Below are 71,365 nucleotides of genomic sequence, written 5' to 3' on the forward strand. Positions count from 1 at the left end.
CGGAAGCCCATGTCCCATGTTCCCCTGCCACCCTTTCCCATGCACAGGCCAGGCAAAGGGGCTCTTGCAGGGATGCCAGACAGGACTCTGCCCGGCTGAGTGGGGAGCCCCTCTTGGGAGAAGGAAGCTGGGGAGCCTTATGGCCTTATGGGAGGAGAGGATCTTCTGCACTAACTAAGCTGAGGTCGGGAGGGAGGGAGGCGGCCTAGTTCAAGGCCATCCAGGCCTAAACTTTCTCTCCTCTGAGGGCTTCCATGGGGAGCAGAGACTCTCCTCGTGAAAGGCCTCGGCCTCTGAAATACAGCAAGGGCCCACAGGCAGCTCGGAGGCCCTGGAAGGAAACCTCCAGGAGGGCGGAGGAGCTCCTGCTTGGGCCAGGGTACGGCTGGATGACCTCTGGGGGCCCCTTTGGCCATGGGATCCTCTGGGGCTCACCCGAAAGAACCGGGAGGAGCTGCCATCTCCCCTCCCCCCAACCCCCTCCCCCCTTTTGGGGAACCTTCCCGACTCCTGGCTGGAGAGGAGAGAAAATCTCCCCTCAGCTTTTTTCTCCCCTCAAAATGGAGGGAGGGAGAATCACCTCAGGAAAAAAGAGGCCACAAAATGGAGGAGGCTGCGGGGTCTTTGGCCTCTTTAGCTGTCCTGCTCGCTGCCTGTGGGGGCCAGCTGGGAATGAAAGGCCGGACTGTAGGCTGCCCCCTACAGGCAGTGTGAGGGACAGCTAAAGCGTGGAAAGAGGACCCCGAGTGCTGGACAGGGGATTCTGGGAGTTGAATTCCAGAGGCCTTTGCTGAGGTTGAGCCACCTGCCCTGGGAGGCCCTGCACTGGACACTCGGACAGATGACCTCCACTGAAGGGCCCCCAAGGGGGGGAGGCCCAACCCCCCCATCCCCTTTTCCCTGATTTCACAGGGGCAGGAGGGGGATATGGGACACTGGGGGGCTACCAGGGAATGAAGGATTATTCCCTCTTTTTTAACACACATATATATATATATAAACTTTTTCTTTTCCTCCTCCATCAGCAGAGGATCTAAAGCCTCCACCTTCCTCCTTCTGGTTCCGTTGCTGGGCAGAGGCCGAGGCAGAGCCGGGGGAGCCGAGGGGAGAGGAAGGGCCAGGCCTCCCTTCCCCCCTCAGAGCCTCCATCCTGGCTTCTCTCCTCAGGGGGGACCTGCTGGCCGATCGGCCCAGGAAGCTCTTTGGGGGCCCCGAAGCCTCTGGATCCAGGGGGGGAGGAAGGTGGGAGCCTGGATGGAGACCATGGGAGAGAAGCCGGAGAGGCTCTTCCTCCTGCGAGGCTCCTCTTCAGCCCAGACCCTCCTCCGCCAAGTGTGGGGAAAGGTCCCCCCGGCCTCCCTGAGAGGAAAGCGGCCCCAGCCGCCCCTGCCCCCCTCCCCTGGGCCTCTCCTGGGCCCCCGTCTCTGGCTCCCTCCCCTCTGGGCCCCTCCAGGCTCCAGGGAGACATGGCAGAGACCCTCCGGGAGGAGAGGAGCCCCTTCCCAGGCCTCCGCCTGGCCTTCCACCCAGAGCCCCCCAGGACCTCCTAGCCAGGCCCTGAGAGGAGAACCTGGGATGGGGACCCTCCTCTCCCTTCAGATCTGCCCCCTCCCCAGTTCTCCCTTCTGGGGAAAGGGGGACGTCTCCGTCTTCCTCATCCAGAGAAGAGGCACAATCTGTCAACAATGGATCCCAATGAACCAGGGACTCAGGGGCCCCAAGAGCAGCTTCAAAGCACTCGGAGGCTTTTTAGGGAAGGGGGCTTCACCCCACAGCCTCAGAGATGGGAACATCATAGGGGTCCCCCTTTTTAAAATCAGCTCCAATTTATGAAGTTCTGGTATAAAAGAAAAGCCCAAAGAGGCCCCACTCTTCACCTTAGGCAGAATCCAAGGGGACTGATTGCTTCCTTGGCCTTAGAAGAAAGGCAGCACAAGAGTTAAGGGTCACCAACCTAGAGTGGCACCAAACTCCATACTTCTGGGTAACCTTCCCCTGCAAGTCCCTGGAGACAAGGGACCCGGTTGAAGGACAGCAGAGGTCAATTCCCTTGTTATTGAACTATCTTCCTCCAACATCACTTTCCTGACACGTCCTGACAGGAAGGACCACAACCACGACAGGAATTGACCCCAGGAGTGTAGTTGTGGCTTTTCAGAAACAAGCTTTTCTCCATCTTCTCCTCTGCACATGGAGCCCAGAAGAAGCTCAGGATCCCAAGAGGAGAAGTTGCTTCTCCCTGTAATTAATAATGATTATCTGGGCCTTGGAGATCTCCATACCTGTGATAGAGAGAGCAGATTGAAGCCATATGCAAAGGATCTTGCATCAGAAAAGGAGAATTTTGTCAAGCTCTGTGGGAACAAGTTTTGGGACAGGCAGGATCTGTGCTCTTGATTGTACCTTTTTCTCCTTTCCAGGTGAAGCTGAGTGTTTCTCTGTTTATGTCAGGAAAGTCGCTGGCATTTCCATCTTCTGAGAGTGCTTTGAATTCTCCCAACTGTTCCTGCTGTGGGTGTTAGAAACAGGAAGAGGATTAATAAAGCTCCATGAATTATGGACCTCCTGCTTCTGCTTCTGATGCTGTTTGTGTCCCATCCAGTCTCTGGGAAGCTTAGAAGGAAGTGCCCTCTGAGTTTGGAGCACCAGGATGGACAACAACCATGGAGCTTTTACAGGCCAGGAGATCATCTCATTGGTATAGTCTCAACTGAAACACTAATATCGCCTATAATGTTACCTTTTGACAGTCCTCCTTCTATACCTTCTCATGCGTAAGTCATTCGGGGTGATGGAGTTGCATCCCCTCCATTTGCAGTCCTAACACTCTCCTTCTTTTCTTCTTATTTCACTTACTTTTATATTATCGACTTGTCTAATTTCCTGATTGATTTTGATTTCTATAACTTGCCTCCTTTTTTATTTTGAAGAAGAGACTCAAATCCAAAGATGGGGTTAAAAAACCTGAAGGCAATGCAGATTATTTTCCTCTCCCCAGTCACTCCTGAATTCATCACTTGAATTCATTTTGTTTAAAGGAGGGACTGAAACAGTTGTAGTTGCCTCTGCCCAGCCCATTCCCAGATTTCTATAACCGATTATTGGTTTTCGATCAATATTGGCTTGAGACTCAGTAGGCTTATGGAGGCAAAAAAGAATAAATTCTTTTAAAAAGTTTGTTGTTACTGTTGATAATAACTTGAACATTTTTCTACAGTGTGTTTTCTTACCATTTTGTATACACCCTACCACTCATTTTCACCATTCAAGGGGTCAACAAGAACTCCCAGCTCCTGCACAACCTCACACTGGGCTACAACCTCCATGACAACTATTTGAACACTTTATGCACTACAGATGCCTTGCTGGACATGCTCTCCACTGGAGAAGCCAATGTCCCCAACTACGGCTGTGGAAGGAAAGAGAACCTCCTGGCTCTTCTTGATACAGCTAACAGGGACATCTCCATCCAGGCATCAACATTAGCAGCACGTTACAAAGTCCCACAGGTTTGTGTGTGTTTTTTCTCTCTCTGGTAAAGTGAGTGGTGGGTGAGCAATAGATGCAACCATGTCTTCTCCATGGAAGTCAAGAGTTGCTTTTCTCCATATTAGCAAACATGTCAGTTATGGTTTTTTTTTTTACGTTCTTGTTCAAATTTCTCATACAAGGCCTGAAAAGCAATAAGGTCATTGAAGAGGATTTTCTCCCAGCTTTTCAGCTATTCAAAAAATATCCTATTTGTGGATAAACTATTGGCATGTTGATTTTCACATAGATATAACACCTGCCATATGCAGTTGTATTCAAGCTGGCAATAGTAGCATCTCTCTATATATATATTTAAAAATGGAATAAAACGGAATCTAGCAATTACAAGCCCGTTAGACTAACAGATATTGTGGCTGAAATATATTGCTTGTTCCTCTTAAGTAAATTTGAGATTGGGTGGAACAAAAGTGAATTCCTTGCAGAGGAACAAAAACGTTTAAGTAAAGTAAAAAGTTTCATAAAGTTGTATAGTAATTAATTCATTAATAATCTAATATTGTCAACAGATTAGTTTTGAAGTATCTAATTACACAATATGTCAGTCGGGTAAACCACAGTTTTCAAGCTTTTATAGATGTTAGTGCAGCATTTGACACAAAGAGCAGATCAATATGATGGAGGAAATTGATTGCCCGCAAAATGTAACTAGCCTGTTGGCCCTGATCCAGGCCCTTGTTTGAGGGGGAAGTTGGGGCTCAATGGAGCCACGAGAAAAAGGATCAATGCTTACCAAGGGGCAACACAGAAGAATGAATATTTGAACCCTTGTTTTTCAATCTGGATATTAATGACTTACCAGGACTAAGGACGAATTCTCATGTATATGGCTAAAGTGCTAAAATATTTACTTATTTAGCATATGGCAAAGGTATAATTAGCCAGGAGTCTACAATGTTAGTACATAGTATTTGTTTCGCTGCCAAAGAGTGCGAGTCCATTCAGTTTGTGCCCATGAGCTTCTCCAGGGTTCACCACAGGGGGTGAACCAGCTCCACACCAGAAAGCTGAGGTGTCCTGTGGCAACATCTGGGCCTTTTCTCACCACTGATGGTGCCTCACAGTTGGGTGTCACATCCAAGCAAGTCCAGCATTGTTAGGGGCCTGACATCTGTACCAAACATGCCACATTTCCCACCAAAGCGGTACCTATTTATCCACTAGTGTTGTCACATGCTTTTCAACTGCTACCGTGTTTCCGTGAAAATAGGAAATGTCCCAAAAATAACGCCAAGCCTGATTTTTGGGGTGGCGTAAATATATACCCTCCCCCAAAAATAAGCCCTAGTGATGGGGAGGGCATGGCCAGCACAGGAGACAGCCCTTCCCTTCCCCGGTCACTTCAGGGCTTCTCGGCCCCTTAATTGGATCAGCTGAGCAGCTCAGGCTGCCATTCACAGCTGATTCTCGGGTGCTGCTCAGACCGCTGCCTCCAGCAAGCGCGGCCCCTTTTGCAGCCAATTGCGGCTGCAAAAGAAGCCGGGGGCCAAGCGATGCACCCTTTACGCCTCACACCCTCCTTACCTAATAGTGAGAGTTACAGCAGGCAGTTCTGTTCATGGAACAGCTGCCTCATGGGTGTCGCTCCGGCCGGCAGCTCCAGCAAGCACGGCTGTTTTTGCCATGGATTGGGACCACTTCTGCAGCAGGAGGCCAAGCGATGAGCCCCATGTGCCTTGCGCCGGCCTTCCAAAAGGTACTATAGCAGCAGTTATCCACAATTTTTTAACCCTTATTTCGTCCCGACCATACTGGGCCATGTGGGTTGGGACAAAATAAGGGTTAAAAAATTGTGGATAGCTGCTGCTCCAGTACCCTTTGGAAGGCCAGCGTGAGTCTCGAGTCTGCTGCTGCAGAAGTGGCTGTGCCCGAGGACCGCTTTTGGGAGAGAAGGAAAAGGGGAAACTCCCGCCCCGCTCCCGCCTCTCTGCCAGGCGACTCCCAGCAGCCCCAGACGCCCAAAGCCCGCACCCACCCGGCTTCCTTTTCCACAGTGCCCGGCTCCTTGTCGAGGGTGGCAGCAGGTGGGGTGGAGGAGAAGCGAGACGCATGGAGCGAGACAGGGCTCGCTTCTCTTGCCGTCTCTTCTCCTCCTCTCGCCGTGCATGGCAGGGCTTCCTGCCCCTGTCCAAATTGGATGCAATTTGGGGGTGGCAGGTGGGGAGAGGTGGGTCTGGGGAGACCCGAGACGTGCATCTTACCTGCCTTGCTGCTCTGTCGTGTGTCTCGCTCTTGTCTGCAGGCAAACACATTGTAGGGTAAAAACAAACTTCTTGTGAGTTCGAGATGTTTGATAAAACTTGCAAGGGTTTTTTTACCCTACAAAATGTTTGCCTGCAGACAAAAGAGAGACACGGGACAGAGCAGCAAGGCAGGTAAGATGCACGTCTCGGGTCTCCCCGGTCCCTGGTGATGGGGGGAGAAGAGATGGCAAGAGGAGCAAGCCACATCTCGCCCCACGTGTCTTGCTTCTCCCCTGCCCCACATGCCACCCCTCGCGATAAAGAGCCAGGTGCTGTGGAAAAGGGAGCCGGGTGGCGCAGACTTTGGATGTCTGGGGCTGCCGGGAGTCGCCCTGAAGAGAGGTAGGAGCATGGCAGGAGTTTGCAGGCGAGGGATGGATGGATGGATGGGAGGCGGGCGAGTGCCAAGAACACCGGGGAGATTCCCACCTTTGGTTGCCCCAGCGAACAGCTGATGAGCATTGTCACAGCAGCACAACACAGGAGCAGCCATGAGGTGGCCACGCTCGCCGCCTCCTGCAACCCCAAAATAATACCCCCCCCCCCAATAATAAGGCCAAGCCCTTATTTCGGGGTTCAAAAAAAATATATAAGACAGGGTCTTATTTTCGGGGAAACACAGTAGGTGGGCAGAAGCTGAGGCAATGATGGGAGCTCACCCCGCCATGCAGTGGTAGAACTCGAACTGCCGGAACAGATCCAGTGTCTTTAAGCCACTGAGGCTCCTACTTGCTAAATAGACGTTGGTTTAAACAGATAGTACAGGACAATTATCCTGTGGGTTAGATTGCGTAGACCAGGGGTCGGCAACACACGGCTCTGGAGCCACAAGCGGCTCTTTAGGCCCTCTGCCACGGCTCCCTGTCCCATCACTGGTTGGCCCCATCCCTCATTTCTTCCTTGGACTCCAGCCCGAAGCAGCAGGAAGCAAAGGCTGCCTTATGCGCAAATGTGGTGTGAAGGCAGGTACAAGGCAGCTTCGCTCCTGCACTCTCCTCCCCTCCTTCTCCTCTTGTGGCCCCCTGGCCAGCTGTGGCTGAGCTGGGAGCATGCACAGGCACAGGGAGACCCTCCTCTCCTCAAGCGAGCGCCAAAGTTCAGGAAAGGTGGGCACGGGGAGGGCAGTGGCTCAATTAAGGAGGGTCTCCCCATGCATGCGCATGCTCCCAGATCAGCCACAGCTAGCCAGGGGGTTACGAGAGCAGGAGGGGGAGGAGGGTCGCCGGAGAGTGCAGAAGCGAAGCTGCCCTGTACCTGCCTTCGTCCCACATTTGCACCTAAGGCAGCCTTCGCTTCCTGCCACTTCGGGATGGAGTCCAAAAAACGAAATAAGAGGGGCGGGGCCAACCAGGGATGGGAGAGGAATGGAAACTCCTCACTTTGAAATGGCAACACAAATCCCCAAGGTAATTCCTATCTATGTCGGACAAGAGAGAGAGGAACACATTGCTTTGGCAATTCCCATGACTTCCTAATATGCAACTATGACACATCCACAAGAACTTTTCAATGGCCTCAACAGAGTTCAAGTTCCTCCCTCAGGAAAGACGCTCCCTCCGTGCACGGCCGAAGAGCTGCCAGGGGTGGGCAATGACATGGCCAGGCGATGACTGGAGCATTAGTGGAGGAGAGAAGCCGTGTCCTGTTAAGACCCTCCTTAAGCAAGCGGCCGCCCACCCCACACCCCCCTTTGCTGCGCTTTGCTCCCGGCCAGGGAGTTATGAGAGGAGAGGGGGAGGAGGAGGACAGTCACCCGAAGGGAGGGGGAGACACACACACACACACACACATACAGAGACATAGAAAGACATAGAGAGACACACATTACAGAGTGATCCATAGAGAGCAGGTGTAAGGATTGCTTCTCCTTCCAACTTAAGTAAAGACTCTTGAAACATGATAGTTCAAACACAAGTGTGAAGATGTTTTCTTTACTAGTTTCCCTAAGAACCCGAACAAACATGCATTCACACCATTATCCTTTAAAGTGAAACAACCCACATGGGTATCATAAACATTCCTCCACGTTAAGAGGATCTCAGGCAGTGGTGGGATTCAGCCGGTTCGCACCACTTCGGGAGAACTTTCTGAGCAGTTTGGCAAACTGGTTGTTGGAAGAAATCATTAGGGCAGAGAACCGGTTATTAAATTACTTGAATCCCACTACTGATATCAGGGCTCTTTGGCGCCAGGATATAGGTTGTAAAATATCTGTTGACACAAGCAATGCTAGTAAAGCGAATCCAAGTCTCCCCTTTCTCCCAATTGATTGGCAGTATTACTTTTAGGGATCTGACTGAAACAGGTCCAAGTGGCTCTTGAAGTGTTTAAGGTTGCCGACCCCTGGCGTGGACTGTGGAGAAAAGGTGGCTCCTACTGAGAGAATAATTCTGATTATTGATCAATCAAAGTCAAAAGTTTTGGTCTTTGGAAAACAAATGTGGCCAATGCAGCAGGTAACACCTTTCTTTACTCAGTGTCACTTTTCTCTGAGACGGAATCTTGGATCTGCCGTCATCAAAGGAGCTCACCTAAAGCAATGGCAGGATTGAATTTAAAGTTTAAATGGTGAACCTGAAAAAGAAAATCATAGCTATCCAGCTTTCTCCCCAATTATTAGACGAGAATATAATGCCAAAGTTACCCCCAAGCCCTTCTATTGAACTGAAGTTTGGGGCTTAATATCTATCTCTACTGGAACAAACCCAATCAGAGCACCTGAGGAGTATTTTGGGGGTGGATAAAAGGACTTCAGGTGCTGATTCAGAGCTGAGTTGGGAATTTCCACAATTTCGTCTTTCTCTAAAATCAGAGGAAATACAGTCATGTGAAAAGGAAAGTCCACCCGCTGAGTTCTTACGATTTTATGTGTCAGGACATCTGATAAAAAACTACTTGCTCTTTAGCACTTCTTAAAAGTAGGTAAATACATCCTCAGATGAACAACAAAATAGGACATATTACACCATGTGATCATTTCTTTCACAAAAAGAAAGCCAAAATGGAGAAGCCATGTTTGAAAAACTAAATGCACCTTATGATACAATAGCTTGTAGAATCACCTTTAGCAGCAACAACTTGAAGTAATCCTTTTCTGTGTGACTTTATCCGTCTCTCACAATGTTGAGGGAGGAATTTTGGCCCCCTCTTCTTTACAACAGTTCATTGAGGTTTGTGGGGGTTTGTTTCTGCACAGCTCTCTGGAGGCCCCACCACCTCATTTCAATTGGGTTGGGGTCTGGCATTGACTGGGCCATTGCAACGCCTGGATCCTTTCCTCTTTCAGCCACTTGCTGGTCGGCTTGGGGTCATCAGCCTTTTGCATGACCCAAAGTCCACCAAGCTTCAGCTGTCAGTCAGATGGTCTCACATCGGACACTGGGATGTTTTGGTAGACAGAGGAGTCCATGGCCGAGTCAATGATCGCAGGGTGCCCAGGTCCTGTGGCTGCAAAAGAAGCCCAAATCCTCTCCCCTCCATCTCCGTGCTTGGCGGTTGGTGTGTCATGGTGCTGATAGGCTGTGTGTGGTTTCCACCAAACGTGGCTCTGTGCATTATGGCCAAACTTCTCCACTCTGGTCTCGTCTGTCCAAAGGAGAATGTTCCAGAAGTCTTGTGGTCTCTTCAGATACAACTTGGGAAACCTCAGCCGTGCTGCCATGTTCTTTTTAGAGAGAAGTTTCCTCCTGGCAACCCTTCCAAACAAACCCAACTTCTTCAGTCTTTTTCTGATTCTGCTGTCAGGAACTGGAACATTTAACAGGCTCACTGAGGCCTGTAGAGTCTCAGGTGGAACTCTTGGTCTTTTTTTGCCATGTCTCTGAGCATTGCACGGTCTGACCTTGGGTGAATTTGCTGGGATGGTCCCTCCTGGGAAGATTGGCAGCTGCCTCGAATGTTTTCCCCTTCTGAATAATTTTCTTTGCTATAGAAAGATGGACTTTAAATTGTTTGGAAATGGCCTTGTAACCCTTCCCAGATTGATAGGCAGCAACAATGGCTTCTCTCAGATCACTGCTGGAGTCTTTGCCCTTTGGCATTGTGTTAACCCAGACCTCAATGCTGGAGACCAGAAAATTCCTGAAACTTTGGCTTTTATAGAGGCCGTCACACTTGTGATGATCGATTAACCCAGGTCCCTTGATCAGCAGCACCAGGCTTCCTCTCAGCCTCTTCACACCCATGGAAGCAGTCAGGGTGTCCTCAGCCTTTCACACCTGGCTCCTCCATTTCGGCTCTCTTTCTGTAAAATAAAGGAGGACAGGGTGTTATATCTCCTGTGTTGCTGTTCACCTGAGGTTGCATTTACCTCCTTTTAAGAACTGCTGAAGACCAGATGCTTTTTACTGTGTCCTGATACATGAAACCAGAGAACTCACAGAGGGTCTCCTTCCTTTTCCACATGGCTGAATTTCTTAGTGTACAATTAAACCTCTGGAACCTGACAGAGTCCCCAAATTCTCTGGGTTAGAAGATGCAGAATTTCAAATAAAGCTCTCTAGGTTTATGCATCTGACAAATTATATTAGGAGCTGTGGTCTCCTTATCTCTTGTGTAACTAGAGAAGAAGCCCAGAAATAATCAAAGTGGTAGATAAATAAATAAACAAATATTGCTTCACCAAGAATCTGGAATATTGAATGTCAACTGCATAAGAAAGAGAGAGATGAGAGTCTTGGACTGCACATTAGACAAACAACCTATTGGGAAACTTGTGTTAAAGCAAAACATTTGCTGTTCAGTCAGAATTAAAGATATAATAGGGCCCTTTATTGGAAGGAAACGCTCACTTGACACCTGCACATCTGGATCTGATTGTCCCAAAGGTGCTTTTTTCAAGAGGCAACTGGACTTTCTGGTTTTTCTTTGAAGACCTTTTGCTTCTCATCCAGAGCTGAAGAACCTGGACGACTGAGAATCTCCGTAGACATGTGGGTCTGATTGCAATAAATTGTGATACAGAAATATGTTTTTTTATTCTTATTCTTTTTTATTTAATTTGTTTCTTGGGCTCCATTTTTATATACAGTGTCGTTAACACTGTGCTTAATATTTTGTTTCTTGATATGGCATAATTGCTAATCAACAATAATCTATTTAATTTGTTCATCAATACCAAGTTGAATTTATTAAAAAAATAAAGTTTTGGACTTTATCTGACCCCCAATATAACACAGCTTTCTTCATTGTTTTTTTCAGATTAGTAATAACCTTGTTTCAGAGGCTCTGAGTGATAAAAGGAAATTTCCCTTTTTCCATCAGATGGAGCCCAAAGAAGGATTCCACTACCCAGCAATTGTCCAAGTGCTCCTCCACTTCAGATGGACCCTGATTGGCCTCTTTGCTTCAGACACAGAGAAGGGAGAGAATTTCATGAGGATTTTTCCCCCTGTGCTTGTCAGGAATGGAATTTGTGTGGTTATATCACAACTGTTCTCAACAACTGGATATACAGCATCCCTCAGGGATTCTCTCTCTAAGTGGAGACAAGTCAACGTCTTTGTTCACTTCCTAGAATATGTGTCCATTTGGGTGAGAATCCTTCCTTTCCATTTAACACTTATGCATTTGCCAGGACCCATTGAAGGGAAAGTCTGGATCTGTACAGCTTTGGGAACATTAACATTGGAAAAGCACAGACTTCACAAATACATCCATAGTATTTGGAACTTTGCTTATCTGTTAAAAAAAAGGCCAATGGATGAAGCCTTTGAATACAATTTCTTTGTGGAAAGAAAGTTTCAAGATCTTTATTTCCGCTGTTCTCTTTCAAAGAACGTCTTTTCTGTCAAAGGCCGCAGAAGATGCACCCAGAAAGCCGCACTGGAGACCCAGGAGAAAAAGAACAGAAGAAAGATCACAAATCATTACCTTTTCTACAGTCTCATTCAGACTCTCGTCCAGGCCTTGAACTCTGCCTATTCCTCCAGATGGAGGAGGGGAAGGAAGGAGGGCGAAGGGAGATTGGGGGCTCCAAGGCTGCAGCCGTGGCAGGTATGGGGGTCCCGATATTGTCAGATATGAAGAAAATTGCTTCTAAAATAATGTTTCATTATAGCTTCCACTTCTGCGTAATAAATAAAGAAAATAAGGGACTAGAAAGTCAAGGAACTTTTTGAAAAACTAGTTAAAGTGGTATTGTTCTTAGAGTGAACAAAGTGGTTCAGAAAAGTCTAGAAAGAAATGGGGGGGAGGGATTTCTGAGAAAGAGCTTAATGGACACATTTCAAAAATAACCAATTTATGCAAAAGAGCAATGGAAAGTTAGTGGTGCACAATCACACCAGGCCATGGAGACAGTGGGTTGCTGGGGAAAATAAGGCCAGGAGTTGAAAAGGAGCTCCGGATAGGCCGAGAGCTTGCTAGTCCTTCAGCCAATGGGGAAGCAGGACAGTGTTGAGTGACGGGAGGAAGGGCATAAAACCTCTTGCATGCTTTGATCTGGGTCCACCTGGTGGATTTGAATAGAATAGAATTTTTTTATTGGCCAAGTGTGATTGGACACGCAAGGAATTTGTCTTTGGTGCATAGGCTCTCAGTGTACATAAAAGGAAAAGATACGTTCATCAAGAATCATAAGGTACAACACTGAATGACTATAATTATAACCCTATGACTATAATTAAGTATTGTGATATGGTTGAATCTAGAATTTTGAAGGTCTCTACTGTTGATTCTGTGTTGTCTAGTATTGTGAGAGGTGGAAGTATGGGAGGATTTCTCCTAAAGTCCACCACCATTTCTACATTTTGAATGTGTTCAGTTCCAGATTGTTCCGGTCGCACCACGAGGCTAGTTGTTCAACCTCCCGTCTGTATGCGGATTCATCATAGTCTCGAATGAGGCCGATCACTGTTGTGCCATCTGCGAACTTCAGTAGTTTAACAGATGGATCCTTAGAGATGCAGTCATTGGTATACGGAGAGAAGAGAAGTGGGGAGAACACACAGCCTTGGGGGGGTTGGGGGGCTGTGCTAATTGCAGATGCTTTGATAAACTTTTGCTCCTTTTGGGTACCAGATTGCCTCCCTTGCTTTATTGCTGCTTTCCTATTTCTAACAATATGGATCCATCAATCTTAGATCCTTCAGAGAAGGAACCCAAAGGAGAAGGAGGGGAACCTTCTCAACCACATTGGGCTTCAGAAGATCAACGGTTGGGCCAATCTGATTGCTGGAGATATCATCTTCTAAGCACCAGGCCCCACCACAGATAGATTTTGGTTTTAAACGCAGTTAATTTTTTTTTTTAATTTGATTTATATGCCGCCCTTCTCCGGAGACTCAGGGTGGCTTACAATGCGTTAAGCAATAGCCTTCATACTTTTGTATATTTATACAAAGTCAGCTTATTTCCCCCACAACTGGGTCCTCATTTTATCTACCTTAGAAAGGATGGAAGGCTGAGTCAACCTTGAGCCTGGTGAGATTCGAACTTACAGTAATTGCAGGCAGGTGGTGTTAATCACAATGCTTTTAGTCTGCTAAGCCACCAGGCCCCTGAATTTTAAAAGGATGTATGCATTTTTAAATACACTCATCTCTTTATGGGTTTGTGATTAGCATAATTGAATTTTACCTTTATAACTTTGAAGGACACTTTGAGACCATCTAGCCCAACCCCTCCTCTCTGCAGGAGTTCCAGTCAAAGCTTCTCTGACTGACGGCTGCTCAGTCTTTGCCTCCTCAGTGAAGGGGAGGCTGAACTTCTCTGCTTTGAGGGCTCAGCTCTGAAATGGCTCCTCTTTTCAGGGTCTTTTTCCTCTCCTTCAGCCAGAATCTCCTCCCTTCTGACTGAGCTCATTGCCCCATTTCCCCTCCTCCCTCTGGAGCAACATGGAAGAGATCTGAAATGACTTTGAAATGGTCACTAAATGAACCATTTTTCATAATCAACCTGATGTTTTCCAGGCATTTATAAATAATTTTTTCCCTATGATTCATTTATCATCTGCTTTAGAATGTCCCCTATAATTTACCAATTGCATCAATTATTTTTTGTTAATATATATTTTGCCAATATAGGGTTGAGCAATTTGCTGAACATTGGTTTTATTTATGAAGGGAGTAACGCCTATTTTTCTAAATGTATATTTTGATGTTAGGCAGCTGTAGAAAAAAGATTCAAATGTGTAAATGCTAAAGGGGATTTTTTTAAAAAAAGCTTTCAGATGTTAAACTTCCTGGATGTTCCCCTTCTAGTTCCATCCTTTCCTGCAGAAGAATGAGTATTGCAATATTTCCATTATAAAACTCTACTTGGATCAAAATGGAGATGTAGCAGCAGATCTGGCAATCCTGAGCCATTTAATTCGCCCCATGGAGAATCCCATCAAACTTCGAATGGGGACTTTGGAAAGACAGAGACTTACTATCAACCAGAATGCTCTTTCACAGCTAAAGTTCCTCAACCAGGTGGGAGAAATTTTGGTGTGATTCCTCTTTTTTCCAAAGATTTGGGACCCATTTCATGTGGACTAAGCCTAGTTTCCAGGGTCCATGACCTTCATTGAGAATTGAACATGGGGAGTAGAAACCTTATAGTTTTCTTTCTATAGACCACTTGGGAGCCTTCAGCACTATCGACCAAGCTGTTCTTCAGCTGCTGTAATACTGAAGACTCTTTGTAGCTGGTTCAGCCATGTCCAACCTGGGATGAGAAACCCTCAAGTGCTGGAGGTTGTGTTGTTAAGAGCCTCAGGTTTGCTTGTTCCTTGTCCTGAAAGAGCAAAGCTGAAGGGGATTCTGTTGAAGAGACCCTGAATTGAGGTTTGGACTGAATGAGATGAAATTGGATCATGGCTGGATGGAGCTCCTGGGGGTTCCATTGGGAGAGAAGCTTCCTCTTGTCCTGCTTAGGGAAAGGAGGTTGGGAAATGGTTCCCTGAAAGGGCAGGTCCATGGTCTGTGATGTTTTTAAGTAGTCCAGACCTGGTCAAAGTTAGCCCTATCTGTCTTTCACCCAACTGGGGGGAGCAATTGATCTTCTGCCCCTAGGAAGGAGGTCCAAGACTTTCAGGTCACATAAAATGAGAGTGACCAGTGAGAGAATCCCTTGTCCCAGAAACCTGAAACACAACTTTAGTTCAAAGAAAAGGTCTTCCCGATATCAGAAGTAAGGAGACAGATTGTGACAGGAAATGCTACTTAGATTTGGCCTTTGCTAATTAAGAGGGCTCTTCATCTGAAAATGAATGGCCTTGTTGATCTTGAGTGTTAGCTATCTTCGGTCCCTCTGCTTGAAAAGGAGTCTCCAAATTCAACTACTATTAAATGTGGGTCTGTCTTTCCATGCCAGTTGGAGTCTCCTAATTGAAGTTCTTCAACACAAAGGACTTTTTCTTGGCTAACTAGATGGACCTTAGAAATATCTCCTTCTGATCCAGGACTCACACTCATGTCCCCTCTGTTGCAGCCAAAGATTGGCGACTCAGTCTTTTTCAGGGAACCTTCTCATGATCTCCCCTCAATCTCACTACAGTTCTAGAAACTATGCAGAAACCTTCAGTCTTAATAAAGGAGAATATTGGTAGCTCAGGACTGACATGAGGGCTCCTTGGTGCTCTCTGAGCTTGCTTGTTTTCTTCCAGGCATTTCATTACCCAACTAGGTAACATCATCAGCTATAATTTATGAGGAATTTTTGCTTTGTCTCTTAACGGGGAGACTGTTTTGAACTAGTGTCAAAGGGGACCAGCTTTGCAAGGCTTTCTGTAGTCCAGAAGAAACCTTTCCAGACCCTACTGGTCAGAAGTTTCCTTTTTAATAACATTTTACTCTACTTAAATAAATCTTTATTAAATAAAATAGTTTAATAAATCTTTGACAATGACTGTATTTAAAAATTTAATATGATCATCATCACCATGGATAGATAGATGAAGAGTGGAGGAATGCATTTTAATACAGTCATGAGGAGGAACCTTTACATTTGTCACAATGCTTAAATCTTTTCTCAATTCCATCCTTCCAGAATTTATTAAGTCGAAAAGTCCTTTATTATTCCAACGTGTTGTGTCAGAAGCAAAAGGAAGGAACTAAGGGAAGAACTTCCAGGGTCACATCTCCTAGATCTGTTTGGAAGGAGTCAGAGATTTCATATTTACCTCAGTGAAGCATAGAGGCTACTTGTCTAATGTCCATTTCTCTCCCCATTTTCCATGGATGGAGAGTCCTAACACATTTTCTTTGGCATTCCTTGTTTTTCTGCTCAGTCCCTGCCTCAGTCCAAATGTGTGGAAAGTTGTCATCCTGGATTTGTCAAGAGGGCTCGAGAAGGAGAGCCAGTTTGCTGCTATGACTGCGTTCCTTGTCCGGAGGGGACCTTCTCCACTCAGGAAGGTGGGTGACACTGGAGGAAAGGAAGGCCTGGTGGAAATGGATTTATCCACAGCACTTTGATGAAAGTGCAAATTAAAATATGCCTTGAAGTTCAACTCTTTTTTGTGTTTATGTAAAATGCACTAATCCTCCAATTTCATATAGTTAGCTATAAATATATTAGAAAAGTATATTATCATTATTTTCTGTGGAATAGTTAAAGAACACATCTTGAAAAATATTGCTGGAATCAGTCCAAAAAAAAAAAAGGACTTCTTGAAATGTAAAGGACAGAATATTGAGGAAATATTGCTTTTTCCTTTTCTCAGATACTGAAAAATGCACCAAGTGCCCCGATGATAAATATCCAAATGTGGACAGAGTCCAATGTATCCCCAAAGTTGTAACCTTCCTGTCTTATGAAGAATATCTGGGCATCATCCTGGTCTCTTTTGCCCTTCTCTTCTTCCTAACCACAGGTCTTGTTTTAATCATCTTCATTAAGTATTTAGAAACTCCCCTTGTCAAAGCCAACAACCGGGACCTCTCCTACATCCTCCTGGTCTCCCTCCTGCTTTGCTTCTTGTCTCCTTCTCTCTTCATTGGTCAACCAAGGAAAGCCACCTGCCTTCTCCGACAAACGGTCTTCAGCATCATCTTCTCAGTTGCCGTTTCTTCTCTCTTGGCCAAAACCATCATGGTGGTGCTGGCCTTCCTGGCCACAAAACCAGGAAACCGAGTGAAGAGATGGTTGGGGAAGAGCTTGGCCAACTCCATCATCTTCTCTTGTTCTGCAGTCCAAATTATCATCTCCTCCACCTGGCTGGGAGTTTCTCCCCCCTTCCCTGACTCTGACCTCCACTCCCAGCCTGGAGAGATCATCCTGCAATGCAACGAAGGGGCCGTTGTCATGTTCTACGTCACCCTCAGCTACATGGGCTTCCTGGCTGCCATCTGCTTCACGGTGGCTTTCCTGGCCAGGAAGTTGCCTGGGGCCTTCAACGAAGCCAAGCTGATCACCTTCAGCATGCTGGTCTTCTGCAGTGTCTGGGTGACTTTTGTGCCCACCTACCTGAGCACCAAAGGGAAATCCATGGTGGCTGTGCAGGTCTTCTCCATCCTGGCCTCCAGTGCTGGTCTGCTGGGCTGCATCTTCATCCCCAAGTGCTACATTATCCTTCTGAGGCCAGACCTCAACACAAAGGAGCAGCTCACAGCCAGAACAAATGTAAAAGCATGAGACGTAACACCCTAATATTTAAAGGGATTGTAAAATGTTCTTTCATTTGAAAGTACACATTAATTATTTCCTCTTAAATAGTATTCAGGAGTCAAATAATAATAATATCCACATGTTTCCAAATGAGAAATAACTCTAATTCTTGTATCTTCTTAGCTCAATAAATTTTGCTAAAGAGAACTGTGGAGAAGTCATTCAGAGAAATTTGGTGTTCAGCAACAGCTACTAAATGTGACACTTTATAAAAAATAATTCAGACACTTCTTCCTACAGCTAAAAGTGTGTGAGAGAGAGAGTGAGCAGGAAAAGAGGTCAGGAAGAAGCTGTGGGAACCAGCCTGGTTGCCTGATCCTCTCCGTGAAAATGCCAGAATGATGTGAAATGCCATGTTTGACTGGCTCTCAGCTGAAGAGGGAAATCTTCATCTCTCTTATATAATTCTTTCTTGATTTCCTCATAAAAACCTCCTTTGCAGAAAGAATTCAGCAGAAGAACTGTCTGGGATTTCAGTTTGGGGTTGTTTTTATTTGTTGTTTGGTACTTTACACCAAAATAAAAAAAATAAAGTAAATAAAAAAATTAAAGTGTGTAAAGAAATTTCCACTGTATATTTTTTCTTTCATCAACCAGAGAAATAATATAGCAGTTTTCAGGCTGTTTAGTTTTCCACTTTACAATTTGTACGTAAAGCATTTCTTGTCTGTGAAGGGCTGGAGAAGATCCCCAGAGAAAGGGGACCTTGAGACTCTCCCCAGGAGGAGGTTGAGGGGATCCTGTCTAAAGGCAGCCACATCATTGACCAGGTCACAAACCTTCAGTGCTGCATAATATTCATCCAGGTCCAAGAAGGGGGTGAATAAGAGGGGGGGGACTTTCAGGTTTCTAGGAAGAGGCACCCATGGAAGCTGTTCTGCTCTCCAACCACACAGATTGCTGATCAATTGGGAATCAATTTTTATGTCTTATAATGGCTCCTAATTGCAAACAGGATCACTTTGCAAATTCCATTCTAAGGAGATAAGAAAAGCTCTGATGGATCCGACCAAGATCAGTCTAAGATTCACAGTGACCACACAAATTCCTCTGGTTCTCTCACAAGCAGAAGAAGGCAGAGAGACTTATGGCTTTGCCCAACATGGAAGTGGTCTTTTCCCACAATTTCACTTTCCTCCATCAAACCACACAATATTGGACACTTGGCCATCTCACACTCTAGGAATCCCCAATTCTGATATCCCACATCAATCTCAGAACATTTTTCCAAGTTTCACACCCCAATCAAAAAGTACTAAGGCAGGACTGGAACAGAGGTGGGTTTCAGCAGGTTCTGACCAGTTCTGGAGAACCAGTAGCGGAAATTTTGTGTAGTTTGGGGAACCAGTAAATTGCACCTCTGACTGGCCCCACCCCCATCTATTCTCTGCCTCCAGAGTCCCAGCTGATCAGGAGGAAATGGGGATTTTGCAGTAACCTTCCTCTGCCACGTCCACCAAGCCAAGCAACCTCTAGTTCTTGCATCTTGTAGCATTTTAATGTTAATTCTTGCTCTTTCCTTGCCATACATATTTCCACCTTATTTTCTTCAGCTCTTCAAAGTATTTTTTTCTCCAGTTTTATTGGTATAGTTTGAAAGAAAAATAATATTTTTGGTAATACATTCATTTTTATTAATGCTATTCTACCCATTAGTGGTAATTGCAAGTTTCTCCATTTCTCCAGGTCTGTTTTGATTTGTTTTTTCAGTTTATAATAATTGTCTTCCTTGAGCGTTGCACATCTTGATGTCAGATGGATACCCAAATATTTCACTTTCTTCACAATTTGGATGTCCAGTGTCTCTGTCATCTCCTTCTTTTGATTTTCTCTCATATATTTAACTAATATTTTTGTCTTATCTTTGTTGATTTTCAGTCCTGCTACTTTCCCATATTCTTCTATTTGCTCTAATAGTTTGGCGCTGTCTCTATTGGAGCTTCCATGATAAACACCAAATCATCTGCAAATGCTTGTAATTTATATTCTTTTTTTATTTTCATTCCTTTTATTTCCTTTTCCTGTCTCACTTTTCTATTTAAAACCTCTAATGTCAATATAAATAATAATGGAGATAAAGGGGATCCTTGTCTTGTTCCTTTTCTGATATCTATTTTCTTTGTCATTTCACCTTTGCCCGCTTGGTCTCTCTATACATAGTTTGGATCCTATTTATGAATCTGTCTCCAAAATCCATCATTTTCAACTGTTTTATCATAAATTGCCATAATTCACGTTATCAAACACCTTTTGTGCATCTGAAAACAGCAGCGCTATTTGCTTCAATGGGGGTAATTCATAATATTCTAATTCTGGGGAGCCAGGATGGGATCTGAGGGGAGAAGCTCTGGCCTTGGGACTCAGGGGCTCAGCCGGCCTGAGGGGGAGACAGGGAGGCCCTGAGGAAACTCCGGGGCTTAAACCAAGATGGGCTTTATTCAAGCAGCCAAAAGAAGAGATTAAGTTCCACACACAGAACAGAGTTTGAAAAGGGATGAAAAAAGCCACAAAGAGAATTCTAGCTACATCCAGTTTCCTCCTTTCCCTCTTTCTACTAGAGGTTCCCGCCACAAAATGGAGGAGGCTGCGCTTTAGCTGTCCCTCTCACTGCCTGTAGGGGGCAGTCTATACTCTGGCCTTTAAGCCACACCTGGCCTCCGCAGGCACTGAGAGGGACAGCTAAAGCTGGAAAAGACCCCGCATCCTCCATTTTGTTGCCCAAGTCCCTTTTTGGAGAGGATTCTTTTGCCCTCCGTAAAGAGGGGAGGAGTTAGAATAATGGACAAATGGAGTCGAAAGAGACCTCAGAGGTCATCTGTCCAACTGCCCAGTGAAGTGTTTACTAGAGCGTCTTTCTCAGCCTTAGCAACCTGAAGAGGTGTGGACTTCAACTCCCAGAATTCCAGTCAGCATTCAGGGTCCTTCCTCCACCGGGTCCTTCCATGATTTAGTGGTCCCTCTCACTGCCTGTAGGGGGCAGCCTATACTCTGGCCCTTAAGCCATACTTGGCCTCTGCAGGCAGTGAGGAGGACACCTAAAGCTGGCAAAGACCCCTGTGTTCCTTTAGGTACATTTTCACAAGGCCTTTTGGATATGAATAATATTTAATCTTTTGTGGTGTTTCCCTCTCAGCTCCCCTTCATCATCTGGGCCTGGAGAGGAAAATCTGGACTCTCTGGAGCTTTCATTCCAGATGCAAGGGGCGACATTTCAATTTGGGCTCCATCCCCAGAGAAGGGGCAGAATCTGGGGCTCCCCGACCTCTCCAGGCGACCAACGGTTCCCCCCTCAGAAGGAGCCGCTGTGGCTGAAGGGAATTCGGGGCTTGAAGCCCCTTCAGAGTCGGTTCATCCATGGATAAGCCCCGCCCCCAGGTGAAGGCAGGCAGTTGGGGGTTATTATTCAAATCTCAGGTCCAGGCCAATCAGAGCCTTGGCTTGTGACGTCAGAGGCTCCTCCTGAGCTCATTGGCTGGCTGTTGCCTTGGCAACCTCCAGCATCCTTGGGGAGTCTGGACCACATAATGGAGACTCTGCTCAGCATCCCTGGAAAGTGGCTGGATTGGATGGCAGCACTGGGGGCATCGCAGGGCCTCCCTCGCCTGGGCTCCTCAGGAGGGAGAGACCCTCCCCTTTAAGGCAGAATTAAGGAGCGGGGGAAATGAATGAAATGAGGTTCAACCAAACACGACAGACATGCTGATACCTGCCATGTCTGCAGCCTCCATACCTGTCACCAAACTCCTCATCCACCATGTCGAAGGTCCTTGTCTCAGGAAAGGGGCTGTGGCTGGCTGGCTGGCTGGCAGTGAAGTGTGCTAGAAAAAATCTGCAAGGCTTAAGGCCCAAAAATTGGCTCCAGGCTGTCGCAGTTGGATTGAGATTGTGACCCCAAAGTTAGAGGTTGACCTGATTTGGGGAAGTTAACCTAAACTGTGATTCCATTGGCCAGATAGTAGCTATTTCCCAAACACATTTGGCTTGGCAACTCAAGTATTCATTTATTTTCATTTTTTATTACTTAGTGTCAGGTATGCTTCCTTCAGTATCCAGGAAAGAAAACCCCAAACTCAAGCATTTTGAAGAATTTAGTACTTTTACTGAATATGAAAAGATAGCAACCCAGGTAAAGCTGGAAGTCACATCCAGTCATCCCGGACAAAAACCGAGGGGACTGTAAATTCAAAATATGTCAGATCGAGGGAGTGAGGGAGAAGAGAAGATGGGGGCAGTGAGTTCAGCCGCCCTCCAGTCGGAAAAGGAGACTGCAGAATGGTTGGAAAAACTCCGCTTGGAGCCGGAGGAAGCCAGATGGTCGAAAGGAGTGGGGAGACTGCCGGACTGGGGGGAGGACCCCCGGGGAGTGACAACTTCCAGACCCCGAAAAAAAGAGGCAGTGTGGATGCAGGAACAGAAAGAATGTCTCATGATAGAACAAGCCTTGCAGCTTTTCCGTGATGTAGAAGAAAGCAGAAAAAACTGTGAGTCTTTTGGAATTCCTGTGGAGAAGGGGGGAGCAAGCCCCAGGGGAGAGCCAGAAGAGACAGCCTGCGGGAGAGAGGAAGAGCTTGAGGAGGCAACATCCCAGGCTTCGGCAGCTCGAGGGAGAGATGCAGCCGGCCAGAGAACCCCAGCCTTGCAGCCCCCCCCCCCCCGCAGACGTAAAAAGCCAAAAATCCCCCCCCTTCCTGGGAAGTTTGATGGGAATCCTAAAGCCTTGGGATTTTTCCTGACCCAAGTGTGGAACCACATGCAGGACTGGGGGGAGGACTACGAAACAGAGGCGGCTAAAGTCAGAAGCGTCGCGAATGCCCTAGAGGGAGTAGCTGCTGAGTGGATGGTGGTTCTCCACAATAACAACTCCCCCTTGCTGAGAAATTACAACCAGTTCATGAGGGCCCTTAGAAGGCGTTTTGAAGACCATTTAGCTGAAAGAAAGGCGAGACTCAGAATGAAGAGCATTCAGCAGGGCCGGAGGCCGGTGGCAGAGTATATCCAAGAATTTCGTGAACTGGCACCCTATATGACAGGCTGGTCAGAAATGGCTCTTTTGGAGAGTTTCAAGGATGGATTGAATGAAGAGATATATCGAGACTGCAGAAACATAGGGGTCCCTGATGATTTGGATAGATGGTACATAATAGCTGAGGATGTGGAGATCGAGCTGAAACGGAGCGAACTCCGAGGAAGGCGGATGGGGGACCAGTCATCCTCTTTCTACCGTAAGGGGGCACCCAAGATGACTGACGGGATGACCGAATTCAAGCCCAAGTCAAAGCCTTTCACCTGTTTCAAATGTGGGAAGGAAGGTCACCGGGCGGCCGAATGTTTCTCCAAGCCACCACCAAAAGCTACCGGGGCCGGCCAAAAAAAGGGCGACAAAATACCTGACACTTAGGTTTTTATACCACCTTTATTATTTCTCTAAATAGCTCAAGGCAGTGAACGAATCTAAGATTCCTTCATCCCCACAAAAACAACCTTGTGAAGGCTGAGAGAGAGACTGGTTCCAGGTCACCCACCTGGCTTTCGTGGCTGAGATATGGGATTCGTAAGTACTTGTGGGGGATCTGTCTTAATTCCAATGGTCATCACCTTTTCCTGTTATCAGAAATCATAGCAATACAAAGACGTCCAAATTGATGGAGAGCCGATACCAGCTTCTTTGGAGGGTTTTGAGCAACAATATGCCTTGAGTTGGACTTGGAATCAAATGGGAAGTCAGGATAGTTTGAAGAGAGATCAGTATTGAGGGATTCTGTTGGCGTTTCTTGAACTAGACCCCTTTAAGGTATGGGGGGGGGAGACTTCAACTTCCAGAATTCTCCAACCAGCCAGCATGCAGAATTCTGGGAGTTGAAGACCATCCATGTGTTAAAGGGGCCAAGACTGTGGTTTTTACACAAAGTTGTTGTCGTGTAATTTAATGACTGATGTAGGCTATTGTCATTTGATTGTATTAACCCTCATCTGTTCCCTATTTGTAGGTTAAGATGACAATGAAAAGGAAGTAGTCAATAGAAGCCTACAGCTGAAAGGGACCTTGTAAGTCAACTGCCTGCCTGATTGATTGATTGACTGATTGATGGATTAATTCTATGTCATCAAGTTGAATGTTGATGCCTAGCAGCCCATAGATGATTTTCTCCATGTAGATCTGCCCCAACCTGGTCCTTCGGGTCTCCCAACCTTCCCCCATCCCCACTATAGCTGCTTACTAGTGATCCTTCCCTTCTTTTCTTTCCTTCACCCATGTCAGCATTACTGACCTCTCCAGGGAGCTTCGTCTGCATTGATTGACAGCATTGAAACTGTGTGGACTCTGAGTGGCCAAAGAGGTAGATAGATGACCTGTCCCCAGTCTGGATTTTCAGGTCTCCCTAAAGTTCACCCCTCCACACAATAATCAAATCCACTAACCTTACCCCAAATTGTCCTCTCCTTCTCTTCCCTTCCACCTTTCCCAGCATTAGGAACGTCTCCAGAGAGCTGGTTTTCACTTGATGTGCCCTCAAATATGATATTTTGAACCTGGTGGTTTTTAGTTGAGAACAGATCTGGGTAGATTATATCTTAAGGTTCCTTTGCCAGGAGACCCCTCTGCAGATTGTTGGGTCGTCACTCCTCCTGCATCTCATTCTAGCAGAAGATGATGGACTCCAAAACCGTAGGAAAAAGCCAGAATGGAGAAGGCAGGTTAGCAAAATTGGCCCTGAACTGAGAGAGGATGTGACTGTGTCTCTCCATTTTTCAAACAGGTCAGCAACAAGGAAGAAATGGTCATACGGTCAATGTCCTTGGGCGATCTCTCAGCAACCACTGAAGGTCCCAACCTCCAGGTTGATGAACTGAGAGACTCCTTTGACTTTCAGTCCCAGAAATTCCAGAAAAAAAAATCAATAGATGAAAGATCAGCACAGCTGTCTCCAGGAGAAAGTGGATCAACTTAAGACCACAACGGAAGACCTGCAGAAAACCTGCAGAAGATCATGCCATCAGTTAGAGCTAGAGAAGAAATCTTTGGTGAAATACATTGAAGAACTCCACAAAGAACTGCATGAGATCACTAGCCAAGTGTCCATCTCAACGAAGAGAAGGTGACTCTGAGAAAGACCTTGTAGAGGTGAGGAACCTTCCGCCAGAAGATAAGAAATTCCTCCAGAGTCTACAGCATGAACTGGCTGAGATGGACCACAGTTACCATGTGGAGAAAAGCCACTCCAGCCAACTGAGAAAGTCAGAATATGAGAGAAAACAAGCAGAAGCACCTCAAAAGTCTGCAGCAGCCACATCTGACCTCCCAGATCCGCCTCTGGCCAGAGTCACCTGGCACACTAGGTAGCAAGCCCCCCCACATCTTCTCCCAGGTACATCAGATGGGAAACATGATGTAACTCTACTTTATTGGAAGGGCACATAAGAGAATCTTGCATGTCTGAAAGTACAAATCTCCCACCAACGCTTTTGGAGGCCTGAAAAGTGAGGGAGGGTCCTTTCTGAGGTTCTTTCTCTGCCAATTATGCACCTGGGAGCTCCTCTCCCCCCTTATCTGATTATTCCCTGTGCAGCATCTTTTCCATCTATTCTTCTATATTGTCATTAATACAGGCGGGATAGTTGAAGAAATAGGATTTTTTCAGGATGCAACCTTTATATCAACTCTCAGACAAAGCTACTTTGATGTTGTTTTAAAAATACCACCCAGTTTTTAGAACAATATCTATGAATTCCTAATAGAGTGCATAAGTAAAATCCAGTAGAAAAATATATAATTTTTAGCAGGAGGACTTAACAAGCTCTCCTATTTTATATAAGAACAAACGAATGGCAGCTACAATGTGAATCTTTCATTAAGATTTCATTTGTACTTTTTCTCATATCATTTCTTTTTTTTTAAATCATTTTTTTTATTTCATTCAAAACCTCCAAAAAATGAAAAAAAAATGACAAACAAGCCCCCCAAAGATAAATAAAACTAGATTAAAAAGTGCATAAAAAGAAAAAAGGGAAGAAAAGAACCAGTTCAGGTGAGGAAACCAGGAACAGGGGAAAAAACCCCTGCTGAGTCTGGCTGCCATCTTGGGGAGAGTCGGAAAAACACTTTCCTTCCAGTGGTTCAGCAGCTGCCACCTCTGGATGCTCAGCCAGCAGTCTTGAGTCCTGCAGGTCATTTTCCACCAGATGTCCAGGAATTTGAACCCCTGGCACGGTCCTTCCTGACCTGGGCAACTGGAGAGCCCACCTGGGTTTCTGTCATGTGTGTTTTTCCCTATTGTTTATGGGAGAGGCATTCTTTGTCCAATTCCTCTCATGAGTCCTCTCCAGTATGGTTGAACCTCAGGTGTAGCCCTCATCTTCCTCTGAGCACACAAGCCCCACAACCACGTCAAGGTCCTGCCTCACAGGGGGATTGTGGTTCTTCACACCGTCAGCCAGACTGGATGTCAGCTCTTCCAAGGAAAGCGGCCTTTGGCAATTGACCGATGGTGAGGTTGTCAATGCCATGGGTGTCCAAATGGGGCTCCAATGGTTTTCAAATTTCACTGATGGCAGTTATTCATCATGGGGCAAAACAAGCACCAATTTAATATTTTAATAATAAAATAATAAATAAGCAAGAAGCAATAAATAAATAAAACTTAGCAACCTAATTAATATTTAAAAGTACCAGGCTCCCACTCTTCTTTCTTTTTAGCTTCCAAGGCCAGCCATCCCCACCCAAAAACCCAAAGCAGGAAATGCAAAGCAACCCAGGACACCAGGTGACCTCAAGAGACCCCAAATCCTCTCCCTTCAGCTAGGGCTCTTCTTGTGGACAAGTCCTTGGTCCACTCACTTCTTGCCGCCTCCAAGTTGTCCACTGACTGCAGTCACCTGAGTTTTTCTGCCTCTTGAATGGGATCCATCCAAGAATTAAATAACAATAATATCATCATAATGGGAAAAACCTGACAATCAAATTAGTTCAAACACTTACCAACCATCACATTGTCGTGCAAGGTAGAAAGTCTACAGACCCCATTAAAATGCTGAGACGTTTCTGAGACACCAAAATAAATAAATAAATAAATAAAAATCAGACCAAAATAAATCTGAAAGAAAGAAGATCTGAAAGAAGAAATATTTAGAGAGCAATCTTGAATTTAAAATTAATTTATTGCAGCCTCAAATACACAAACAGAAGAAAAGGTATATTACATAGTTATATATATTGCATGTATAATACATATTTACAAATACAGAACTGCTGCGGCCATCCAGAGAGAAACCCCCAAAGTTCCTTGGAGACCCTGGAAAGTGACCTTGTTCCTCTTTGGGGTCCTTGCTTGGTTTGGCCTCTGCGTTGAAGGGGTTGCAAGCGTCACCAGAAGCACCAGCTGAAGATGAGGAGGCGGCTTCCATCACTGTGGAACCTCCATACCGGAATCCATCACTTCCCACATCACCATCATTGATGAGAGACGATGCCAGACGTTCAGCCTTGGTCAACAATGCGATGGATGGCATCTCAGCCATGGCCGCTGTTTGTCCTGGGGCAAAAGAAGCACAGATTGAATATTTTAATAACAATGAAATAGTAAGCAAGAAACAAAACAATTAATAAAACTGAGCAACCAAATTAAGATCAAAGGCTCCTAGTTTTCTTTCCTGTTGGCTTCCATAGTCCAACCACCCCCACCCAAAACCCCAAAGCAAGAAATGCAAAACAAAAGGCATTAAGAATTAAATAACAACAACAATAATAACAATATCTTTCAAATAGAAAAATAAAGAAAAACTGACAACCAAATTAGTTCGAACACTTACCAACCATCACATTGTCGTGCAAGGTAGAATGTCTGACATCCTTCTTCGTTCATCAATGATGGTGATTTTGGGGTTGATGGGTTCGGGTATGTAGGGTTCCACCGTGATGATGGTGGCCTCCACATCTTCAGCTGGTGCTTCTGGTGACGCTTGCAACCCCTTCAACGCAGAAGCCAAACCAAGCACGGACCCCAAAGAGGAACAAGGTCACTTTCCAGGGTCTCCAAGGAACTTTGGTGCTTTCTCTCTGGATGGCCGCAGCAGTTCTGTAGCCCTTTTTCTGGGGATTGGAGAAGAAAAAGAGAATAAAATATCACTGACTGGTACATTCTTTTCTTAACAAGGATAATAAACCTATTCTTAATGGGGGCCCCATTAGTGGAGATTTTCAAGGAAAGCTTGGGGGTTGGACTAGAAGACCTCCAAGGCCCCTTCCAGCCCAGAGGGACTCTATCCTTTCTCCTGTTAGTCCCACCAACATTTTGGGAGGCTTTCAGTGCCCCAGGGCTCCCCAGGTTGTGGTGAGGCCACTCCCCTGATCAGGAGCAACTTACCTGCACTGGTGGAAGAAAACGCAGAGGCCAACCAATGCATAGACCCCAAGGACAAACAAGGTCACTTTCCAGGGGTCTCCAAGGACGTTCTGGGGTCTGTCAAGGGATGGCCGCAGCAGCTCGTTTGGGTCCATCTCTCTCTCTCTCTCTCTCTCTCTCTCTCTCTCTCTCTCTCTCTCTCTCTCTCTCTCTCTCTCTTCCACTAAAGCTTTTATAGCCTGCATGGCCCCACCCATCAACGGAAAAGAGTTCAACAAAATCCAGCAGGTGTGAGATTCAAATAATTTAACAACCGGCTCTGTGCCCTCGTGACCATTTTAAGTATAAAAAAATGGATATTAAGTCTTATTTTGGGGGGATGTCTTACTTTACAGCAGGTGGGGGGAGGGAGGCTGCACAGAATTCAGCACCTGGCGCCCAGATGGCTTCTGTTTCTGTCCATTTGACTCGTATGATGGACAGTAGAAATCTTATGATCTGTGTGAAGGTTATAGAGAACAGCAGACTTAACAGTATCTGAATGAGGATGGTATATATTTTATACAGTTTGTCCTGAGAGCATCCACCAGGCAGGGCAACAGTGCAGTGTTGAAAAACGAATAAAAGTAGTAAAAACAGTAAAAGTCTGGCTCTAAAGAGACTCATTATCATGTGAAGCATAAAAAAAAACACCCTGTAATTCACTTAGTAATGGCCGAATCAGAAACCTACGGCTGGCAGAACCCAACTTCCCTTCCTGATATAAATTGTGCAGCACAAGATTCCAAGAGTCCTTCAAAGGAAGGTCAAACTGGCCTTGAACTAACACACTCCATGCTCTTTTTCATGGCCAGGAAGCCTACATTGAACAGGAGCTTCTCAAGGGGTTTAGGAAGCACCGGGGAGGCTCCCATCCACAGACCCCCCTGGAAAAGCCAGGCCTTGGCTCCTCTCTGCCCCTCCAGCCAGGAGGACCTTGGGAGGAAAGCATCCGTGGGGGGTGGGGGGGAGATCAGTTTGAGGAACTAAGAGGGGCTGCCAGATCCCCCCCTCCCCATTGACTATGTCAGCCACAACGGAGGGTGAAGGAAGGAATGGGGTTATCAGGAGACGAGGGAAACGGTGGATATCAGAGGAGACTTTAGGCTGAGTTCATAGCTGGGATGAGACAAAGATCAGACACCAGGACATTGCATGAAAAAGGAGTTACAGGTAGTCCTTGACTTACGACCACCATTGAACCTCAAATTTCTGTTGTTAGGAAAGATACTTGTTAAGTTAATTTTGTCCCATTTTACGACCTTTCTCACCACAGTCGTTAAGTGAATCACTGCAGTTGTTAAGTTTGTATCAAGGTTGTTAAGTGAATCTGTCTTCTCCCTTGATTTTCCTTGTGGAAAGGTTGCAAGAGGGGGGTCCCGTGACCTTGGGACACAGCGACGGTCATAAGTCCGAACCATTTGCCAAGTTTCTGAATTCTGATCAAGTGATCATGGGATGCTAGAAAGATCGAAAGTGTAAAAAATGATCATAAGTCACCTTTTTTCAGTGACGCCGTTGTAACTTTGAACGGTCACTAAAAGAATTCCTGTCAGTCAAGGACTTACCTGTACTATATTCATTAGGGGAAACTAAGGAAGATCCCTGTATGAATCTGTTCCTGCCTGGTATTTAACCCAGAAGGATTTCTAATTTCTAGATCAAAGGAGGGGGAATCCTTTGGATTCTGCGCAAGATCAGCAGGATCTTGCCAATCTCAGGGAAGGGATCCGCTGGGTCCTCAGCTGGGAGGATCCGAGGAAGAAGGAAGAGGGAAGCCAGCAGCTCAAAAAGAAGCTTGAATGGAGGCGGAAGCCACCACAGCCTTCGATTCTCGGTTCGGTCAGGACGGGGATTTGGAGGCAGTTTCTTCTGCAGCATTTTGGAATTTAGAGGCTGGTTTTGTGCATTTTGTGATTTGATTTGAATTAGTTTGTCTCGCAAAGGCCGGCAAGGAGTCTGAAAAGTGCTGGTTTCCTTGGCTTTTTCACCTGGTTTAGCCAAGGTAATTCATGCTAGATGGGAAGTGGATGATGGGGCTCAGGGAGGCTGTCAGGGTTCCGACCGATGCCCTAATTGAATCGTGAGCCTCGAGCGGAGCTTCAGAAGAAATCCAGGTGTTGATTAGGAGCTTCAGGTAGGCACGGACCAAGGGAAGCCAACTCTGAGCTCACATAATTCGCACCTGGGCCCTGACCCTGTTTCCCCTCCCCCCAAGGCAGGGGTGAAATGCTCTCGGTTCTGACCGGATCTCCTGATCCAGTAGCGATGGCGGCGGGTGGTTCAGGGAACCGGTAGCAAAAATCCCTGTGCCCCCCTCCCCCCCCACCAAGCCCAGCTCAGCTGTGCGATCATCAGAGGCTTTTTTTTTTTTTTACTTTTAAAAGCATTTTTTCTACAACCTGAAAAATGCTTTTAAAAGTTAAAAAAAAAGTTGGCCACGCCCACCCAGTCACATTACCCCCCCCACCAAGCCACGCCCACAGAACTGGTAGTAACAGATTTTACATTTCACCACTGGTTCAGTCCCTGACCAAGTATCCTACAGGGAGTCCTCGATTTATAGCCATTCATTTGGCGACAGTTCCAAGTTCCACGGCCATTGAAAAAAGCCATCTATGATGGGTCCTCGCACTTACGACTAGTGCAGCATCCCCTTGGACACAGAGTCAGGATTTGGGTGCCTGGCAATCAACACGGATTCATGACCAGTAAAGTCAGTGGGCGAAACGGCGTTTGTCTCATGACTGCAGGATTCACTCAACAACCCCAGTGATTCGCTTAACAACGGTGGCAATAAACATGGTAAAATTCAGCACAACTCACTTAACGACCGCCTAGCTTAGCAATGCCATTTCTGGTCCCAATTCTGGTTGTAAGTGGAGGACTAGCTGTAGGATGCAGCAGCAGTCTGATTTGGAAAAGCTTAAGCAGGGCTGGGAGACCACCAGGAAATGCCAGGGGTAGGTTGAGGAGAAGGCAGTGGCCAACCTATCTTGCTATCAAGAAAAGGTGGGGCTTTAGTGACTTTGAGCCAATCAGTAAGTGACTCTGAGTTCTAGTCCCGCCTTAGGCATCAAAGGCAGCTGGGGGTTTTGAGCCAATCACCTGGAGGCCCCGATTTCAATTCCCAGGGCCCAGCTAGGACTTCAGGGCCAGACTCTATGCTGCCCCCTACAGGCAGTGAGTCTTGGCAAGAGGGAGGGGCTGTGATGGGGGAGGGGCTCTCTGTGTCCAGGAGTTTCTCTCCTTTGCTCTCGGATGGGGCTGCTCTACCCCAGAAAGACCCGGGAGGGGGAGGGGGGACTTGGGGTTCTGTCGGAAAACGAGGCGGCAGTGGTGACCAGCAGGGCCTTTGCCCAAAATCCGCCCAGCCTTAACATTGACAATGGTTAAGGTATCAGGCTAGGAAGCAAGAGATCCTGAGTTCAAGTCCTGCCTTAGCCCTGAAAGCCTGTTTGCTGACCTCGGGACAGACACTCTCTTTCAGACAAGCCCACCTCACAGGGCGATTGTTGTGGGAAAAAAAGGAAGAGGAAGAGTTGGACATGTTCACCTCCTTTAGTTATTTGAAAAAACAATAAAACACTGGGGAAAAATCTAACAAAAATAAAAACTGGCTTTCCTGCTTCTGTTTTCATGGATTCTGTCACAGCCTTGTGCAGATACAGGAATTTCTCTTCTCACAAGGAGGAAGAGGGTTTTTTTTAGTCATCCCTTCCAATTTCACTCTCTCCTTTTGCAGCCTTTGGGGGCACCAGTGGGGCATCGGACCCCCTCCCAGCCCTGGGACACAGCAGGTTTCTCTGTTTCTTTGGGAAAGATTCCTTCCCCACTCAGAGTCCGCTTGAGCCCCATCATCCACTTCCCTCCCTGCCTAGGATCAGCTGAATTCCTCCATTCAGAAAACAAGAAAAAAGGGAGTTTGCACAGAACCTCTGGGTCAGCCTCCATTCTTCCACACAGAGGGTCCCACTCACTCTGCAAAGCCAAATTCCCCCTCAGTTCCTGGATACCTCCAGACATCGCTCGGCTGAACTCACAGCAGGGCCAGGGCGGCTGAGAAATTGGGACGGAAGGGACCACAAACCTTTCCAGCCACAAGAGACACTTGGACACAGATTGTGGCCTCACACACACTCCTCAATGGTGCCTTTATGTGGCAGTGGGAAGGGTTATGGGATCAATATGGGTTGAATACTCATCCTGTAGGGCTGCCCCATCTGTTGTCCCTGGTGACAGATGGAAAATTGTGAATCCCACTCCTGACACCAGTTTCTCTGGAATCAAACACAGGAGCCAAAAACCCAATAATCCAGGCTCACTACAATTGTTATTTATTCAGTGTCCATTGGAGGAATTTCCCTCCAGAAAATAGTGGGAGGAAATTTTTACAGACAAAAGGATGCACTCATATTTATACATTCCAGGAAAGGAGGAGAAAAGGACAATCGTACATATGCATATTTCATTTAATAGATCATGTGAGCATGAATACTCAGAATTAGCAAGTTACCTCCCCAGCCTTGTATTGTTGCTACCCTCAAGAAAGAGTTATTGTGTAAACAAAAAGAAACGTCTCAGTTGCCACAGCAGTTTAGGTGAAATGTACTGAGAAATGAGGGCATCAACTTTGCTCCATACATTCCTTCTATATTTCTGTCTTGCTAACATTCTTCCATTTCTCCAAGAAATTTGTCTCCTCACAATCTTCCACACACCTTTTATTTATTTCAAGAAAAATAGTTGGCCCACTCATGCATGCAGAAGAGCTTGGACCATTTTCTATGTTTGGAATGTGGAAAATGTTAAAAGTTGAAATTCTTCAGTCTCACATTTACACATTTCTTCTGGCTGTAAACTGCTCCTTTGTCAAGAATTCAATAATTTCCAAATTTGAAACATACAGTAAACATATGATTTTCTTTAACTCCTGCATACTATCTAAATGGAAAGAATATCTCCTTCAAATAAAAGAAAACCTAATAATTCTTCCAATATCACAATGGTGTTATATCTCATGTTTTTACATTTGTTCTGCCCGTAAGCTGCTCCTTTGTGTTGAGGTCTGGCCTCAGAAGGATAATGTAGCACTTGGGGATGAAGATGCAGCCCAGCAGACCAGCACTGGAGGCCAGGATGGAGAAGACCTGCACAGCCACCATGGATTTCCCTTTGGTGCTCAGGTAGGTGGGCACAAACGTCACCCAGACACTGCAGAAGACCAGCATGCTGAAGGTGATCAGCTTGGCTTCGTTGAAGGCCCCAGGCAGGTTCCTGGCCAGGAAAGTCACCGTGAAGCAGATGGCAGCCAGGAAGCCCATGTAGCTGAGGGTGACGTAGAACATGACAACGTCCCCTTCGTTGCATTGCAGGATGATCTCTCCAGGCTGGGAGTGGAGGTCAGAGTCAGAGAAGGGGGGAGAAACTCCCAGCCAGATGGAGCAGATGATAATTTGGACAGAAGAAGAAGAAAGGATGATGGAGTTGGCCAAGCTCTTCCCCAACCATCTCTTCACTCGGTTTCCTGGTTTTGTTTCCAGGAAGGCCAGCACCACCGTGATGGTTTTGGCCAAGAGAGAAGAAATGGCAACTGAGAAGATGATGCTGAAAACCGTTTGTCGGAGAAGGCAGGTGGCTTTCCTTGGTTGACCAATAAAGAGAGAAGAAGACAAGAAACAAAGCAGGAGGGAAACCAGGAGGATGTAGGAGAGGTCCCGGTTGTTGGCTTTGACAAGGGGAGTTTCTCTGTATCTAATAAAGATGATTAAAACAAGGCCTGAGTTTAGGAGCAAGAGTAGAGCAAAAGAGACCAGGATTATGCCCAGATGTTCTTCATAAGACAGGAAGGTTATGATTTTGGGTATACATTGGACTCTGTCCTCATTTGGGTATTTATCATCTGGACATTTGGTGCATTTTTCCGTATCTGAGAAAGCAAAAAAGCAATATATATTTAATATTCTGTCCTTTTCTCTTGGAAGAAAAACCTTCTTTAGATAACGGCTGATACCACAGGCATTTTCCAAGAAGTATTTCTTAACTATTTCATTAAAAAGAGCATAAGAAGGATATTTTTTTTCTTAAAAAATGTAGCTAGGTATATGATGTTAATTATTTCCAGTGTAATGTGTAGAATCTTCATAGGAGCCTACATTATTAGAGGTTAATAATGAATCATATAATCTTTTTAGGCAAACATCCTTAGTCCAGCCACATGGAAGTTAATATCCTGGACTTGGAGGATACCTACAGCATCTTGTAACATCTGGAAGCAACCTGGAATTAAGGAGAAACTTCCTATCAGTGAGAGCAATTAGCCAGTGGAACAGCTGGCCTCCAGAAGTTGTGGATGTTTCAACTTTGGAGGTTTTTAAGAAGAGACTGGACAGTCACTTGTCTGAAATGGTATAGGGTCTCCTCCTTGAACAGGGGGCTGGACTAGAAGACCTCCAAAGTTCCTTCTACTCTAATCTGATTGATAGATTGATTGATTGATCTATATGATTGGAAGTCTATTTGTGTAATGAGTTCCCCCCATTACTATCCACAGCACCACATTATGGCCCAGTAACACCTTCTCAGTCATCCTCAAGGGAGGCCAATAAATGATGAGTTGCAAGGTCTTTCAGAAGGTGGACCTGAAACAATTCATCTAGTTTCAAAGATCTCAGATGTTCCTACAAAGATGAATTTAGCAGCACATATCCAAACTAAAAAGCAGAAGAGGTATTTCCTCTGCTGTTAGTAAAGCTTGCCCAGTCTGCCATCCCTCCTCCCATCTCTTTCCCAGCCCCTCCTTCCAAGTCTTCTTGATTTAATTCCTTTTAGATAAGAAATTGTGCAGGTTAAAAATAAAAAACCCATGTGAGCTTCGATCTGTCTTTTAACTTGCACTTTCATGAAAATGTTCTGGAAGGATCCACTTCCACAAAGCCTCCCATTTTCCTCAGTGTGACCCACCTTCCTGAGTGGAGAAGGTCCCCTCCGGACAAGGAACGCAGTCATAGCAGCAAACTGGCTCTCCTTCTCGAGCCCTCTTGACAAATCCAGGATGGCAACTTTCCACACATTTGGACTGAGGCAGGGACTGAGCAGAAGAAAAGGAATGCCAAAGAAAAGGTGTTAGGACTCTCCATCCATGGAAAATGGGAGGAGAAATGGACATTAGACAAGTAGCCTCTGGTCTTCACTGAGATAAATATGAAACCTCTAACTACTTCTAAACAGATGCAGGAGGTATAATAACTGGCAAATTCTTCCTTTAGTTCCTCCCTTTTGCTTCTGGCATATAACATTATAATAAGATACTTTTCTATTTAATGTAGTCCAGAGGGATGGAGGTGAAACAAGTTTTAAATATGATGATATATTCTTATTAAAACTGATAATAAAGTTTACTGTAAAAGATTTAGGAAATTTTATTCTATTAGGTTTTTTAATATGAAATTAAACTGTGATGAAGAAAAAAAGCTCAGACCAGTAAGAACTTGAAAGGTTTCCATAAAACATGGCAAAGCTACTCCACTTAGGTCCCATCTGTTGAAGAACTTCCATGAGATGACACCACCTGGCATGGGAGGCCAACCACCCTGGAGACTCTAGGCTTTGCCCACTGGAAATGGGACCTCAGGCTTTGGAAAAACAGAGAAAAGACACCAAAATTTCTCTCACCTTATTGAGTAACTTTAGCAGTGAAAGAGTATCTTGGTCGATAGAAAATCTCTGTCTTTTAAAATACGCCAGTCTCTGTCGCCTGGGATCCTCCTTGGGGAGAACCAAGAAGCCCCGTACGACCAGATCTGCTATTATCTCTCCATTTTGGTCCAAGTACAGTTTCCTCTCAGAAATATTCCAAAATTCGTTCTTCTCCAGAAAGGGATGAAACTAGAATGGGAACATCCAGGAATTTGAAAAACAGAGAACTTTGTTTCTTATGCCACATTGAATCTTTCTTCTACAATTGTCTAATCTCCAAATATGCTTAATTAGGATACAAATGCGGCCATTATCTTCATAAGTGAACAAGAAAGTTTGAGAAAAATTTGTCCATCATATACTGACAAAATATAGAGATAATTGACACAATTGGTCAATTATAGGGAACATTCTAGAGCAGATAACAAATAAAATGAACAGAGAAAAAAAAGTTGATTCATAAACTCTGAAATCAAGAGGTTGATTCCCAGAAAGCATGGGTTGATCAAGAAGAAAGTTGTCAGGCTAATCTTCTCCCTGGTCATCCTGATGGAAAACACCTCCAGATGTGCCAATTCTATTTGATTGTAATGCGACATTAACAAAATTTTGCAGAACAAATCTCCCACCAACTCTTTTCTCAGCCTGAGAAGTTAGCCAGGATCCTTTCTGAGTTTCTTTCTCTCCCATTATGCAGCTGCAGGATTCTCCCCTCTTCTCTGATCCTTCTCTGGGCAGCCTCTCTTCCCCTCATCCCAAAAGTCATTCTCACACATCATTACGCTTCCTAAATAGATTATGGGAACTCTGGTGATATCACTGGATTTCAGTAAAGGACTCACAAACAATTTTGTGATGTGATTAGAAACCTGAGGGGTGGATAATAAGCGGATAAAAACTGTCTTCAAAATGATACTCAAATAGTTTTTAACCCTTTTCAATCTTTCCTATGAAACCTGAAGGTGATGAATAACAATTTGCCATTGGTCATCAATTTTTCTATGTTGTCATTAATACAGTAATTAATACGATCTTAGAATAAGCTAATTTGATTTGATTTAAAGAATATCAAGCTTTTCAATTTGCAAGCCTTTTTTGAAACTTCATTTAAAAAGTTTGATAAAATAACAATGGTTTTAAATCAACCTAAAGACGATAATCAGAAGCAAGCAACAATTGTTTGAATCGGATGGATTGGATGGATGGACTGGAAGTTAATTTCCTGCTGGCATCCCTGAAGGAGGAGTCTGGTTTGAAGGCAGGCTGCTTGGAGATGGCTGGAGAGGCCATGGACCCTGAAGACTCAAAGTGGGCAGAACGGATGACTGATGAAATGGATTCTTTCAAGAAGATTGAGGGAGATTGAGGGAATGGACTTGTCATATTTAACTGGAAAACAAATCTTAAGAGTCTTTGTGTCTCAATTTACACGAGGTCCTGTGACTTTGGGGAATGGAAAGCAGTTGCTGGGAAAGATCCTAATTAAAGTTTTAAGGAAATGAATTATTATTAAGAATCAAACAAAGGTGGTTAACCCTGGACAGATTCTGGATGGATCAGAGATAATGATTGTAGTGATAGATAAGAAGCTCCTGTAAGTTTTCTGTGAGTTAAATACAATAGCAGATAACAGACCATTTTGAAGTTTTTAAATTTAATTTTATTGTTGGATTGCCTGTTAACTACATTTTTTATATACAGCAGATAGATGACAGGTCAAGTAGTTGCAAATAGATGTGTAGTTTATAACTGTGGGCCTATTTTGCAAGGGGGAGAAACTATTATTGCTGTATTGTATTCAACTTGAGGACCCAGTTTTTGGGGGCAATAAGCTGACTTTGTATAAATATACAAAAGTATGAAGGCTATTGCTTAACACATTGTAAGCCACCCTGAGTCTCCGGAGAAGGGCGGCATATAAATCAAATTAAAATAAATTTTTTTAAAAAAACTGGGGGGACAATATGCATGTTTTTGTCTGTTTTTAATGCACAATTTAAAAATATATATTTTGTCCAGTTTTGTTTTGTCTTTGTAATAGTTTTATTTTCCAAAACTTGTATTTTACCTTTTTGAATAAAATAAAATTTAATAGGAATATCAAGTTTCCAGAAACAATATTTATGATTAGGACACAGAGAAAGGTGCATGAGTAAAAAGCAGAAGAAAAATATCTGATTTTAAGCAACTAGGACTTTACTAACAATAGAGTATTATATAAGAACACGAATGATGGACTGGAAGAAAGATGAGGGATACCAAACTTGATATGCATATTTGTGCAAATGATCTCAAAATCGTAGTTAACTGGAAACAGAATCGGAGTCAGCAGGGAGATGTTCGTGGAAAGAAGGCAAATGCAGCCATAAGAATCTCAGGAAGTGAATGGTGTGGTTTGGGGAGACCCCAACTCAAGGACCAGGTTCCCTTGCAGGCACCACGCTTGGAGGAGAATTTGCACAAAATCTACGTGTGAACTTCAGGGAAGGAGAAATAAGCCAAGGAAGAGATCAAAGGAGCTGCTCTTAGCCTTGAGGAAAGAGAACAAGGAGAAGAGCTGAAGATCAGGAGGAGTCTGGGAGCCCCTTTTCCAACTGACACAATCTCTCGGTTGGAGAAGGGAGGATGCAGCCCTCTTCCAATCACTGACACACGTTACACACGAGTGTAAGATCTGCTCACTATTATTCCAGAGTGTCAGACACAGAAAAAAGGAATTCAGTTACAAAAAAGGAGATTTTAACTGAATGAGAGAAAAAAATATGATAAAAGGATGAGCTGTTTTAGAGCTGAGCCAGTAAAGCAGAGAAGTTCTGTCTCCTCTTCATGGATTATCTGAGTTGAAAGACTGAGCAGCCATCAGTCAGAGAAGCTTTAACTGGGATTCCTGCAGAGAGGAGGGGTTGGGCTAGATGGTCTCAGGGTCTCCTCCAAATTTAGAAAGGTTGTCATGCCACAACATGTATCTACTGTGCAGTTGTTGCTCTAGCCCCACCTAGTGGCCGGGGGCAGATAAGCCTAACTGTATGGTCTGAAGCCAGACTCCCTTTTCTCTCAGCCTTTGGAGGAGACGGAAGCAGCCAGTTTGACCGAGACACATGGTCATCCGGAGGCCTCCGTCCCTCACACGGAGCATCTCTGGAGAGGTTCCAGCTGCTTCTTTGTTGGCTGTTAGTTAATGCTGCCTATCTCCTATTTATCTTTGATTCTCACTCTTTGCATCTCCTCAGTTTCTCCGTGCCCTTTTCTCCCAATGAAACACCCAGATCCACCCCAGGCTCCCTTTCACTGGAGGAGAAGAGGGGGGTTTAGCTGCCTGTTGAGCTGCACACAGACCCACCTGCAGTGGGGACGGAACAAAGGGGAAATTCCACCATCCTCATCACAAACCCACAAATACAGGAATTCATTTAAGAAAGAATACAGCATTTTCAAATGAGCAGTGTGTAATATTAAAATGCCATAGTATCTACTCTTTGGAGCCATTATTCCCTGAGTAATTGAATTGGCTAGATCTGTTGGGATGGTTCCCCTCCTTCTCCTCTGGATTCTTCCTCCAAAGGATCTCAGATTAATGGATCCAAATCGGGACCCCCATACCTGCCACGGCTGCAGCCTTGGAGACCCCAAACTCTTTTCTCCCTCCTTCCTTCTCCTCCTCGATCTGGAGGAATAAGCAGCATTCAAGGCCTGGGCCAGAGTCTGAATGATACTGTAATATTTATAGTAATTTAGTATCCGTCTTCTGTTCCTTTTCTCCTGGGTCTCCATTGGGGCTTTCTGGGTGCATCTTCTGCGGCCTTTGACAGAAAAGACGTTCTTTGAAAGAGAACAGAGAAAATAAAGATCTTGAAACTTTCCTTCCACAAAGAAATGGGGTTCAAAGGCAGAATCTCTTGGCCTTTCTTTTGGCAGATAACCAAAATTCCAAATACTATGGATGTATTTGAGAAGTCTATTCTTGTTCATTGGATACCCCCAAAAATTTGTGAGGATACAGACTTTCCCTTCAATGGGTCCTGGCAGACGCATAAACGTTAAATGGAAAGGAAGAATTCTGTCCTTAATGGGAACATATTCCATGAAGTGAACAAAGACGTTGACTTGTCTCCACTTAGAGAGGGAATCCCTGAGGGATGCTGTTGTGTGTCCAGTTGTTGAGAACAGTTGTGATACAACCACACAAATTCCACTCCTGACAAGCAGAGGAGGAAAAATCCTCATGAAATTCTCTCCCTTCTCTGTGTCTGAAGCAAAGAGGCCAATCAGGGTCCATCTGAAATGGAGGAGCAGTGGGACAATTGCTGGGTAGTGGAATCCTTCTTTGGGGAACATCCGGTGGAAAAAGGGGAATTTCCTTTTATCACTCACATCCTCTGAAACAATTGTATGACTGATCTGAAAAAGCAATGAAGAATGTTGTTATATTTGGGGTCAGATCAAGTCCAAAATATTAGATTTTAATAAATCCAACCTGGTTCTCATGAATGTATTAGAATAGTTTGTTAATCAGACATTGTTTAAAATATTAAAGACAGAATATTAGCAAGATTGTATCATAATAATGGAAAATAAGCAAATTATTATTAAATTATTAGTCTGCCTGGTGGCTCAGCAGACTAATAGCATTATGATTAACACCAGCTGTCTGCAATTACTGTAAGTTCGAATCTCACCAGGCTCAAGGCTGACTCAGCCTTCCATCCTTTCTAAGGTAGGTAAATTGAGGACCCAGTTTGTGGGGGCAATAAGCTGACTTTGTATAAATATACAAAAGTATGAAGGCTATTGCTTAACGCATTGTAAGCCGCCCTGAGTCTCCGGAGAAGGGTGGCATATAAATCAAATTTTTTAAAAAATAAAAAAATTAAAAAAATGTAAAACATATTACTGTATCACCCCTATAATTTATCACAATTAGATTAACACGTGCAAATGCCAATGGAGTAATCTATTCCAATAAAGAGCCTATTATAATTTTCGAGGATTGCTGCATCTTTTTTTGCTTCTATATCCCATATTATTTCTGGAGGAAATTTTTTAACTTCTTTCTCCAGTTATACAAGAAACAGGCAGACCTCCTAAATTTATTTTTTAGCTGGTTCGCATCTTAATCAGCTGCTTTCCAGCAATGCTTTCCTCCACTCCTTATCTTAATTATTTTAGCTGGTTCACAGTATAATTTTAACTGCACACCAACCTTCTCCTTAACTTCTCCTAAATCTATTATAAAACTGGTTCACAACTCAAGTAGTTACCTTCTAGCAATGCTTTCCTCCACTCCTACCCCTATTTTTAACTGGTTCACAACTTTATTTCAATTGATCCCCAGGTATAGTCTCCTCCACTCCTAACTTTTTATTTTTAGCTAGTTCACAGTTTTGCTTTAACTGTTGACCAGCGTATGCTTTCCTCCACTCCTAGCTCAATATTTTGGCTGGTTCACAGCTTTGCTTTAACCGTTTTCCAGCCCATGCTTTCTCCCACTCCTAACTTTTCCTTTTTTTTTTTAAGATGTAAATGGATAAAATTTGGAACAAAATTGATTGAGGGAATGTGAATAATTGTACTTATTTTATGCCGGACCAAACCCTTGCTTTAAAACAATGTATTTTATGTTTTATGTTTAAAAAAATAAAATAAAAAATTTGGGGAAAAAAAAAGAAACAGGCAGACCTCATAGCCTAATAAGATTTCTCAGTTGCATAATCCAAGTTTGGTCTTTAATTAAAGTTTTGTCTGTTCCAACAGCCACAATTTTTAGAGTCTGTCAGTTTCCATAGATTACATTTTATGCCAATGCCCATATTTTCTGAATTTAGACAAAGCAGAAGTTGTGTAAATTCCCAAATCAGCTCTGAGGGCAGCAGCTGGAGTCCTTTTACCCACCCCAAGATCCTCCTCAGAGGCTGAGATTGGGTTGGTTCATGGGGGAAAACTGGGCCTCGTATACTTTAATAATTGGGGCTGAGGAAGCTGGAGAGCTATGAGGTTTTCATTTAAGCACCACTTTCACTCCTGCCCTTTCTCTAACTGAGCTCCTTGGATGATGAGGGAGCCAAGATTCAGGCTCAGAGAAAACAACCCCAGGTAAGGAAAGGTGTTACTTGTTCTAATGGTTGACCATTTATAGCTATGATGTCATTTCACAAAGACCATAACTTTTGAACTTGCTTTATAAATTATCAGATAATTATTAAGACAAAACAATCCTAGTCTATACAATCCAATGTGTAAGTATGATAATATCACATTATCTGTATAAATCAGTGTATTCCAATAGGAATTTAGCAGGCTAAACATGTGTACCTATAACAGAACTTATAACAAAATAAAAGGGTTGGAAGGGACCTTGGAGGTCTTCTAGTCCAACCCCCTGTTCAAGCAGTAAACCAGGCTTAAAAGCAGTAACTGTGAGAGGGATCCTGGAATCTTAGTGGACAACCAATTAAATATGAGTCAAGAGTGTGCAGCGGCAGCCAAAAAAGCCAATGCAATCCTAAATTGCATTAACAGAGGGATGCAATCAAGATCAAGAGAGGTACTAATACCACCCTATAAAGCCTTAGTAAGACCACACCTAGAATCCTGCATCCAGTTTTGGTCACCACACTATAAAAAAGATGTTGAGACTCTAGAAAAAGTGCAAAGAAGAGCAACCAAGAGAATTAGGGGACTGGAGGTTAAAACATACAATGAACGGTTGCAGGAACTGGGCATGGCTGGTCTAGTGAAGAGAAGGACCAGGGAAGGGATGATAGCAGTCTTCCAATATTTGAGGGGCTGCCACAGAGAGGAGGGGGTCAAGCTGTTTTCCAAAGCACCCAAAGGCCGGAATAAAATACGTGGCTCAGATAAAATAAGGGGAATTAAAATTAGGCATGATGATTACAGAGTACGAGCATTCGCAAATGACCTGGTTGTGACTTTGACCCAACCAGTACAATCGGTTATAGGTCTAATGGATATAATTAATCAATATGGACAAGTATCTGGATTTAAAATAAATGCAGGGAAAACAAAGATAATAATTAAAAATATGGTTATAAGTCAAAAAGAAGAAATAGAAAGAATAACAGGATTTGAAACAGTAAAAAAGGTTAAATGTTTAGGGGTTTATATTATGACATCAAATGCAAACTTATATAAGCATAATTATGAATTGTTGTGGCAAAAAATACAGAAAGAGATGGAAAACTGGGAAAAATTGCAACTATCGTTGTTGGGAAGGATAGCTGCAGTGAAAATGAATATCTTGCCAAAGTTCTTATTCCTTTTTCAAATGATACCAATATTGAAAAAAGATGGAAATTTGAATGAATGGCAAAAGGGCATTACTAATTTTGTGTGGGCAGGAAAGAGACCGAGAATAAAACAAAAAATAATGCAAGATATATGTGAAAGAAGAGGTCTCAAAATGCCTAATTTAAGATTGTATTATGAGGCAGTTGCCCTCTCAGCAATTAGTGATTGGATTAATTCAACAGAAGAGAGAATATTGAATATTGAGGGATATGATTTGTTATATGGATGGTATGCATATTTACTATATGATAAAAAGGTGGACAAGAATTTTAAAAGTCATATATTAAGGAATGCATTACTACGTGTATGGAAAAAGTATCAATATAAATTAAATAATAAATTACCTATATGGGCAATACCTAGACATACGATAGAGAATATAAGTGTAGAACAGAAACAAGATGTGATTACTTACAAAGAGCTTCTTATTATGGAAAGAGGTACATTGCAGTTAAAGTCTTTAGAGGTATTAAAGGAAGAAAGGATAATTCAAACTTGGTTTCAGTATGGACAGTTGTACAAGAGATGGAAAGAGGATCAGAAAATTGGTATCTTGCAAAATGAGGAAAATTTGATAAAACAAATTAGGGATCAAAGTCTAATGCATATTAAAAGGTTGTATAATGCATTGATAGAAATAGATTCAGAAACTGAGTTAGTGAAGGACTGTATGATAAAATGGGCACAAAATATCAGGAAACCAATAATGATGGATACATGGGAAAAAATATGGGTTAGAAATGTAAAATTTACCCAAGCCCAAAACCTGAGGGAAAATTTTTACAAAATGTTTTATAGATGGCACTTAGATACCAAAAAGTTAGCTTGTATGTATCTAAGTTTACAACCTACGTGCTGGAGATGTAAATGTGATGATGCAACGTATTATCATATATGGTGGACATGTAAAAAAATTAAGGCATTTTGGATTAAGATATGGTGGATTATACAAAATATTCTTAAAAAGAAGATAAAATTTACTCCACAGTTGTTTTTATTGGGTATAATTGTACGGTTATAGAGACTAATTTGATTCTGAATTTAATAACTGCAGCCAGACTTTTGGTGGCGCAGTATTGGAAGAAGGAAGACCTACCTACTATTGAAGAATGGACATTAAAAGTAGCTAATTTGGTGGAGATGGCTAAAATCTCTGCATATTTGAAGGATCGCTCGAATGAAAGATACATATTGGAATGGAGAAGATGGATTGATTATATTCAAAACAAAAATGGGACTAAAAAGTTGCAAATAGCTTATGAATGAAATATTTAGGTGAACTCTTCTATTCTTATATTTTGGTATGTATGGGGGAGTTAAAGTGTAAGGGGGAGTTAAGAACTTATAGTTAGTTTGTTTATGTTTGATTATGTTTGTTAAATGCGATACCCTGTATTTTGCTCTGGGAAGTCGGGAGGGGGGGAGGGAGAAGGGAATGGGTGGGGGGAGGAAGGGGGGGGAAATTTGTTTGTAAAAATATTTTAAAACTTTTCAATAAAAAAAAAAAGAAGTTGTGGGAGCTTCATCACTGGAAGCTTTCAAGAAGAGACTGGACCGTCATCTGTCAGAAATGGTGTAGGGTCTGCTTGGACTAGATGACCTACAAGGTCCCTTCCAACTCTCTTAATCTGTATCTATCTATACTATTCCAGACAAGTGGCTGTCCAGTCTCTTTCTTAGAAGCCTCCAGTGATGGACCACCCACAATTTCTGAAGGGGAGACGTTCCATTCCTCACCATTAGGAAATTTCTCCTTAGTTCTAGGTTGTTTCTCTCCTTGATTAGTTTCCATCCACTGTTTCTTGTCTTGTCTTCTAGTACTTTGGAAAATAGGTGGACCTCCTCTTCTTTGTGGCAGCCCCCCAAATATTGGTACATTGCTATGATGTCATCCCTCGTCCTTTTCACTAGACTAAACATCCTGAATTCCTGAAACTGTTCCTCATATGTTTTAGTCTCCAGACCCTTAATCATCTTTTCTGCACTCTTTCCAGAGTCTCTACATCTTTTTTAGAATATGGAGACTAAAACTGGATGCACTACTCCAAGTGTGGTCTTGCCAAGGCATTATAAAGCAGTACCAATACTTCATGTGATCTTGATTTTATCCCTCTGTTAATGCAACCTAGGACTGAATTTACTTTTTTGGCTGCTGCCACAGATGGCTGGCTCATATTTAAGTGATTGTCCACTCAGACTCCAAGATCCCTCTCACAGTTACTGCTATGGAGCCATGTTTCACCTCATCTGTAAGTGGTTTTTCTAGCCTAAGTATAAAACCTTACTTTTCTCTACAATGAATTACAGTTTGTTAGATAGGCCCAGGATTCAAGTCTATCTAGATCCAACTGGATCTTCAGCCTATCTTCTGGGATATTGGCTACTTTTGCCAATTTAATGTTGTCTTCAGATTTGATGATTTCCCCATTTCTCCCCTCATCCAAATCATTCATGAAGATGTTGAAGAGAACTGGGCCTAAAATGGAACCTTGGGGTCCCCCACTGCTTGTTTCCCTCCATGCAGACGTAGTTCCACTGAGGACCACAGGCTGAGCCCTTCTGGACGTGATGCTGTCCATCCCACATATTTTTAGCTTACCAAGAAATAGGTTGTGGTTTACTTTGTCAAAGCCTTTCTGAAATCCAAGTACTGTATACTACATGCACTGCATTTCATTGGATATGGAAGGCATCATTTATGTGTGAAAATGAAGATGCCAATAGAGGCCCCAACAACCAGGGATATTTTTTTGATCAGTTAAATAGTTGGTAGAATGTCTTCTTCAGGGAACATATTGCTTGCATTTCAGGCCTTTTATGATCAATCTCAACATGAACATAATGGGGTAAAATATTGATGTTTTTGTTAATATGGAGAAAAGCAGCTCTTGAATTCCATGGAGAAGACATGATTGCATCTATTGCTCACCCACCACCACCCACCCCTCACTTTACCAGAAGGAGAAAAACACACACAAACCTGTGGGACTTTGTAGGTGCCTCCTAATGTTGAGATCTGGATGGAGAGATCTCGGTCAGCTGTATCAAGAAGAGCCAGGAGGTTCTCCCTCCTTCCACAGCTGTAGTTGGGGACATTGGCTTCTCCAGTGGAGAGCATGTCCACCAAGGCATCTGAAGTGTGAAAAGTGCTCCAATAGTTGTCATGGATGTTGTAGCCCAGTGTGAGATTGTGTAGGAGCTGGGAATTCTTGTTGACCATTTGAATGGTAAAAATTAAAATCAAGCCATATGAAAAAACATAAGAATTCCTATTGTTTAAAAAATATTATAATCAACAGCCACAACAAATACTTTTGTTATATATAATATATATAATCCTCCACAAGCCTACTGAGCCTTAAGCCAACATTGATCCAAAAGCAATGATCAGTTACACAAATATGGGAATGGGCTGAGGTACAGCAACTACAACTGATTCCACCACTACTTTAAATAAAATCCATTATTCAAGTGATAAATTAAGGATTGAACTGAGGGAGGAAAATAATCTGCAGGCCTTTCAGCTTTTTTTCAGACCCCTTTTTGAGTCTCTTTCACAAAATCAGACCAAAGAGAGAAGCCATGGAAATCAAAATCATTCAGGAAATTATACATATTCCCCAATATAGGAAGAAATGAAAAATAAAAAACTGAAAAAAAGGAGAGTGTTAGAATTGAGGGAGTGCAACTCGATCACCCTCAATGACTTACGAATCATGGAAAACAAACTGAAGAGAAGGAGCCACGTTGAAAAGCAATTTTGCATGCAATCTTTCCTTTCCATTGGTGACTATACTGATTAGATGGTCTCCTGGCCTGTAATAGTTCCATGGTTTTCCATCCTGGTTCTCCAAACTCAGCGGGCATTTCATCCTCAGCTTCCCAGAGACTGGATGGGACAAAAGCAGCATCAGAAGCAGGAGGTCCATCATTCATGGCATGAATCAATGAATCCCTTCCCTGTTTCTAAAGAAGAATTAGAAGAATCAAAGGACTCTCACAAGGTGGAAAATCCAGTTGCTTTTTCTCAACACAGAGAAACACTCAGCTTCATCTGGAAAGGAGAGAGACATACATTCAAGAGCACAGACTCTGCCTGTCCCAAAATTCCATATTTCTCTGCCCAAAGTCTCCCCTGGAGGATTCAGCCAAAGAGCAGAGCTGAAACTTTTACCATAATTTTCCCTCTCAGGAAGGATCCCTGGATAATTCAACTAGTTCATGCAGTTAGAGATTGTTGGGAAATTCTCTGGAGGGAAATGAAAGGAAAATAATCCTCATGTGATTCATAATAACAGGGGCATCTAGAATTGAGAGGTTTGGGAGCTCCATGCAGGGAATACACGGCACCTGTGGCTGAAGAAAGGAATAAATCTGATATTTTTTTGCATAGTGATGAAAGACAAAACTCCGGGGGCCAGTTAATGCTGGAGAATGTCACAGATCTGAAATTGCTGCCAGCTGAGTTGGAACCAAAATATACTTTATTTTGAAAGCTAATGCTCAAGGGCACCACACAAAAGGGCTGATGCAATAGTGTGACCAACTCCTAGAGCAAAATCAATTTAAGTAAAAAAAAAACTAACTAGAAAAAAAAGCAAGTGAAAAAAGATGAAGAGATTAAACTTTAATGAAAAAGTAATCACAACTTTGCATAGTTGAAAAAACACACAGAGAGACAGAAACACGGAGAGGTTAGAAAAAAACCAAGTGAAAAGAGATGGAGAAATCAAGGCTGCCTCTCACACCATGTGGGGAGGGGAGGGGGAGAGGGAGGGGAGGGAGGGAAGGGGAGCTCAGGACCCTCATGTTGCAGATGGAAAGCTGATCTGCAAAATCCAACTTCCATTCTCTGAGACTAGGGAATGAGGAAGCCCATATCCCATGTTCCCCTGCCACCCTTTCCCATACAGAGACCAGGCAAGGGGACTCTTGCAGGGATGCCAGACAGGCCTTTGCCTGGCTGAGTGGGGGGCCCCTCTTGGGAGAAGGAAGCTGGGGAGCCTCGTGGTGGGAAAGGGAAGCAGATCTGCAAAATCCCCCTCCAGGTTCCATCTTCTGAGTCCTGGAAACGGGGGAGACCATATCCCATGTTGCTCAGCCACCTCTTTCCATGCATGGGGCACTCAAGGGGGAAAGCAAAGCCCAGACCCACGGAGAAAGCCCAGGATGGCCAGGAAGGAAGAGGGGATCTGGGGCATTCCTGGGAAGAGACTAACCTGGTTTATGGGTTCCAAGGTTGAATGTTGGGGGGATGTAGCCCCCGGGGTTTCTCCAGCCTCACTTGGGCTCCGTGTCTTTCCAGGAGAGGCTCTTGTGGGGGAGAAGCCATGCAGGGCTGGGTCTTCCAAGGGGGATCCCACATTGCCCGGGAGGAAAAGACAGCCAGCCTCACCCTGGAGGGGATCCTCCGTGACTCTGAGGAAGATGGGGGTTCCTTGTGGCCCCTCCAGAGCCCCCAGCTGAGGAGACCCTCTTCATTGCAGCCTTTTCTGGGGAAGGGGCTTAAGCCCCCCTCCCTCTGCCATTCTGGGAGCTTTTGCCTCTTTTCTCATCCCCTCCAAAGCTCTGAATTTTGCTCTTTATTTGACTCCCCTCCCCCTTTGGCTTGGCTTCTTCAGCCTCTTCTCCATCAGGCTGAGGGCAGGGAAGCTCCCAGGCAACTGTCTCTCCCCCCTCTTTGATTGGCTACAGGGTTGTCATGACGAAGGGGGCGGGCCAGGAATAGAAGCAGCCACTAGAGAGAAAGAGAGGCGGGACTTTTGTCTTCCCTGAGAACTGGAGGATTTGAACGCGAAATCTGCTTTCTTTTACAAAACCATTTATATTATTATGGAAAAGTAAAAAGTTGAGATTCGATTTTAATGCTTTATTTTACTGCAACACAGGAAGTCTGAAGTCAGCGCTTTTTTTTTCTCCCTCCCCCCCATTTCTTCCTCTTTGTTTGTTTTGTTTATTTTTGTATTTTATTCTATAATCTAATAAAATGTTTAAAAAAAAAAAAAGTACTGGAGGATTTGAATGCGAAATCTGATTTCTTCTGTTCAGATGCAGCCCAGAATCAGAAGGAGGGAAGGGTCAGAGAAAATGAAGGAATATTTAAACATATATTTAAAAAAACAAAGGAAAACTTAGACTTTGACAGAAGAAAAATAAAAAGGGAACACCAAAAAAAGAGAAATTATCAAACACTGTAGAAAAAGTTCTTTAGCTCTGTAGAGTGAGATCTGTGAGATATATAGCAATTAAAAGGAAAGAATGATAAAAGTCAGCCTTAAGCAAATCTATTGGAGATGCAGAGAAGAAAGATTGGAAGATGAAGTGAAATTGGACATTTAAAAAAATAGTGTTATCAAACAGCTTATAGAAAATAGCTAAAATATTTACAGTGTTAACATTACTTTCTGCACAGGTTGAAAGGATGTAGAATTTAGAATTTTCCTTTATTTTGATTAAAAAAATGTGTAAGCTTTCCTATTTCTGAAATAAAAATCTCACCCAGCCATTGAAGGGAGAGACAAAAAAACCCAAATCAAATTCAAGTTTCTAGTTTGTGAGTATGGAGTTTGGGTCAATCTGGGTGGTTTATATATATATGGAAAAGAGCCTCGGCTGTCGGAGGGAGAGAATATGGTCCAGGGAGATCTCATCCCCTCCAGGCAACGGCCTCCCAAATACCCGGAGCTTCTCCTGGGCCACCTGAGACGGGAAAGGCTGAAGGGGAAGCTCTTCCAGGGCAGGAGACCATCTCATGGGGAGAATCCTCAGTTGAACAAGAAGATCGCATACAACAAGGACTTCCAACCAGGCTCCTCCTTGCCAGTTTCATTCCTGAGTCATTCCCTGTGCTGGAGTTTCCTTTCCTCTCTTTGCATTCCTAACACTTTCCTTCTTTTCTCTTTATTTCACTTACTCCTGTATTAACGGACCTGTCTAATTTCCTGAATGGTCTGGATTTCCAAAGCTTCTCTCTTTTTCTCTTATTTTGTGGAAGTCGCTGGAATCCAAAGATGGGACAGAATACAAACCGTAACAACTCCAGATTATTTTCCTCTCTCCATCCAAACTTGAGTTCATCACTTGAATGCTAACTTTTGTTTAAAGTAGTGATTAAAACAGTTGTAATGGCCCCTGCCCAGCCCAGCCCCATATTTTTATAACCACTCATTGATACACAATTCCTGATCCTTATAGAAACAAATTAGGATTTTTTTAGAATTGGTAAATGTTTCTCACATTAAAAAAATCTTCTTCCTTTTATGATAGTTCTATTTTAAGGATTGAATTATTTTGAATTCCCTTTAATGGCCAGAGAAAAATTAGTCCTTCTACAAATAATGGTTTGTTTGTGACTCTTAACTCTGGTGGAGAACTATCTCCATCCCACCTTCTCAACACTCATTCAATGTCAAGGTGATGAGTAAGTACCATTTGCCTCTGGTTTTGGATCTGGGTTGGCTTGAGACTCAGTCGGCTGGTGGAGACAAAGAGGATTAAATTGAAAAAAAAAGGATTTTCTTGCTTCTATTCATGATGATATAAGAATAACATGAGCATTTATTGTAAAAGAGTTTCTCTATCAGTGACTTTAATATACTATGGTGTATTTTTGCCATTCAATTGGTGGGTAAGGATTCCAGCTCCTGCACAATCTCACACTTGGCCACAACCTCCCTGACAACTAAGAGAATCCACTTGGCCCTTCAGAGGCCTTGCTGGACGTGCTCTCTACTGGAGGAGCCCCTGTTCCCAGGGACGGTTGTGGGAGGAAGGACCACTCCCTTTGGCTCCTCTGGATGCAGCTGACAGGATGGACATCTCCATCCAGACGTCCACATTAGTGGGACCCTACAAAGCTACAGGGAGTCCTCGATTTATATCCATTCATTTTGCAACAGTTCCAAGTTCCACGGCCATTTAAAAAAGCCATCTATGATGGGTCCTCACACTTATGACTAGTGCAGCATCCCCTTGGACACAGAGTCAGGATTTGGGTGCCTGGCAATCAACATGGATTCATGACCAGTAAAGTCAGTGGGCGAAACGGCGTTTGTGTCATGACTGCATTTTTCACTCAACAACCCCAGTGATTCGCTTAACAACGGTGGCAATAAACATGGTAAAATTCAGCACAACTCACTTAACGACCGCCTAGCTTAGCAATGCCATTTCTGGTCCCAATTCTGGTTGTAAGTGGAGGACTAGCTGTAGGATGCAGCAGCAGTCTGATTTGGACAAGCTTAAGCAGGGCTGGGAGACCACCAGGAATTGCCAGGGGTAGGTTGAGGAGAAGGCAGTGGCCAGCCTATCTTGCAAGCTATCAAGAAAAGGTGGGGCTTTAATGACTTTGAACCAATCAGTAAGTGACTCTGAGTTCTAGTCCCGCCTTAGGCGTCAAAGGCAGCTGAGGGCTTTGAGCCAATCACCAGGAGGCCCCGATTTCAATTCCCAGGGCCCAGCTAGGACTTCACGTCCAGACTCTATGCTGCCCCCTACAGGCAGTGCGTCTTAGCTGAACCCTGGCAAGAGGGAGGGGCTGTGATGGGGGGAGGGGCTCTCTGTGTCCAGGAGTTTCTCCCCTTTGCTCTTGGATGGGGCTGCTCTACCCCAGAAACACCTGTGGGGGTGGGGGGTTGGAGGGTCATGCTGGACTCAGGGCTCCTGCTGGAAGACGAGGCGGCAGTGGTGACCAGCAGGGCCTTTGCCCAAAATCTGCCCTGCCTTAACATTGACAATGGTTAAGGCATCAGGCTAGGAAGCAAGAGATCCCGAGTTCAAGTCCTGCCTTAGCCCTGAAAGCCTGTTTGCTGACCTCAGGACAGACACTCTCTTTCAGACAAGCCCACCTCACAGGGTGATTGTTGTGGGGAAAAGAGGAGGAGGAAGAAGAATTGGACATGTTCACCTCCTTTAGTTATTTGAAAAAATAATAAAACACTGGGGAAAAATCTAACAAAAATAAAAACTGTCTTTCCTGCTTCTGTTTGCATGGAATCTGTCCTAGCCTTGTGCAGATACAGGAATTTCTCTTCTCAGAAGGAGGAAGAGTTTTTTTAAATCATCCCTTCCAAATTTCACTCACTCCCTTTTTTTCCCCAGTTTTTGGGGGCACCAGTGGGGGCATCGGACCCCCTCCCAGCCCTGGGACACAGCAGGTTTCTCTGTTTCTTTGGGAAAGATTCCTCCCCCAATCAGAGTCCCCCTGAGCCCCATCATCCACTTCCTTCCCTGCCTGGGATCAGATGAATTCCTCCATTCAGAAAACAAGAAAAAAGGGAGTTTGCACAGAACCTCTGGGTCAGCCTCCATTCTTCCACACAGAGGGTCCCTCTCACTCTGCAAAGCCAAATTCCCCCTCAGTTCCTGGATACCTCCAGACATCGATCGGCTGAGCTCACAGCAGGGCCAGGGCGGCTGAGAAACTGGGACGGAAGGGACCACAAACCTTTCCAGCCACAAGAGACACTTGGACACAGACTGTGGTCTGACAGAAGCTCCTATGGTGGCCTTTATGTGGCAGTGGAAGGGGTTATGGGACCAATCTCACAACATTCACCCTATAGGGCTGCCCCATTTGTTGTCCCTAGTGGCAGATGGAAGATTGTGAATCCCACTGCTGACAACATCTTCTATGTAATCAAACACAGGACCCAAAAAAAAACCAATAATCCAGGCTCACTGCAATCATTATTTATGATGCAGACAAAAGGATGCACTCATATTTATACATTTCAGGAAAGGAGGAGAAAATGATAATCATACATATTTCATTTAATAGATGATGTAAGCATGAATATTCAGAATTAGCAAGATTCAAGTTACCTCCCCAGCCTTGTATTGTTGCTACCCTCAAGAAAGAGTTATTGTGTAAACAAAAAGAAACGTCTCAGTTGCGTTGCCACAGCAGTTTGGGTGAAATGTACTGAGAAATGAGGGCATCAATGTTGCTCCATACATTCCTTCTATATTTCTGTCTTGCTAACATGCTCCCATTTCTCCAAGAAATTTGTCTCCTCACAATCTTCCACACACCCTTTATTTATTTCAAGAAAAATAGTTGGCCCACTCATGCATGGAGAAGAGCTTGGATCATTTTCTATGTTTGGACTGTGGAAAATGTTAAAAGTTGAAATTCCTCAGTCTCACATTTACACATTTGTTCTGGCTGTAAGCTGCTCCTTTGTGAAGAATTCAATCATTTCCAAATTTGAAACATATACATATGATTTTCTTCGACTTCTGCATACAATCTAAATGGAAAGAATATCTTTCTTCAAATAAAAGAATCGTTAACAATTATTCCAATATCACATTTGTGTTATATCTCAGGTTTTTACATTTGTTCTGCCTGTGAGCTGCTCCTTTGTGTTGAGGTCTGGCCTCAGAAGGATAATGTAGCACTTGGGGATGAAGATGCAGACCAGCAGACCAGCACTGGAGGCCAGGATGGAGAAGACCTGCACAGCCACCATGGATTTCCCTTTGGTGCTCAGGTAGGTGGGCACAAAAGTCACCCAGACACTGCAGAAGACCAGCATGCTGAAGGTGATCAGCTTGGCTTCGTTGAAGGCCCCAGGCAGGTTCCTGGCCAGGAAAGCCACCGTGAAGCAGATGGCAGCCAGGAAGCCCATGTAGCTGAAGGTGACGTAGAACATGACAACGGCCCCTTCGTTGCATTGCAGGATGATCTCTCCAGGCTGGGAGTGGAGGTCAGAGTCAGGGAAGGGGGCAGAAACTCCCAGCCAGATGGAGCAGATGATAATTTGGACAGAAGAAGAAGAAAGGATGATGGAGTTGGCCAAGCTCTTGCCCAACCACCTCTTCACCCGGTTTCCTGGTTTTGTGGCCAGGAAGGCCAGCACCACCGTGATGGTTTTGGCCAAGAGAGAAGAAACAGCAACTGAGAAGATGATGCTGAAAACTGTTTGTCGGAGAAGGCAGGTGGCTTTCCTTGGTTGACCAATGAAGAGAAGAGGAGACAAGAAGCAAAGCAGGAGGGAGACCAGGAGGATGTAGGAGAGGTCCCGGTTGTTGGCTTTAACAATGGGAGTTTCTCGGTATTTAGTGAAGATGATTAAAACAAGTCCTGTGGTTAGGAAGAAGAGAAGGGCAAAAGAGACCAGGATGATGCCCAGATGTTCTTCATAAGACAGGAAGGTTATGACTTTGGGTATACATTGGACTCTGGCCTCATTTGGGTATTTATCATCTGGACACTTGGTGCATTTTTCCGTATCTGAGAAAGAAAAAAAGCAATATTTCTTTAATTTTCTTTTCTTTTCTCTTGCAAGAAAAAACTTCTTTGGATAACAGATGATACCACAGACATTTTTCAAGAAGTATTTCTTAACTATTTCATTAAAAAGAGTATACGAAGGATATTTTTTAAAAAATGTAGCTAGGTATATGAAGGTGAGTGAAGACATAGGATGTTAATTATTTCCTGTGTGATGCGTAGAATCGTCATAAGAACCTATATTATTAGAGATTAATAATGAATCATATAATCGTTTTAGGCAAACATCCTGAGTCCTGCCACATGGCCATTAATATCCTGGACTTGGAGGATACCTACAGCATCTTGTAACATCTGGAAGCAACCTGGAATTAAGGAGAAACTTCCTATCAGTGAGAACAATTAACCAGTGGAACAGCTGGCCTCCAGAAGTTGTGGGCGCTTCAACATTGGAGGTTTTTAAGAAGAGACTGGACAGTCACTTCTCTGAAATGGTCTAGGGTCTCCTGCTTGAACAGGGGGCTGGACTAGAAGACCTCCAAAGTTCCTTCTACTCTATTCTGATTGATTGATTGATTGATTGATTGATTGATTGATTGATTGATCTACATGACATAGGCAATCACTATGGGTAAGGGTAAGCAGAACCCACCCCTGAAATCTAAACTAAAAGGCGTAGGAGATATTTCCTCTGCTGTTAGTAAAGCTTGGCCAGTCTGCCACCCCCTCCTCCCATCTCTTTCCCAGTCCCTCCTGCTCCTTCCAAGTCTTTTTGGTTTACTTCCGTTTAGATAAGAAATTGTGCAGGTTAAAAAAAAAAAATACAGCTGAGCTTAAATGGGTCTTTTAACTTCCACTTTCATGAAAATGTTCTGAATGGATCCAGGTCCACAAAGCCTCCCATTTTCCTCAGTGTGACCCACCTTCCTGAGTGGAGAAGGTCCCCTCCGGACAAGGAACGCAGTCATAGCAGCAAACTGGCTCTCCTTCTCGAGCCCTCTTGACAAACCCAGGATAGCAACTTTCCACACATTTGGACTGAGGCAGAGACTAAGGAGAAAAACAAAGAATGCGAAAGAAAAGGTGTTAGGACTCTCCATCCATGGAAAATGGAGGTAGAAATGGATGGAGAGAAGTAGCCTCTGGTCTTCCCTGAGGTAAATAGGAGACCTCTGACTACTTCTAAACAGATGCAGGAGGTAAAACAACTGGCAGATTCTTCCTTTAGTTCTTCCCTTTTCCTTTTGAAATTTAACATTGCAATGAAGTACTTTTCTATTTAATAAAGTCAAGAGGGATGGAATGGAAATTTTTTTTAAGCATAATGACATATTCTTATTAAAATTGAGAATAAAGTTTACTGTAAAAAAATTTAGGAAACTTTTATTCCATTAGATTTTTAATGTAGAATAAAACTATGATGAAGAAAGAAAGCTCAGACCAGTAAGATCTTGAAAGGTTCCATAAAACATGGCAAATCCATTTCACTTAGGTCCTGTCTGTTGAAGAACTTCCATTAGATGAGACCACCTGGCATGGGAGGCCAACCACCTTGGAGACTCTAGGCTTTGCCCACTGGAAATGGGACCTCAGGCTTTGGAAAACAGAGAAAAGACACCAAAATGTTTCCCACCTTATTGAGCAACTTCAGCTGTGAAAGAGCATGTGGGTTGATAAAAAGTCTCTGTCTTAGAAAATACGCCAGAATCTCACTCCTGGGATCCTCCTTGGGGAGAACCAACCAGCTTTCAATACCCAGATCTGCTGTTATCTCTCCATTTTGGTCCAAGTACAGTTTTCTCTCAGAAATATTGAGAAACTCGTTCTTCTCCAGAAAGGGATGAAACTAGAATGGGAACATCCAGGAATTTGAAAAACAGAGAACTTTGTTACTTATCCCACATTGAATCTTTCTTCCACAATTGTCTAATCTCCAAATATGGTTAATTAGGATACAAATACTGCCATTATCTTCATATGTGAATGAAAAAGTTTGAGAAAAATTTGTCAATCATTTACTGACAAAATATAGAGAAAGTATATAATTGATACAATTGATCAATTATAGGGAACATTCTAGAGCAGATAACAAATAAAATGAACAGAGAAAACAAGAGGTTGATTCCCAGAAAGCATGGGTTGATCACGAAGAAAGTTGTCAGGCTAATCTTCTCCCTGGTCATCCTGATGGAAAACACCTCCAGATGTGCCAATTCTATTTGATTGTAATGCGACATTAACAAAATTTTGCAGAACAAATTTCCCACCAACTCTTTTCTCAGCCTGAAAAGTTAGCCAGGATCCTTTCTGGGTTTCTTTCTCTCCCATTAAGCAGCTGCAGGATTCTCCCCTCTTCTCTGATCCTTCCCCTCATCCCTAAAGTCATTCTCACACATCATTACACTTCCTAAATATATTATGGGAACTCTGGTGATAGAACTGGATTTCAGTAAAGGACTCACAAACAATTTTGTGATGTGATTAGAAACCTGAGGGGTGGATGGTATGATAACTAAGTAGATAAAAACTGTCTTCAAAATGATACTCAAATAATTTTTAATCCTTTTTAATCTTTCCTATGAAATCTGAAGGTGATGGATAACAATTTGCCATTTGTCATTAATTTTTCTACATTGTCATTAATATGGTAATTAATACGATCGTAGAATAAGCTAATTTGATGTGATTTAAAGTCTATAAAGTCTTTCAATTTACAAGCCTTATTTGAAACTTCATTTAAAAAGTTTAATAAAAAAACAATAGTTTTAAATCAACTTAAAGGCGATAATCAGAAGCAAGCAACAATTCTTGAATAGGATGGATGGACTGGAACTGAATCTGCTGCTGGCATCCCTGAAGAAGGAGTCTGGTTTGAAGGCAGGCTGCTTGGAGATGGCTGGAGAGGCCATGGACCCTCAAGACTCAAAGTGGGCAGAACGGATGACTGATGAAATTGATTCTTTCAAGAAGATTGAGGGAGATTGGGGAATGGACTTGTCATATTTAACTGGAAAACAAGTCTTAAGAGTCATCGTGTTTCAATTTACAGGAGGTCTTCTGACTTTGGGGAATGGAAAGCAGTTGTTGGGAAAGAACCTAATTAAAATTTTAAGGAAATGTATTATTATTAAGGATCAAACAATGATGTTTAACCCTGGACAGATTCTGGATGGATCAGAGATAATGATTGTGGTGGTCCGTGGTAAATAAGAAGCCCCTGTAAATTTTCTGTGAGTTAAATAGAATAGCAGATAATAGACCATTTTGAAGTTTTTAAATTTAACTTTATTGTTGGATTGCCTGTTAAATATGTTTTTTATATACAGCAGATAGATGACAAGTCAAGTTGTTGCAAGTAAATGTGTAGAAGTTTATTATTGTGGGCCTATTTTGCAAGGGGGAGAAACTATTATTGCTGTATTGTATTCAACTGGGGGGACAATATGCATGTTTTTGTCTGTTTTTAATGCACAATTTTAAAAAAAATGTTTTGTCTAATTTAGCTTTATCTTTGTAATAGTTTTATTTTCCATAACTTGTATTTTACCTTTTTGAATAAAATAAATTTTAATAAGAGGAATATCAAGTTTCCAGAAACAATATGATTTCCACACAGAGAAGGGTACATGAGTAAAAAGCAGGAGAAAAATATCTGATTTTTAGCAACTAGGACTTGACTAACAATAGAGTCTCCTATAAGAACATGAATGAGGGACTGGAAGAAAGATGAGGGATACCAAACTTGATATTTATGTTTGTGGAAATGATCTCAAAATCGTAGTTAACTGGGAACAGAATCTGAGTCAGCAGGGAGATGTTCATGGAAAGAAGGCAAATGAAGCCATAAGAATCTCAGGAAGTGAATATTCTGGTTTGGGGAGACCCCAACTCAAGGACCAGGTCCCCTTGCAGGCACCAAGTTTGGAGGAGAAGCTGTTTTAAAACTGAGCCAGTAAAGCAGGCTCAGTAAAGCAGAAGAGGTTCACTCCTCTTCATGGATTGTCTGAATGCAAAGAAGACTGGGCAGCCATCAGTCAGAGAAGCTTTAACTGGGATTCCTGCAGAGAGGAGGGGTTGGGCTAGATGGTCTCAGGGTCTCCTCCAAATTTATAAAGGTAAAATTCCATGAAGCTAATCACAAAACCATACATACAGGATTTTGTTTAAAAAAGAATACAGCATTTTCAAATTAGCAGTGCAAAATATCAAAATGCCATGGTATCTACTCTTTGGAATCATTATTCCCTGAATAATTAAATTGGCCAGATCTATTGAGATGGATTCCTCCTTGAAAGGATCTAAGACTAATGGATCCATATTGGGATCCCATACCTGCCATGGCTGCAGCCTTGGAGACCCCAAGATATTTTCACCCTCCTTCCTTCTTCTCGATCTGGAGGAATAAGCAGCATTCAAGACATGGGCCAGAGTCTTCATGATACTGTAATATTGATAGTTACTTATGAACCTTATTCTGTTCCCTTTCCATTCGGTCTCCAGTGGGGCTTCCTGGGTGCATCTTCTGCGGCCTTTGACAGAAAAGACGTTCTTTGAAAGGGAACAGCGGAAATAAAGATCTTGAAACTTTTCTTCCATAAAGAATTGGGGTTCAAAGGCAGAATCTCTTGGCCTTTTTTTTGTCGGATAACCAAAGCTCCAAATACTATGGATGTATTTGAGAATTCTGTGCTGCTTTATTGGATACCCTATAAAATTTGTGAGGATCCAGACTTTCCTCTCAATGGGTCCTGGCAAATGTAGAAGTGTTTCATGGAAAGGAAGAATTCTCTTCCAAATGGAATCAAATTCTATGAAGTGAACAAAGATGTTGACTTTTCTCCACTTAGAGAGGGCCTCCCTGAGGGATGCTGTATATCCAGTTGTTGACAATCGTTGTGATATAACAGCACAAATTCCATTCCTGACAAGCATAGGAGGGAAAGTCCTCATAAAATTCTCTCCATTTTCTGTGTCTGAAGCAAAGAGGCCAATCAGGGTCCATCTGAAATGGAGGAGCAGTTGGACAGTTACTGGGTACTGGATCCCTTCTTTGGGGAGCAAGTGGTAGAAAAAAGGGAATTTCCTTTTATCACTCAGAGCCTCTGAAGCTGTTTCATAGTTGATCTAAAAAAGCAGTGAAGAATGCTGTGTTAGATTTGGGGTCAGATCAAATCCAAAATATTAGATTTTAATAAATCCAACCTAGTTCTCATGAATGTATTAGAATAGTTTGTTAATCAGACATTGTTTAAAATATTAAAGATAGAATATTAGCAAGATTGTATCATAATGGAAAATAATAAGCAAATTAAAAAACAATAAAAATGTAAATCATATTACTGTGGCACCCCTACAATTGATCACAATTAGATTAACACGTGCAAATGCCAACTGGACTATTCTATTCCAATAAAGGGCCTATTATAATTTTCGAGGATTGCTGCATCTTTTTTTGCTTCTATATCCTAGATTCTTTCTGGAGGAAATTTTTTAACTTCTTTCTCCAGTTATACAAGAAACAGGCAGACCTCAAAGCCTAATAAGATTTGTCGGTTGCATAATCCAAGTTTGGTCTTTCATTGAAGTTTTGTCTGTTCCAAGAGCCACAATTTTCAGAGTCTGTCAGTTTCCATAGATTAAATTTTATGCCAATACCCATATTTTCTGAATTTAGACAAAGCAGAACTTGTGTAAATTCCCAAATCAGCTCTGAGGGCAGCAGCTGGAGTCCTTTTACCCACCCCAAGATCCTCCTCAGAGGCTGAGATTGGGTTGGTTCTGCTGGTGGTTTCTCTCTGAAGCCCCAAACATCAGATTGATGTAGGAACATGGGGGAAAACTGGGCCTCGTATACTTTAATAATTGGGGGTGAAGAAGCTTCGATAATTCACATTATTGAAGGCTTTCTGTGCATCTAGAAACATCAAAGCCATTTGTTTTTCAGGGTGTGCCTCAAAGTGCCTTCCAAAGTGTCCAGAATTATCCTCAAATTGTCTCTGATCTGTCTTTTTGGCAGAAACCCATTTTGATCAGAGTGTATGAGATTATTTAAGTATCTTTTGAGTCTGTCTGCCAATATTGAAGTGAAGATTTTATGGTCTGAATTTAACAAGGATATGAGCCTATAGTTCTTGATTGGTTGTGGGTCGGTGTAATATATGCTTCTGACCATGACTTGGGTATTTTCATCTTTAACATAACTTCGTTCATGACTTCTAACAATGGGAGACCCAACGATTCCTGTAGCGTCTTTTAATATTCCGCTGGCAGTCCATCCAGGCCTGCTGCCTTCCCATTCTTTTGTTTTTTAAGCGCTTCAGTTAATTCCATGATTGTTATATTTCCTTCTAGCATCATTTCAGTGTCTTTGGAAATCTGGGGTAAATTCGCTTTCTGCAGGTATCGTTCAACATCTTCCTCCTCAATATTCTCATGTTCATACAATTTCTTATAATAATCTTGTATAATTTTTTTCTTCTCTTTATTCCCATATCTCATTTGCCCTTGGTTGTCTACTAGTTGTGTTATTTTTCTTGATTCCCTCTCTTTTTTCAGTTTGCATGCTAACCATCTACCTGGTTTATTTGCATCTTCAAAATAATTCTGTTTGGCACTTCTAATTTTTTGTGCTAAATCCTCTTTTTCTATTAGTCCCATTTTATGTTTAATTGTGTCCATTTTTATTTTAATGTCCTTATTTTGTGGAGATTTCTGTAATTCTTTTTCAAGTTTCTTGTAATAATCTTCTAATGTTTTATAAGCTTGTCTTTTCTTAATATTTCTTTTCCTTGTATAGTCTATTATCAGGCCTCTAGCATAGGCCTTCATTGTATCCCAAAGATTTTGCATTGATGTGTCCTTTTTTCTATTTTCTTTAAAGAAAAAAGCCAATTCTTTCTCCATTTTCTGTACAAATTCCTTTTCTTTTAATATTGTATTATTTAAGGTCCATCTAGATCTTCTCCTTTGTCCTTTCCATTTCATTATCATTGGATTATGATCTGCCCAGGTACTTGCTTCTATATCAATTTCTTCTATGTTAAATGTCAATTCCACTGTCGTCCATATCATATTTATTCTAGACCATGATGAATATCTATTTGAATAAAAAGTATATTGTCTATTTTTTGCATTTCTTTCTCTCCATGCGTCTTTCAAATTTGTTTCCTCTATCATTTTAAAGAAAGATTTCGAAAGAATCTTTCTACTTTGCTTTGTTGTTTTCTGTGCATTGTAATCTAGTTTCTCGTCTACTATGCCATTGAAATCTTCATCATACAAATATTGTCATTATCCAACTCAATTATTTTTGTATGTAATTTTCTATAAAATTCTTCTTTGTTGTCATTTGGAGCGTATATTGCTATTAAAAGTATTTTCACATTATTATCTATTATTTCAACCATCAAGATTCTTCCATCATCAACTGTGTAAATTTGCTCCACTGGGATTGTGTCTCTAATATATAAAACAACTCCTCTTTTTTTACATTGTGGCAATGAAGTAAATATTTTCCCTAATTTTGGCTGTATCAATATTTGTGCATGCTGTTTCTTAATATGTACCTCTTGTAAACAAATTATATCAAACTTTAATTTCTCTAATTTATGAAATATCTTTCTTCTTTTAATGGCTAAGTTAAGTCCATTTATGTTTATTGTAATCAATTTTTTCTCTTCCATATTTATATTTTATAAGAAGGGTTTATTGCTCTAGTAGACCTTGGTTCACGTTGCTCTCTGTATTCCACGTTGCCACCCACTGCGCCTTCTTCTTTTTCAGTCATTGCGGAGCATTCTTCTTGCAATTCAATCAATGTATCTTCTCTTCCTCTTTCCTCTTCTTTCTCTCTAAGATATTCTGCCTAGAATGCTTTTGCTTTGTCAATTTATTTATTTATTTTATTTATTTGTTTCAATTTGTATACCGCCCTTCTCCAATAGGACTCAGGGCGGTGAACAGCCAAAATAAAAACAAAACATACAAAATTTAAAAACAGTTTAAAATAATTAAATATTTTTGGCCGCAATTTAAAACAAACCCAATTTAAAATCACTTAAAATTTAACCCAAAACTGTGGGATCAAGCCAGCCCGGCTAGTTGAAATAAATAAGTTTTCAGGGCCCGACGAAAAATCCAGAGGTCTGATATTGTACGTATCTCTGGGGGGAGGTTGTTCCAGAGGGCGGGTGCCACCACAGAGAAGGGTCTCCCCCTGGGGGTCGCCAGCCGACACTGTCTGGCGGACGGCACCCTGAGGAGGCCCAATTGAATCTATTCTGTATTTTTGTTGTTGCCATGTAAACACAAGACCTTCTGGTATCAACCATCCATAATTCACACCTTTCTTGAGTAGTATTTTGGTCAGAAAATGATATTCTCTTCTCATCTCTTTCACTCTTTTTGGTATTTGTTTCAGAGCCACAATTTCCTTATCTTTATATTTCAGTGTTTTCTCTCTTGTGATCTGCAGTATTTGCATTTTAATTGATTTCTTAGTGAATCTTATGTGGACTTCTCTTGGTAGCTTATTTCTTATTGCGTATCTTGTAAAGACTTGAAATACCTCATCTATGCCATCCATCATTTTTTCTTTAGAAATTTCTAGTGCTTCTGCTAAGATTTCTATCAATTTTTTCTGCCAAGTTTTCACCCTTTTCTTCTTCTATATTTTGAAATCTGAGGTAAAATTCTGATTTGTCCATCTCCCATCCTATTCCACTCTTGTCTCGTTCAACCTCATCCAATCTACTGTCAATATCTCTAATTTTTTTATCCCTTTGTTCTTCCTTTTCTTCAATTTTTTGAAATCTATCCTCATATTTCCTCATCATTTGGTGTATGTTCTCCACTTTTTCATCTGTTTTTTCTGTTGTTTGTTCAATTTTTTCTGCTCTCTGTTCAATATTCTCTACTCTTGATTGTATGTTTTGAATTCCTTGCCAAATCATCTGCAGTGTCGCTTCCTTTTCCTTCTCTCGTTCCTTCTCCTTTTACTGTTACAACATCATCTGTATTGATCGTTGTCCTCCAGATGGCGAAGAGGAAGGAGTTGATGTGAAAGAGCCAACAGCTGTTGCCTTTCTACTCATTTCTGTATAGTGATTGTCAAAAGTTTAAACAAGTAAAAATCTTCAGGTTCTTCTATACCTTAATCCACTTATATGTAAAAAGGAAGAAAAAAATCTTCAGGCTCTTGTATGCCTTAATCCAGTTAAATGAAAGATATTGACCACATTAACAATCTCCATTCAAAGAAGGAGAATGATAAAGAAAACAAAGCCCCCCACCCCAAAAAAAGGGAAAAAAGCCCATAGACAAAAATCTATATGTGTATGAAAAAGTTGAATGTCTTCCAAAAGGTCACTGTCCAACTAATGATAATTAAATAAGGGGGAAGCGGAGAAGCAACACCAAAAAAGAAAAAAGAAGAAAGAAGAAAACAAGCCTTTTGTCTTGAAGGGAAAATCCACCACTGTATAATACACCAAAACTCTTTTGTTGAGTTTCAAATAATATTTACAGCTCTCTTTCCAGAGTCACTGCAATCTCTTTCTTTTCAAACTCAGACTCCTGCCATTGATAGTTTCCCATGAGAACACCTGAATAAACAATCATATGAACAGTCTTTGATGTTCTTCCCACTATCTTATCTATAAAGTCCTTGATGTGTAACATAGAAACACAGTTGTTACTTTTTTAAACTAAAAAAAAAAACCACAATACTTCCAATCCACTAGATGGCAGTGTTACTTATTATCTCCACTTATTTTCCCTTCTTATATCCAATACACAATCAAATAAAGAAAAAAGTAAAAAAGTAAACAAAGAATAAAACCAATTTATACAAAAAGGCACCAAAAATTTATTAATTAAAAAAAAAAATGGAAATCTCCAATTCAATCCAGTCCAGTCCAAATTAAAAAGTAAAAGTGTCCATAAACATCCACACGTAAAGATATATTGAAAAAAAAATAGGGATAACTACTTTAGACTCGGGCTTAATTCCACCGCTTAACCTCTTCTGTCTTCAATTTTAATTTTATTTTAACCTCAGGGTGTTCTCTCAATTAAAATCCTTAAAAATCTCACCAAACTGTCACACTTTCTTTCTGATCTCCTCCGTTCTGGAGCTGTCCCAACTTCAGCAGCTTGAATGGCTGCCTCTTCACCGCTGGAAAAAAGGGCTTCTCCTGGATCAACCAGGGATTTTGCGATGTCCCTGGGATCAGCAGGATGTGCCCTCCACTATCACCATCTCTACGGGATGGTGAGGTCCAAAACGGACTGTCCAGCAGCAGAGATATCGATGGCGATCTCAGAGCTTCAAGATCGTCCATTGTACCGTCGCAACATCAGCTCTACCTCCTCTCATTCAACCTGGAAATAAGGAGAAATTTACTGAGAGTGAGAGCAATCAACCAATGGAGCAGACGTTGCCTTCAGAAGCTGTGGGACTTTCATCACTGGAAGCTTTCAAGAAGAGACTGGACTGCCATCTGTCAAAAATGGTGTTGGGTCTGCTTGGACTAGATGACCTACAAGATCCCTTCCAACTCTGTTAATCTGTATCTATCTATACTATTCCAGACAAGTGGCTGTCCAGTCTCTTCTTAAAAGCCTCCAGTGATGGACCACCCACAATTTCTGAAGGGGAGACATTCCATTCCTCACCATTAGGAAATTTCTCCTTAGTTCTAGGTTGTTTCTCTCCTTGATTAGTTTCCATCCATTGTTTCTTGTCTTGCCTTCTAGTACTTTGGAAAATAGGTGGACCTCCTCTTCTCTGTGGCAGCCCCCCAAATATTGGTACATTGCTATGTTGTCACCCCTTGTCCTTTTCACTAGACTAGACATACTGAATTCCTGCAACTGTTCCTCATATGTTTTAGTCTCCAGGGCCTTAATCATCTTAGTTCCTCTTTTCTGCACTCTTTCCAGATCTTTTTTTTACAATATGGTGACCAATGTGTTATTCCAAGTGTGGTCTTGCCAAGGCATTATAAAGGGGTATCAATACTTCATATAATCTTGATTTTATCCCTCTGTGTTCTGTCCCCGCACCCCCACAGATGGCCCGGAGTTAATAAGCCACACGACAAAACTCTTTGAAGATAAAGCTGGCAGCAACCCAGTGGCTAGCTGCCAATTCAGACTTTACTCACACAAAACAAAGATTAGACTGCAAGCATTCCGATAAAACAGGCAGAGTGTCAACAATACAAGGATTAATCCAAATGCAGTCTGATAAAGCAGGCAGAAGTCCAGTAACGCAGAGATCATGGAGTATTTCCAGTTTTTGCTCGTCACAAACTGAACCGGCCACAACACCCACATTTATACCCTGTGGGGTGTGGTCCAGTGACTCAGCTAATCTCTGGCACTCCTTCCCCTCTGCTGTGCACGCTTCTCCCTGCGCCTCTGCCGAGGGTCCAGCGAGCACTTACCTCCTTCGTCGCTGTCCACCTGTGGTTGCGGGGACGTGCTTGGCTCTGAGCCTATCGTTTGGCCTTCAGTGTCCTCCGGAGTCATTGCCAGAGAGGAGGGTCCTGGAGAGGGAGGCCTTGCCAACTCCTCTCCCTCACTCTCAGAGTCTGCATCTGTCGATAGCCCAGGCTCAGGCAACGGAGCCACAACACTCTGTTAATGCAACCTAGGACTGCGTTGGCTTTTTTGGCTGCTGCCACATATTGCTGGCATATATTTAAGTGGGACTCCAAGATCCCTTTTACAGTTACTGCTATGGAGCCAGGTTTCATCTCATCTGTAAGTGGTCTTTTGGTTTTTCTAGCCTAAGTGTAAAACCTTACATTTCTCTACATTGAATTACATTTTGTTAGATAGCCCCAGGGTTCAAATCTACCTAGATCCATGTGGATCTTCAGCCTATCTTCTGGGGTGTTGGCTATTCCTGCCACTTTAGTGTTGTCTTCAAATTTGATGATTTCCCCATTTCTTCCCTCATCCAAATCATTCATGAAGATGTTGAAGAGTACTGGGCCTAAAATGGAACCTTGGGGTCCCCCACTGCTTGTTTCCCTCCATGCAGACGTAGTTCCATTGAGGACCACAGACTGACTCCATCTGGGGCTGATGCTGTCTATCCCACATATTTTCAGTTTCCCAAGAAATAGGTTGTGGTTTACTTTGTCAAAGCCTTTCTGAAATCCAAGTACTGTATACTACATGCACTGCATTTCATTGGTCCACTAATTTAGTCATTTTTGTCCAAGAATGAAATAACATTTATTTATTATCTGTTTTTTGATCCTGCATTAGTCCTAGTAAGTCATTCATATCTAGACTGAAGAACAAGGGTCCAAATATGCACCTTTCCTTTCCTCCTTGGTAACCTTAGATCCTTCTTCTCATGGCTCCATTGAGCCCAAACCTCCCTCTCAAACAAGGGCTTGGATCAGGGCCAACAGTCTGAGCTCCATTTTGAGGGGAATCAATTTTCTCCATCATATTTCTCTGTTTATTGAATCAAATGCTGCACTAACATCTAGAAAGCAGCAAACCTTGTTTTACCTCACTGATATAGATTAGATATTTCAAGACAAATTTGTTGCCAATTTAATTTATCCATTATTTTTTATAAAATCTATTTAGCTTTTCACTCTACCTAAAACCTTCTGATTCTTCTGCAAAGAATGCATTTTTCTCAGGTTTAACTAAGAGAATCATGGCATAAATTTTAGCCACAATATCTGCTAGTCTACTTGGTCTGTAATTGCTAGAGTCCTTTTCATTCCACTTTTTAGATAGATAAAATGCTACTATTGCCAAATTCAATCCGACTGGATATGGCAGGCATTATTTATGTGTGAAAATGAAGATGCCAATAGAGGCCCCAACAACCAGGGATATTTTTTGATCAGTTAAATAGTTGGTAGAATGTCTTCTCCAGGGAATGTATTGCTTGCATTTCAGGCCTTTTCTGATTAATCTCAACATGAACATAATGAGGTAAAATATTGACTTTTTTGCAAATATGCTTGGATTCCATGAATCTATTGAATCTATTGCTCACCCACCCCTCACTTTACCAGAGGGAGAAAAACACACACAAACCTGTGGGACTTTGTAGGTGCCTCCTAATGTTGACATCTGGATGGAGATGCCCCTGTTAGCTCCATTAAGAAGAGCCAGGAGGTTCTCCTTCCTTCCACAGCTGTAGTTGGGGACATTGGCTTCTCCAGTGGAGATCATGTCCAGCAAGGCATCTGAAGTGCGAAAAGGGCTCCAATAGTTGTCATGGATGTTGTAGCCAAATGTGAGATTGTGCAGGAACTGGGAATTCTTGTTGACCATTTGAATGTTGAAAATGAATCGTGAGAAATGTAAAAAAGTATAAGAATTCCTATGGTAAAAAAAAGTTATTATAATCAACAGCCACAACAAATACTTTTGTTATATATAATATATATAATCCTCCAGAAGCCTACTGAGCCTTAAGCCAACATTGATCCAAAAGCAATGATCAGTTACACAAATATGGGAATGGGCTGAGGTATGGCAGTTACAATTGATTCCACCACTACTTTAAATAAAATTCATTATCCAAGTAATAAGTTAAGGATTGAACAGAGAGAGGAAAATAATCTGCAGCCCTTTCATCTTTTTTTCAGACCCCTTTTGAGTCTCTTTCACAAAATCAGACCAAAGAGAGAAGCCATGGAAATCAAAATCATTCAGGAAATTAGACATACTCCCCAATATAGGAAGAAATGAAAAATAAAAAACAGAAAAGAAGGAGAGTGTTAGAATGGAGGGACTGCAACTCCATCACCCTGAATGACTTACGGATCATGGAAAACAAACTGAAGAGAAGGAGCCATGTTGAAAAGGAACTTCGTATGCAATCTTTCCTTTCCAGTGGTGACTATACCAAGAAGATGATCTCCTGGGCTGTAAAAGCTCCATGGATTGTTTCCATCCTGGTTCTCCAAACCCAGCAGGCATTTCATTCTCAGCTTTCCAGAGACTGGATGGGACAAAAGCAGCATCAGAAGCAGAAGCAGGAGGTCCATAATTCATGGCGTGAATCAATGAATCTCCTTCCTGTTTCTAGAGAAGAAGGTGAAGAATTCAAAGGACTCTCACAAGGTGGAAAGTCCAGTTGCTTTTTCTCAACACAGAGAAACACTCAGCTTCACCTGGAAAGGAGGGAGAGATACATTCAAGAGCACAGAGTCTGCCTGTCCCAAACCTCCATATTTCTCTGCCCAAAGTCTCCCCTGGAGGATTCGGCTAAAGAGCAGAGCTGAAACTTTTATCATAATTCTCCCTCTCAGGAGGGATCCCTGGATAATTCAACTAGTTGTTGGACTTGGAGATTGTTGGGAAATTCTCTGGAGGGAAATGAAAGGGAAATAATCCTCATGTGATTCATAATAACAGGGGCAGAGATGGAATTAAATTCCTCATCTAGAATTGAGAGGTTTGGGAGCTCCGTGCTTGAAACTGGCCCCAGAGGGAATACATGGCACCTGTGGCTGAAGAAAAAATAAATCTTTGGCCGCCATTCACTAGCGAGGTGCTTGGATGGGGATAGGCTGTGGTCAGCAGCCACGTGGCTAGCAAGGCTCTTGGATCGCGTGGCCAGCGGCTGGCGGCCGCTGGCTACCCAATCCAAGCATCTCGTCCTGCCACTGACCCAGCAGGACTGTTCTGAGGCTGCCTCCCACCCGCACGGCGCCAGCCTACCCTACCCCATCCAGTCGCTGGGGGAGACGTGCGACTTTTCTCCGCCCCGGAACACTGGCTGACCAGGCTGCAGCCAATGCTCCACATCGTAATGGGCTCCAGGAGGAGGAGGGGCACCATCTGCCCCATTGTGAGGTTCAGTAAGAGCAACCAGAGCCGGCTGCATGCACAGCTGGGAAGGCCCATGCGCAGTGTGTTCTGTCCCCGTCCCCACACACGCACAAACAGCCAGCCGGGGGTTAAAGAATTACTTGGCACACACAAGGTTCGTTATCAGGAACTTGGCAGCAATACGATAACCGTCGGCCAAGTGCTTTACTACAAGAAGAGGCAGTGTCCCTCCACCAGATAACAGCAACAAATACACACAGTTTCCAAAACAGTCCAGCTCAAACATGGAAACTTCAGCAGATTCGGTGTTGTACAAAGTGACTAGCCAGAAGTTAGCTTTGTCCGTCACAGAGTCTAAATGGCCACCACACTCTCTTATATAGCCTGTGGGGTGTGGTCCAGTGACTCAGCTTAATCCCTGGCACGCCTCCTCATCTGCTGCAAACGTTTATCTTGCCTTCGTTGGCGTGGATCCAGGAACAACTTATCACCGTCACTGTCATCGGAGACACCTGGCTCCTGGCCAATCTCCTCTCCCTTGGCAGACACCTGAGGCGTTGCCAGAGAGGAGGGGCCTGGAGAGGGAGGCCTGGCCGGCTCCTCTCCTTCATGTTTGGAGCCTTCTTCCTCCGATAAGATGGGCTCGGGGGTCGGAGCCACAACACAGTGGGCGCAGGCCTAAGATGCCACCTCCAGGCCGAGGGGGTGACATGATGGTGTGCTGCCGCCATTGCCCAGGCAGGAGAGGAGAAAGAGAGATGGAGAGAAAGAGAGATGAAGGAGAGATAGATGGGTGGAGAAAGAAAGATGAGAGAGATGAAAGAGACACACAGAGATACCTGTTTGAAAGAAAATACTGAATAGGTGTGGCTGGCGGTGGTCATGTGACTGGGTGGGAGTAAATGATATGGAGTTGGCAATGCCCACCCAGGTTTAAGGTTGTTTTTAACTGTTTAAGGTTAAGTGTTTAAAGTTGCAGGCCCCTGACCTACCACATCTGATCGCTTCACCCTGCAGCCAGCCTTGTGGCCTGCGCCCACCTCCCACCTGGAACGCAGAACTCGGAACTCGGAACTTGGAATTTGGAAAACAGAATGCGGAACTCTGAATTTGGAACGCAGAATGCGGAATGCGGAATATGGAATACAGAACTTGGAACTCGGAACTCAGAACTCGGAATTCGGAATTCAGAACTCGGAACGCGGAACCCGGAATTCAGAATGAGGAATGCAGAATGCGGAATGCGGAATGCGGAATGCGGAATGCGGAATGCGGAATTCCAAATTCTGAATTCTAAATTTCGAGTTCCGAGTTCTGAGTTCCTCATTTTGCATTCCGCATTCCGAATTCCGAGTTCTGAGTTCCAAATTCCGCATTCCGTGTTCCGAATTCTGAGTTCCACATTCCAAATTCCGCATTCCACGTTCTACTAACCCTACACCATTTCTGGCAAATGGTAGTCCAGTCTCATCTTGAAAGTTTCCAGTGATGAAGCTCCCACAACTTCCAAAGGCAACTTCTGTTCCATGGGTTGATGGGCTCTCACTGTCAGAAAATTTCTCCTTATTTCCAGGTTGAATCTCTCCTTGTTCAGTTTCCGTCCATTATTCCTTGTCTGGCCTTCAAGTGCCTTGGAAAACAGCTTCACCCTATCCTTTCTGTGGCAGCCCCTCAAATATTGGAAGACTGCTATCCTGTCTCCCCTGGTCCTTCTCTTCACTAGACCAGCCATGCCCAGTTCCTGCAACCGTTCATTGCATGTTTTAGCCTCCAGTCCCCTAATCCTCTTGGTTGCTCTTCTCTGCACTTTTTCTAGAGTCTCAACATCTTTTTTATAGTGTGGTGACCAAAACTGGATGCAGGATTCTAGGTGTGGTCTTACTAAGGCTTTATAGGGTGGTATTAGTACCTCTCTTGATCTTGATTGTATCCCTCTGTTAATGCGATTTAGGATTGCATTGGCTTTTTTGGCTGCCGCTGCACACTCTTCACTCATATTTAATTGGTTGTCCACTAAGACTCCAGGATCCTCTCACAGTTACTGCTATTAAGCCTGGTTTCACCCAGTCTATATGTGTACTTTCGGTTTTTCTTCCCCAAGTGTCAGACTTTTACTTTTCTCTGCTTTGAATTTCATTGTGTTAGATCTCTCTTAGCTTGTTGAAGTCAGCTCTCTTAAAGACTCAACTCTCAGCCTGCTGGAGCATTGCTTGGACCAGAGGACCTCCAAGGTCCCTTCCAACCCTCTTGGACTGTTCCTGTTGGTTGAGTTCCCTGGGCTTGATGAAGTATGTTTGGGGGGCTCCCCAGAGGCTCAGAGCCAGAGGGGCTGAATGGGAAGTTTGCCAGTTTCTTTATGGGCTGAGAGTTGGGTCTGGTGTGGTGTGGATGTGCTGGTCTGACCGGTGGGAGAGGCCATCTATGGGGTGGTATGGGGTGTCTGCATAAGGATGTGGGGGAGCAAAAGTGCAGGTAGATGTTAGGCATGGCCTCCTCCTTCTCTTGCTTCCCCCTGAGAGGCTCTGGAGCAGCAGGAGCTTCTG

At 43.2% G+C, this 71,365-nt stretch overlaps 2 protein-coding genes across 5 annotated transcripts; one reads left to right on the forward strand and one right to left on the reverse strand.

The window, feature by feature from the left end:
- Positions 1-2,547: 2,547 nt before the first annotated feature.
- On the forward strand, positions 2,548-17,948 carry LOC132710788 (vomeronasal type-2 receptor 26-like). Of its 4 annotated transcripts, XR_015730051.1 has the most exons (5): positions 2,548-2,698; positions 3,271-3,509; positions 11,055-11,786; positions 12,556-12,706; positions 13,994-14,672. XR_015730051.1 is itself a non-coding variant. In XM_087879228.1 (4 exons), the coding sequence occupies exons 1-4, from the start codon at positions 2,557-2,559 to the stop codon at positions 12,586-12,588; spliced, it is 1,146 nt and encodes a 381-aa protein (XP_087735354.1). In that variant the 5' UTR covers positions 2,548-2,556; the 3' UTR covers positions 12,589-17,948. The 4 variants fall into 4 exon arrangements, 3 of the variants coding, with proteins under 3 accessions (XP_087735354.1, XP_087735355.1, XP_087735356.1); XM_087879228.1 differs by having other exon boundaries at positions 12,556-17,948; XM_087879229.1 differs by having other exon boundaries at positions 2,688-2,774; positions 12,556-17,948.
- A 16,758-nt stretch (positions 17,949-34,706) lies between these two features.
- On the reverse strand, positions 34,707-46,080 carry LOC148112071 (vomeronasal type-2 receptor 26-like). The gene is made up of 4 exons (XM_087879231.1): positions 45,747-46,080; positions 39,062-39,859; positions 35,438-35,650; positions 34,707-34,853 (listed from the first exon to the last, which is right to left on the reverse strand). The coding sequence occupies exons 1-4, from the start codon at positions 45,984-45,986 to the stop codon at positions 34,713-34,715; spliced, it is 1,392 nt and encodes a 463-aa protein (XP_087735357.1). The 5' UTR covers positions 45,987-46,080; the 3' UTR covers positions 34,707-34,712.
- Positions 46,081-71,365: the final 25,285 nt, after the last annotated feature.

The sequence above is a fragment of the Pantherophis guttatus genome, chromosome 15, assembly GCF_059756535.1.
Source record: "Pantherophis guttatus breed Tessera chromosome 15, ASM5975653v1, whole genome shotgun sequence".
NCBI lineage: Eukaryota > Metazoa > Chordata > Lepidosauria > Squamata > Colubridae > Pantherophis > Pantherophis guttatus.

Bases quoted from the DNA above. Each gene is read 5' to 3' on its own strand.
- LOC148112071 (XM_087879231.1), bottom strand. From the start codon at position 45,986: ATGGTCAACAAGAATTCCCAGCTCCTACACAATCTCACACTGGGCTAC. The intron at 35,651-39,061 runs GTATGGGGGTCC...TTCCCATTCTAG, and splicing joins CAAGGCTGCAGCCGTGGCAG to TTTCATCCCTTTCTGGAGAA. The intron at 34,854-35,437 runs GTGAGAGAAATT...TCTTCTGCTCAG, and splicing joins TGCTAAAGTTACTCAATAAG to TCCCTGCCTCAGTCCAAATG.
- LOC132710788 (XM_087879228.1), top strand. From the start codon at position 2,557: ATGGACCTCCTGCTTCTGCTTCTGATGCTGTTTGTGTCCCATCCAGTC. The intron at 2,699-3,270 runs GTATAGTCTCAA...TCACCATTCAAG, and splicing joins GCCAGGAGATCATCTCATTG to GGGTCAACAAGAACTCCCAG. The intron at 3,510-11,054 runs GTTTGTGTGTGT...TTTTTCCATCAG, and splicing joins CACGTTACAAAGTCCCACAG to ATGGAGCCCAAAGAAGGATT.